General features: G+C 35.3%; 6 protein-coding genes across 7 annotated transcripts; 3 read left to right on the forward strand and 3 right to left on the reverse strand.

Annotated features, from left to right (window-relative positions):
* The first annotated feature begins 10,545 nt into the window (after positions 1-10,545).
* LOC111899051 (gamma-glutamyl peptidase 5) lies at positions 10,546-13,332 on the forward strand. Its single transcript, XM_023894941.3, has 4 exons — positions 10,546-11,047; positions 12,425-12,577; positions 12,739-12,906; positions 13,152-13,332. Exons 1-4 carry the CDS (start codon positions 10,727-10,729, stop codon positions 13,251-13,253), a joined length of 744 nt encoding a protein of 247 aa, XP_023750709.1. The 5' UTR covers positions 10,546-10,726; the 3' UTR covers positions 13,254-13,332.
* A 4,828-nt stretch (positions 13,333-18,160) lies between these two features.
* Positions 18,161-24,426, forward strand: LOC111899050 (dynamin-related protein 3A). Its single transcript, XM_052767151.1, has 20 exons — positions 18,161-18,771; positions 19,443-19,725; positions 19,811-19,839; positions 19,943-20,044; positions 20,160-20,228; positions 20,344-20,403; positions 20,513-20,626; positions 20,708-20,756; positions 20,875-20,984; positions 21,522-21,614; positions 21,734-21,826; positions 21,914-22,051; positions 22,142-22,255; positions 22,376-22,468; positions 22,811-22,862; positions 23,060-23,211; positions 23,311-23,457; positions 23,537-23,589; positions 23,699-23,798; positions 23,877-24,426. The coding sequence occupies exons 1-20, from the start codon at positions 18,379-18,381 to the stop codon at positions 24,147-24,149; spliced, it is 2,517 nt and encodes an 838-aa protein (XP_052623111.1). The 5' UTR covers positions 18,161-18,378; the 3' UTR covers positions 24,150-24,426.
* Positions 24,427-37,627: 13,201 nt separating this feature from the next.
* LOC111899049 (uncharacterized) lies at positions 37,628-39,531 on the reverse strand. 2 transcript variants are annotated; one of them, XM_042898255.1, is made up of 5 exons: positions 39,378-39,494; positions 39,141-39,305; positions 38,361-38,661; positions 38,081-38,202; positions 37,628-37,979 (listed from the first exon to the last, which is right to left on the reverse strand). In XM_042898255.1, exons 3-5 carry the CDS (start codon positions 38,635-38,637, stop codon positions 37,803-37,805), a joined length of 576 nt encoding a protein of 191 aa, XP_042754189.1. In that variant the 5' UTR covers positions 38,638-38,661; positions 39,141-39,305; positions 39,378-39,494; the 3' UTR covers positions 37,628-37,802. The 2 variants fall into 2 exon arrangements, with proteins under 2 accessions (XP_042754189.1, XP_023750705.1); XM_023894937.2 differs by lacking the exon at positions 39,141-39,305 and having other exon boundaries at positions 39,378-39,531.
* A 4,454-nt stretch (positions 39,532-43,985) lies between these two features.
* LOC111899048 (uncharacterized) lies at positions 43,986-45,571 on the reverse strand. The gene is made up of 2 exons (XM_023894936.3): positions 45,007-45,571; positions 43,986-44,888 (listed from the first exon to the last, which is right to left on the reverse strand). The coding sequence occupies exons 1-2, from the start codon at positions 45,403-45,405 to the stop codon at positions 44,091-44,093; spliced, it is 1,197 nt and encodes a 398-aa protein (XP_023750704.1). The 5' UTR covers positions 45,406-45,571; the 3' UTR covers positions 43,986-44,090.
* A 2,484-nt stretch (positions 45,572-48,055) lies between these two features.
* LOC111899047 (nicotinamidase 1) lies at positions 48,056-51,450 on the forward strand. Its single transcript, XM_023894935.1, has 5 exons — positions 48,056-48,273; positions 48,876-49,059; positions 49,150-49,283; positions 50,203-50,388; positions 51,160-51,450. Exons 1-5 carry the CDS (start codon positions 48,133-48,135, stop codon positions 51,247-51,249), a joined length of 735 nt encoding a protein of 244 aa, XP_023750703.1. The 5' UTR covers positions 48,056-48,132; the 3' UTR covers positions 51,250-51,450.
* A 1,282-nt stretch (positions 51,451-52,732) lies between these two features.
* On the reverse strand, positions 52,733-56,752 carry LOC111899046 (protein EXECUTER 1, chloroplastic). The gene is made up of 11 exons (XM_023894934.3): positions 56,112-56,752; positions 55,915-56,031; positions 55,746-55,811; positions 55,535-55,641; positions 55,331-55,412; positions 54,583-55,233; positions 54,367-54,490; positions 54,141-54,304; positions 53,974-54,048; positions 53,092-53,184; positions 52,733-53,000 (listed from the first exon to the last, which is right to left on the reverse strand). Exons 1-11 carry the CDS (start codon positions 56,580-56,582, stop codon positions 52,908-52,910), a joined length of 2,043 nt encoding a protein of 680 aa, XP_023750702.1. The 5' UTR covers positions 56,583-56,752; the 3' UTR covers positions 52,733-52,907.
* Positions 56,753-72,089: the final 15,337 nt, after the last annotated feature.

Here is a 72,089-nt window from a genome sequence, read left to right on the forward strand (position 1 = left end):
CATTCCTTTTACCTTCAGGATAAAAGCGATATCTGTGGGCCCCTCGATGATTTGATGATGACAAATGGAAGTGCTCGACCGGGCCAGGACTGATTTGATTTGTTCAATTAGTCAGTCGTCATAAATCGGAAATCGGGAGACAACAAATGGACAGAGAGAATGATTATAATCCATGTCTCAGTCCATATGATATCTAGAATGGAGGAATATATGATCCCTTATCTAATGGACAACTCATTGACAAAGGTCAGAGTTCATCTACAAGGTCAGAGTTCGACAGAAGCTTTTGAGAGCTACGATTGCCAGTTGGTTCCTGAAGTCATACGCAATAATAGTTTTAGACTTATCCAAGTGGGAGACTGTTGGATTAATGTCTAAGTCCATAACTATAATTGGTAAGACTTGACCCGACCCGGCATGGTCCATTTGGGTTGCATACCATCATGCACTTGGATAGACTATAATCAGAGAAATAAGACACTTATGGTTATTAATATATTATAAGTTCTAGTATATTAATAATAAGAATAATAAGAATAATTGTGTAAATCATCCATACTTGTATAGTGGGCTAATGCTCCATGGATAATCAAGTTGGGCTAAAACCCATAGGATGGTCCATGGATGCTCCATGGTGTATTTGTACCCATGGATCATGGAAATGAAAGGCCATGTCAATTAGGGTTTACATGGTGTAACCCTAACTATATAAGCATCTTATTCTTGAACAAAATCGGCCACTAGAGTGTATGAAGTGAAAGGGCTAGCCGATTTCATGAGTTGTAGAATTCTCTCAAGTTATTCTAAGTGTTTTGGTGATTGTGATTCCATTTGAGGCTTCCACACTATTGGGGCTAGGCACTCAAGCTTCATGAAGACTTTCTACATCGATTAAGAGGTATGTATTCTATCTTGTTACACTCATTGTTTTTGTATGCTAGATTAGGATTATACCTTGGATGTTCTTATTTGTATGTATAATAGAGAAAACATAGATCCAATGTATTTAGGGTTGCATGTACACTTAGGAGTGTTAGAATGCTCAAAACCCAACAACTCTTTCTCACGAGTTGCATCTTCACAAATCACCTTCTAGGAAACTTATTGCCTATACCAATGCCGATTGGGCAGGTTGCCCGGACACGAGACGCTGAACTTCTGGTTACTGTGTCTACTTGGGCGATAACCTAATATCCTGGTCCTCAAAGTGTCAACTAACACTCTCCCAATCTAGTGCAGAAGCAGAATATCGGGAGTTGCAAATGTCGTTTCCGAAAGATGTTGGATCCGAAATTTTTTGTTGGAGCTTCATGTCCCTCCAACTACAACCACACTAGTCTATTATGACAATGTCAGCGCCGTTTACTTATCATGCAACCCGGTTCAACACCAACGTACCAAACACATCGAGCTAGACATTTATTTCGTTCAGGAAAAGGTCGCTCGGGGTCAAGTCCGTGTATTCCACATTCCCTCTCGCTATCAGAATGTGGATATCTTCACAAAGGGTCTACCTTTCATTCTCTTTGACGATTTCAAGCACAGTTTCAACGTTCGTCATCCTCCCGATTCAACTGCGGGGGTCTATTAGCCGAAGATATCATTCCTCATATTGAGGAAGTATTGTTATAGTTGATAAACCATATCTTCATTATAGATAGTGATAGGATATTGTATAAATATCAATTGTAAATCATTGGAATGACACGGGAAAATTACCAATTAACACATTAAGGTCCTTGATGCCAATTGGATTCCCCCAACATAAAAAAATTTAACAAATCAAATGTGGTAACCAGAAAGAACTACCAACTGAGACTAACAACTCTACATAATCTTTGTATATAATAATTCCTTACAGAATCTTGTCTAAAGCCAGTGTTGCCACAGGCTGGAAAAGCATATCAGATACCAGAATTGCATTGCCATGTTGGCTCGAATTTTTCTGCATCACATTGACAAACAAGTACAACAAAAAGTAACTGTCTGCATAAATTAGTAAATTTCCCTTTTTCATTTATAAACTGCAATGCACTGATTCATACCTTCTCACGATTTATGTCACACCCCTAAACTAGAACGGCGGAAACGTTCGGGGGCGGAGACGTCATATTCAGTATCATAACAGTTCATAGAAAGGAATGTACACACCACCATACATATATAAAGGTTTTAAAAATGTTTACATCATTGTATTCATTACATGCTCAAAAGATAAATGAAAAAAAAAACATCTTTCAAAAAGAAGTAAATAATGCCAGCGCGTTATTCACCAAAAGTTGATTTCCAAACCTGCTTAACGATTCCCTGAGAACACAAGTTATTTCAAAGAAAAAGTGTCAACAATTAAGTTGGTGAGTTCATAAGTGATTTAGAAACATTGAATGCCATTCCAAAATGAGTGTATATTTTCCAAGAAAATCCCATATTTCCTTATAAAAGTGTGAAATGCATGAGAATGTTGGTATTTGAAAAACGTAGATAGTTGAACCAAGAAAATCCCTTATTTTCCTAATAGTTGTTTGTTTAATGTCCAAGACTAACATTTTGAAGCAATCCACATGCTTTAGAAGAATTTTAAACATAGATTTAAATAATAAACCTATCAGAAGATTTCAGTTTGTTAGATAATGAATAACTGTAGTAACTACTCATTCATTATTCAAAAGTACTATAATAGTTGTTTATCCGATGAGTTTTATAACCATACTAAACATAATATGCCTGTAGCGACGTTCTTCAGGCGTCGTAGCGTTATGAGAAACTGTCACCCCAAAAGACGGACTGTAGCTAACAGTCAGGGCGCGGGATCATGACTTCCCGTATAGATCTATACACATTTGACACGTTCTCCGAACGGGAGACTCTGGTTATAGACAGTACTTGTAGCAATACCTTTTATCAAAAGGCAGTGTTTGAAGATGTACACGTCTCATGGATTCTCAACTAAGTCTGTATTAAAGTGGTAGTTTTGCATGCAAAGTTTATCCTTTTTCACAATGTTTGACAAACATGAATCATAAGTTTTTAGAATATATGAAACGGTTTAGCAACTAAAGATACTTCGGAGTTACTAAATACTTTGTATAAATCTATTGCATGCAAAGTATAACAAGAGTTTTCACATAGTAGAACTAAATCACAAGTGATTCATTTGATAAACACGAGTAAAGTGAAATTTTATGAAATACACGATAATAACCGTATGTTTACTTGTATTCCCCCCCCCCCCTAAAAGAGTATAGAAAGCATTTAAAATGTATTTAAAGAGTGTTTGTAGGGGTATGAACTCACTTGGAAGTTTGAAGATAGCGAGATGGAAAACCGGGCAGAGTTTCGTCTCGGGAAGCGGATCTTTCTCGGGATTCTCGGGAATCTCGGGAGTAAAATCGACTCTCGGGACTTGAGTAAAAATGACCAGGGCTTCGGGTTTGAACGGGCACGGAAAACGAGGCAAAACGCAAGGGAAATGAGAAGAAATGAGCAAGTAAGGGAGATAGTCTCCAAGGTTTCCGCTCGATAGGGCCGAAGGAGGGGTAGTCATACCTAATCATGCTAGATAGAATATGATTATGTGTTACATGTTATGTGGTAGTAGTAGAGGGGTGAAATAAGCGCAAGTATCCAGTCGAGAGGACCGAAGGGGAGGCCAGCACCCAGGTATGCTAGGCAGTATCCGGTCGAGAGGACCGAAGGGGAGGCCAGCACCCAGGTATGCTAGGCAGTGTTCGGTCAAGAGGACCGAAAGGGAGGCCAGCACCCAGGTATGCTAGGCAGTATCCAGTCGAGAGGACCGAAGGGGAGGCCAACACCCATGTATGCTAGGCAGTATCCGGTCGAGAGGACCGAAGGGGTAGGTCGGGCACCCAGATATGTCTGACAATATATGTATGTTATGTGATTGTGTGGTATGCGGTACGATGGGGGAACTCACTAAGCTTCATTCTTACAGTTTTCAGTTTTGTTTCAGGTACCTCTTCAGCAAAGGGGACAGAGTTGGCGCGGTAGCTGCACATCATACACACACGTTGGATTTCCGCATCATGAGATTCTTGGGATTGTACTCTAATATTGTTATATTTATGGTTTGGTTTTCAGACATGAGATATTAGTTTTATGAAATGATATGTCTTCAATATGTTTTCTTATGGAAGTTTTATAAATCAATTAATTAAAAATGAAAATTTTGAACTCGAAATTTGGGATGTTACACATTTACCTACAAAACAAATTAGAAAATCACAATCTTCGTGAAGCGTAATCAAATTTTATTGACAACTATGTTAACTAATAAGATACAAGCCAATTAGGTCTCATTGCCAAGTTTAGCTAAATGCCCAGTCGACCAAATCGATTTAAAGACAAATTCATAAGCAAATAAAATATGAAATCCATAATTTAAAACTAAAATTATATATTTGTATATCTAAAGTCTAAACCAATCCAAATTAACCATATTCAATTTCACATGATAAAGCTCAAACCATAAACATGGCCGATAAACAATTTCATATGGCTATAAACAAGGTTGATAAACAATCATAAACCATCGCAAACCTGCAATCAAACCTTTTTATATATCCATTGAAATACAATCATTAATAACTTATGAATTAACCGGAATTCTTGTCAAAAACACATACAAGTCTAAAAAAACGACTTATATTAATCATTTGAACTAGCAATCAGTAAAACATAGGAGTTTGGGGACGATGAAAATTAGGGAAAATAGAAAAAACCTCATGTAGATGAGTATGAATGCAAGTGCGGATGGCGAAGCAATTATGCTATGGAAGAGAGCAATGGCATCCAAAAGGAGGCATTTTCTTGTATGTAGCTGACAAAGCACTTAGCAGCAAGACCATCATCATGGTGCGTTGGTTGATTGAAGGAGACATACTAGCAGCATCTGATGGTGGTAGTCATCGGTCTTATTGATGGTGTTAGGAGCGGCGGAGGCGGTGATTAATTTTGGTGGTAATGAGATTATCGATGATGATAGGCAGAAGTTGGATTAAGGGAATAAAGTAAAGGTTAAAGAGAGAGAATTTGGAGAAATCGTGTGGGAATGGAAAAAACGTAAAATTACGATCAATATATAATGGTGTTTTTACAATTAATAATTTATTTATAAATTATTATCAGTAAATAATAATAAATGGCTTATTCTGATCGGTTGTTTTCATTTTCACAAGGTATTTGTGTTTTTACGGGAACTTACTTATATATATATATATATATATATATATATATATATATATATATATATATATATATATATAGGGCTACATTATTTTGTTTCTTACATTTATTGTGTGCTAAAATGCACCAATAGGAACTTAGTAAATTAAATAATTATTTAATTAAATAAATATAGATATTAAATGATTTCCATAATTATGTGTATATTAAATAATATCCATAATTATAATTCTTTTTTTATGGAAACTAATTAAATTTGTTATTAATGTCAGCAATAACATTTTTTTTAGAATGAATCCGCATCTATGTTTTTATATATTAGTTCTAATTTTGTTTCAGGATTCATTCACTTAAAATACAATAAAATTGCATAGAATATGAAGAACGAGAGTGTATTTTACTATAATACACTCTCATTCTGCTGGAATACACTCTCAATCTTCTAGAATGCACCAATAAGAATTTAGTAAACATTAAATGTATATTAAATGATATCCATACTTATAATTCTTTTTATGGAAACTAATTAAATTCGTCATTAATATCAACAATAATATTCTTTCAGAATGAATTTGTATCTAGAAGAATAAAAGTGTATTCTAATAGAATGAGAGTATATTCTACTAAAATACACTCTCATTCTTCATATTCCATACAATTTTATTGTATTTTAAGTGAGTGAGTCCTGAAAGAACGTTATTGCTTACATAAAAAATGTAGATACGAATTCATTCTGAAAGAATGCTATTACTGATATTTATTTAATTAGTTTCCATAAAAAGAAAATTATAATTATGAATATCATTTAATATACATTTAATTATGGAAATCATTTAATATTTATCTTTATTTAATTAAATAGTTATTTAATTTTACTAAATTTCTATTGGTGCATTCAAGCACACAATAAATGTAAGAAACAAATTAACCTAACCCTATTGTAACGACGTGAAAATTTTAAACAATTTTTCATTTTTCAAACATAACATATCTCATATAATCATCTCAAAACTAAAGTGTATCAAATGTTATCACGGTAAAACATATCCCAGAATCTCAAATTAGGGATGAGCAAAAGGACCGAACCGGACCGAAACCGGGAACCGGCTTCGGCCAAAATCAAGAACCGAACCGGCCCGACGGTTGTACCAGTTCTTGTCGTGTCTTCAAATGTTAGAACCGGTCCTCGAAAAATAGCATCATACGGTTCCGGTTTTTGCCGGTTATATCGGTTCCGGTTCCTACCGGTTCCCGGTTCCAAAAATCCACAAAAATAACGTCCCGGTCCCGACCCGACCGGTTCCATTGGGTTCCGGTTCCGGTGCCGATTCCGGTTCCGGTACCGGTTCCGGCCGGTTCCCCGGTCCATATGCTCATCCCTATCTCAAATACAAAATCCTCTGTCAGTGTGTATAAATCATGTCGACGCCTTCCCATGATCCTCGCTAGTACCTAAAACACATATCACATAACACGGTAAGCATAAATGCTTAGTGAGTTCCCCAAAATACCACGTACATACAACTAGCCACTCGAGGCTATAGCTCTACGAGACCTTCCGGTCAATGTGTCTTAGGGGCCTTCCGGTCCCACAATCTGAGTAGACCTTCCGGTCCTACTCTGTCGACCTTCCGGTCCATACACCGCTGACCTTCCGGTACATACATTGTTGACCTTCCAGTCCATATCATACTGACCTTCCGCTCCATACCATGCTACTCATATACATATCACATAGAAACATATATCACATTCTCGTCATAACACATAAGACCTTCCGGTCACACATAATTACCACTCTAGGTAAAGTATAATGAGAAGACTCACCTCGTATGATGTATAGTAACTCACGTGCTCGATATCCCCAAACTCGAAACAATGACCTAGCCCCCGCCTAATCACATAAAGTAATTATCTCAAATCAATAACAGCTCTCAAGGCTAGACTAATCCCTTCCTATGTTCTCTCAGAAGGCTAAAAGACCATTTTACCCCTCTAATGGTCCAAAAGTCCACATGTTGACCAAACCTTAAAAGTCAACGAAAGTTAACTGTAGGGAGGTACGCTGCACGTACTAGCTCTGTACGCGGGGCGTACTCCGTGGTCATCCAGAATCGGGGAACTCGACCCCCTACGCGGCGCGTACTGGGACTTACGCCCAGTTTCATACTTTCATGATTTTTGGTCTGAATAGATTAAGACATAAGCTCATATCTCAGATCTAGGCACTCTACTATCTCTTAAGCCATAAAGTCGAAACCTTTAAGCCTTTGCATGGCTGTAAAGGTCACCAATCACTTCAAACACATATCCTCTTTCCCCATTAAGCCCTAATCTCATGCATGACTTAACCTTAACGTCCAAGATTGGATTTTTATGGATTTATAACACAAAGTACACTGAAATGGGGTAGATCAAGGTCCATGGAGTTCCTTTGCTCAAAAAGTCTCGACCTTTGGGACTTAAACCCTAAAAATGCTCCTATATGATGTTCATAACAAAAGGGTGGTAAAGTTTGAAGCTTTTTACCTTTGTGAGAAGCTCCCCACTCAGTTTAGCTCAGATTTAGAAGCTTGGACTCCAATCTTTCCTCTTCAAGGTCTTCTCTTCTTCTTCACAAGCACACATAGGGGTTCACTCTCTGGAAATGGTGGCTGGGATGAAGGCCATAGCATTCCTTTTATAGTGCTCGTGTCTCATTTAGGGTTTTGAGTCTGGGCCTATTACGCCCAGCGTACCAGGTTGAGTCTGTGTCAAAGGCACACCCATGGGTACGTGCAACGTACTCTTCAGTACGCCCAGCGTACCCACTTGTCACCATTTTCTATTTTGGGCTAATTTTGACAACTTAGAAAAGAAGAAGGATTGTATATATATATATATATATATATATATATATATATATATATATATATATATATATATATATATATATATATATATATATATATATATATATATAATGTCATCCGGTTTTTTGGACCGGTCAGACCAGTTGAACAATCGAACCACTAAGACGGTCGGTTGCCAGTTCGGATTTCAAAACCTCGCTCGGATAGGAGGTAAAATTACGCTTGTGTCCAATAAAGGAATTCATGACAAGAGGTGATTCAGAACAAATAAGGTTACGTCCATGTTTGAATCATTATTAATGTTAAAGCAACCATACAAAAAAAGTTCGAGGACTTAATGTGCCAACAACAACGAATGAAAGTATAAAAAAAGAAACAAGATCAACTATCGTTTTATAAATGGATTAATAAAACAATAATGTTTAAACCGATGTAAAATAATTTATATTTTTGAAGGCCAATATACATACAAAAATCATTATATTTGGTCATTTTATGTTTTAATCGTTATATTTTATTTTTGTCGATAAAAATGATCCATTGTAATACTTTATTTTTTATTTAACGAGTGTTAACTTCATTGTTTTTCATTAACATGTATGACATCAAATATATGTTCAAATATATCATCTAATTTTTTGAAATGACTTCTCGTTTATTTACATAGTATATAATATGTTAAAAGACAAATTAAAAATCAATATTTTATAGAATATATATATATATATATATATATATATATATATATATATATATATATATATATATATATATATATATATATATATATATATATATATACTTCTACGAAATGATTTCACGAGATTCACTCAATTGTATTGATCGTATAATATCATTGAAAAATAAGAATTCGTGTTACCAAAGGATTTCCTGTGATTATTTCTAGTATAAAATGAATCAATCATTCATTTTTGTAGGGGTGAAATTGATACGGTACCGATTTTTTTTTCTTCAAACCGCATACCGTACCAAATATAGTTGAGAGGAGAATTTAACTATCAGTACTGTACCAACTATACTCGGTACCAGTTTATTTGGCTACCAAAAAATTTGGTTGGTATATATTGGTACTAGTATATACCAAATGCTTTAACTAATTTTTATATTTGAAGAGTTTGACACAAGATTAACTATATTAGGCTTCACGTTGTAATCATCATCCAACCCAACGGTTAGAGAATTTTCCATAATCGAAAACAAATTAAACAAAAAAAAATTGTCATTGATTTTAGTACCTTTTATATGCATATAAAATAAAATAACTATCATGCACAATACAAAGTAAATGTATTCAACTACGACGTTGTTATATAGTAACTATACCGCTGTCTCACCGTCTTAATTGTAAACATTATATATAAAGTATTAACAAAAAAAATATATACTAGTCTAAGAAGTAATTAGTTAATTGTTTTTGGGTTTCTTATTTTGAGTAATATACAAGTAATCGAGTAATGTATACGTAATGTCAGACTTGCTACTCTTAATTGAAACATAAAAATGTGATAATTAATATTTATTCATATGTATTAATTGATATATATATATATATATATATATATATATATATATATATATATATATATATATATATATATAAGGAATGGTTCAAATGAGAACTAAAAAAGATTAAGAACCGTAAGAACCTCTAACTTTAAATGTTTATAAAGGGTTTAGGGTTTAGGCTAAACCCCATAGAAACACCCTAAACCTTAAATCCTTTATAAACACCCTAAACCCTAAAACCCTTTATAAACATTTAAAATTAGACGTTATTACGGTTTTTAACATTTTTTTGTTCTCATTTGAACCTTTATATATATATATATATATATATATATATATATATATATATATATATATATATATATATATATATGTGTGTGTGTGTGTGTGTGTGTGAATTGGTTGGTACGGTACAACCGTGGTATTCAAAATTTTATATCGTTACCGTACCAAGTTTATTTAATTGGTATGGTAATACCGACCAAACATATTGGCTACCAAACATGTTGGCTACCAATTCAATTGGTTCGGTTGATAACATGTTAATTGGTTCTCTATTGTATATATTTGTCAGCCCTACATTTTTGTATCTTACCGAACAAAAATGATTATATTGTTCCTCCATTAATCAAAATTTTAGACTTTTGGCAAATATATCAATCATCCATTTTGATATCTTACTGAATAAAAATGATTATAGTGTTCCCCCATTAATCAAAAATTTAGATTTTTGGCAAATATCACCATTTTTTTTTTTAAAGAACCGGGGTGTTATTGTAATTTTGAAATCAAAACCTGTAGCCTTAAATGTATCCAGTGCCAACTGTAACAAGTTTATGACGTGACACCGTGGCAATAAAAATAAGAACTGAGTGGCAGAAAGATAAATAGAGAAACAAAAAAGGGGTATAAAAGTAAAAATCCCCTATTACATAAACAGCTATATATACACATGTATTTAACGAAGAAATCAACCAAATTCTTCAACGATCAAGAACAAGAAAAGATCAATCCTTAGCCCAATTCCCCTCTCTCTCCTCCCATTCTCGCACTAGAATCAACCCCAATTCTAGAGTGAATCATACACCTTACACACATATCGGCGAGAAAGGGAAGGAGAGAGACAATCACACATCCAATTATTCATGGAAGAATTGAGAAGGACGAAGAGATTTGCTGTTCTTCTGTGCGCGGAGGACTCCGATTACGTGAAGAAGAAATACGGTGGATACTTTGGGGTTTTTATTGGAATGCTGGCGGAAGACGGCGAGATTTGGGACGTTTTTCGTGTCTGCAGCGGTCAGTTCCCTTCCGACGACGAGATCGGACTCTACGACGGTTTTGTGATCACCGGTAGCTGTAACGACGCACATGGTAACGATGCTTGGATCTGTAAACTTCTCATTTTGCTGAAGAAATTGGATTCGCTGAACAAAAAAGTACTCGGCATTTGCTTTGGTCACCAGGTAACTTTAATCGATTGATTCATTACTGATTTGCATCTTCATCTGATCAATTTCAAAGCCATTATTGAAGTTTTTTACAGTTTCGTCGTAAATTACGACTTACAGAACTTTGATTTACAACTGAACAGCTGTCTTCTACACGATATCTCTGGTTTATACGATAAAGTTTCACTTTTAGTCCTTGTACTTAAGTTCTAGTCGTTTTTTTTGACACTAAAGTTTAAAAAATCATCAACACGCGGATTGTAAAACAACGTTTTCAAATATTTAAACTCAATTAGGTTAATATTTGTTGAACATCAAAATGTCAACTTTATGTCTTGAATTTTAAAAAATATTACAATATGTTTAATTTATACAAGTTGATTCTAATGAGATCAACGGGGCATGTGTGATGACCAAAATTTATGGGCTTTTTTTAATGGTAAAGTTAAAATATCTATGAATATAGCCATGATTTCGGCTTTAATATATAAAAACAAAAACGTAATTTGTTATCATGTCGTTTATACACGCCATTAATCAAGGTCATGCCGTGTAATTCTGTATGATGCCTTTGATGAAGACCCTTAAATAACGACATTAGATTATGACAAAATAAATGAAATATTGTCATGTGACATTTAATACAAATACATCGATCAAAATATTCGGGTGGACCTTGGTATCTTTAAAATACTTGGTCCACAAACTTCCTTCATTAAATTTCAGATCTTTCATATCGGTTTTCGTGTCTTCCCAATTTTGGTTTTCTTTTATTTCTGTATATTTTTGGTACAAGAATTAAGAGCTTGTTTTTTTATGTCTACTTTTAACATACCCAACAAACAAATTATGAAGCTTTTTTTAGAATAAAGATTCTTGAATTATTTCCACTTAAAAAGGTACACCACCGGCCATAAGACACATGTCCTTGTCCACCACCATATGATCCAAGAATTCGACTTCGACCTCTCCACAAGTCTCTCTCATTGTCTAATCTGTCTCATTGTAGTTCTTAAATTTTGCATCACTTTAATAGCGACACCTTGTAATATTTGGTGATAAATGTTAAAAAAACATGCGTATAATGAATGGATGATATATTTAATATTATAATCCTATAGGTTTTGATAAACATTATCATGTATCAAGTTGTCAACTTATTAACAACTCATGTCTTATTAAACAAAGTTTCTTCGGTTTGAATATTTAGTGACCTAATTTATATAATGATAAATTATAAACATTATCATTTATCTAGTTATCAACTCAATAATCTTTACAACCCATGTTTTATAAACCAATGATTCTTTTGTTTGTATATTTAATGACCTAATTTATACATACAAAATGTAGGATCTATAAAATTCATGACATTTATGAAAACATTAATAGGTATTAGCGCGTTCACTTGGAGGAAAGGTTGCGCGTGCAACATCTGGATGGGACATAGGAGTACGAACCATCAATTTCTCAACATCCACAAAAACGTTTTCTAAACTGAAATTGCCAGCTCGGTTATCCTTGATTGAATGTCATCGTGATGAGGTACAGTTAAATTAATAGCATCCTGCTTTCATCTCCTCTTATTACAATTAATAGCATTGTATAATGTTGTAATAGAAAGAAATGAAAGTATATGCTACAATAAACAAATCAATGAAAGTACATTGCTATTTCTTGCATTTGACATTTTTGACTGACACTAGGTTCATGAACTACCATCGAAGGTGGAAGTGTTGGCATCATCAGATAAAACTAGGGTTGAGATGTTTAGATATGGGGATCACTTAATGGGCGTTCAAGGCCACCCTGAGTACACCAAAGATATTCTTCTTCAACTCATCGATTGCCTTCTCAAACGTAATCTAATTGAGGTACTACAATAGAAATATCGTTTTTTAAACAACAGTGTACTTTAATTTATTTATTTGTGTATTAATTATAGCATCCTACTTTCATTTGTTTGTGTTACAACATTGTATTGTACGTTAGAAGTACAATGTTGTAATAAGAAAAGATGAAAGTAGGATGGTGTAATAAACAGATCAATGAAAGTATGTTGCTATTTCTTGCATTTAACGTTGTTTTACTAAACGAGTGATATGATGTTTTGAAATAGGAGTGGAATGCTATAAAGGGGAGGGCTAGCATGGAGGACAATGAGCCCGATAGGGAGGCATGGAAACAATTGTGTACTAGCTTTCTAAAAGGGAGACTGTGATGATGAATTATAAATATTCTTGAATTCCATGAACAAATAGATGGTTGAATGAATTAGTGTATATATTCTTTTAAATTCATTTTCCTCGTCTTTATTTTATGTTGGATTAAATTAAAATGAAAACTGAAAGAAACTATTGAAAAAGATAAACCCCGATGAATCACGCCATATTTTATTAATCGATCGTATTTTCTTAACCAGTTATCTTAACGAGGATTTTAACGTGAAACATGACATTATTAAGTTATAATCTCAAATGAATGGACTTAGTTGAGTTATGGATGGGTAGATGTACTAGTAAATGAATGGTGAAATGAGGAAGAAACGAAATGGTTCATTACATTCTGTTATAAACTTATCATGTTTGGTTGATTTAAAGGAATAAATTGATATGTAATTAGAAAACTAAATGAAATTTGATTGATGAGAGGAGAATTTTTGTTTATAAAAATGGACTTCAGTTAGATAAAAAATAGTATCACTTATTAAATTACATAAAGACGTATTTCTTGTAAGTTGAAATATATACCAAAAAATTATGTAATTCCATAATATGTATTCAAGATAGTAAAATAATATATTTATCAATTTAAAAAAATTGTATGCAGTATTAAAAGTTAAGTATTATGATATTTGAAAATATAATTACAATAAAAAAAGATATTTTTTGATATTTTTCATAATAAAATATAATTTACTTGAAGTATTGTTATAAATATATATTCTTGTTATTGAAGATTTTATATATGAAAGTGATATATGGAATGATCATATATCATTCCACTAGGTATAAGACCCATGCATTACATGAGTTTATTGAAAAGAAAAAACTAAATATAAAATTCTAAACATTTGAGAAGTTTAAATTTAAAAGAAAAATAAGAAAAATATTGAATTATAAAAATTAAAGTGTTTTTTTCTTTAAATTTAAACAAATAATGTAGATAAATAAATAAATGAAATTAATGAAGTTTTAATTTAGTAATTTTGAAATGAAAATGAATTAATATGCATTTATTATTGAATTTAAATACTATGTAGAATTAATAAAATAGAAAAAAAAATCATAAAATGACATGTGGAATAAAAATTTTAATTCAAAATAACCACAAAATGACATTTGGCAAATTGAATGAAAGTGTGACAAATGACCAAAAAAAAAAAAAACTTCATTTATTATAGGAGATTTCATAGAAATGTAAAAAGCACAAAAATAAAAAAAAAATAAAAAAAATTAGGAGAATTCATATAAATGTAAAAAGCACAAAAAAAAACATTATTTTGATTTTTCAGGATGAAAATCAAATCAAAAGAAGGAATCGCATTCCTTACGGGATGTTTAATTTCACACTCATATAATAAACAATGTAACGTCCCAATTTTTAGACAAAATTTTTTCATTTAAAATCATATTAAACACATTATCATAAAAATATTAAGCTTCTAAATCGTTCCAAAACATCATCAAGCCATAGTATCACAAAGTACCAAACATAATAACAACAGAAAAGTCTATAGTAAGTTAGTAGCGATGTGAGTGTCATACAGTCAAGTGGGAGCTTTTCTCTAATCACAGAAACTACCTAAAAAACATTAAGGTGTTGTTTGTTTTTTCGAAGCAAAAATGTCTGAAGTCTACGGACCACCTCTACAACCCTCTGTAGCAGAAAAGGTGGAACAAACGGCTGCAACATTTAAAAAAAAGTTTGTTTGTTTTTTAACGTCTGCAGACTGCTGCAGTAAGTTAAAGTAAGACGTGAAGAGGTTTGAAGCAGTTGGTTTAGTGATGCGTCATGCAGCACACGCACAACAGTTTTTAAGTCAGAAGTCTTCTGAAAAACAAACAGCTGCGAAAGGGCAAGTGCTGCGTGTGTGCTGCACGGCGCAGCAATAAGAGGTCAGAAGAGGTTTTTAGAAAAAACAAACAACACCTAAATCAACAACTATAAGCATAAATCTTAGTGAGTTTCTTAAAATACTACATACTACAACATATAATACAATGCATACAAACAAGACTCTTGGCTCTAGTGTCGATCCACTACAAAAACGACACAAGGCTCTCATGTCATTATGTTGATAATCAACAGGGACTCAAGGCTCCTGTGTCGTTCCTTCATCATCAACGAGTATTCTATGCTCACTGCTCTCGTGCTGTAAGAACTTAAAATTTAGAGAAAATTGACCTTTTAGTCAAATATTGACCAAAATGTCAAAATGATCAATTATGAGAAAAAAGATGAGAATATGAAGTTATGACTTCATGAAAATAGTCAATAAGAGTTTTAATTCACTAAAAGTTAATACCATTATAGGGCTCATGGCCTCAGACCTAATGTTTTGTCTCTGGTCTCAATCTTTTAAAAGTTGTGTTGCTATTTATCAACATGACTTGCGTTGCAACCTTTAGAAGCAACAACTCGCTTCAGCAAAAAACCAAAACTTTAAATCTCAAAACAAATTAACTTGAATTTAACTTACTCCTCAGTGTTACAAAACAAATGTATTCATGAACAAATGTTTTTCTTTTTGTTTCCATTTCGTTCGACTACTATATACCAAATACTACATAAGATTCGATTTATTTGGCTGAATGGAATAAGATAGCAAATGAATATACATGACATGTTAATAAAATAATTCATTACATCTTACCACTATGTTCCGTTTAGCTAGTAGAAATACATTGAAATTTCTTTATATTATATTTAATTAAAATGTATCGTAGTAATTTATGTTATATATTATTTATTTTTAATTAACAACTTATTTACTACAAAAAAAAACATAACATAAGCTCATTTAAATCCAAATGGTATTAATAGTAAAAATATATCTTTTTCATCTATTTTAAGATTAATTAAAATTATGATACTTATGTAAATAAATTCAATAAAAAATACATAAATAAAATTAGATTATATTGTTTATTCATGATTGAATAAACAAAACACTCTATATATGTAAATTAAATTGAATCGTTTAAGATGATTTAAACAATTCCATAAAATAAAGCAAACAATAAATCTTTTTTTCATTTCAAAGTTATTGCTTTCTAATATTTTAAGAGTGATGGGTATGGGCACTTTGATAACCGCGTTTTTGTATGCCACCTAAGCATCAAAAGTTTTTTTAATCTCCACCTTTATTTGTTAGGGGTGGTATTCAATTTCCTCAACGCCGTTGAGGTGAAGAAATGCAGAAAAAGAGAAAGCCATTGATTGGCTGGAAATGGGCGTTTTAACTCGTTTTCATGGCAACGAGATTCAACCAATGAGATGCAATGAGTTAGGGGGTGGTGTTCCCCTCATTAAGACGAAGTTGAGTCGTGCCACGTCACACTCGTCTCTTCTCGTTGAGGCCCATACCGGGTACTCTAAGTTAATAACTACTTGTTGTGGGTCAAATCAGGTTTGGGACCAACCACCAGGGTAAAACTTGAACTGGTCCAAGTTTGAAAATAACTATCCTAAAATATGCCCATATAAATTCGTCTAGGGCTGATTTATTGAAACCTCGATTATTATTATTATTATTATTATTATTATTTCCTTTTAACGAATAAAGAATTATAATAGTTTTTTTAGTCAAAAATATATTCCTATTTTATTTGGTAAATAAAAACACAATGAGAAAACATGTTTGATATTTTCTTTAAAAGTGTCAATTTTTTCATGTTGTTATCTTATCACAAAATTATGTTCTTTCTTATTGTCTTTGTCTTCACATTTGACTTTTGCTTTTCATTCAAAATTGCAATATTTTTCATCTTGGTTCGGTCATATTGTTATATTTATCACAATGGTCAGCTCTAGTTTGATTTTTTTAATGTCTTGACTTTTTCTAGCCGTTTTCATCTTCTTGTTCAATATCTTCATCATTTTTATCGACATCATCAAAATCGTCATAGTAGTAAGAGTCGTGGTTGTTCAATTTTTTGTTTTGGTATTATTTTTCGACGCACTTAATCCTTTTGTCAAAGCCTTGAAATGCTACGACATATTGTATGTTTCCCATCGCATCTGAGTAATCTTTTGAGCATATACATACCTCCACACGTGGTGGTTATTCTTTATTGCGATATAACATTGTCATTAAAAAATATGAATTCTAAAACTACTCTAGAAGTTTGAAAACATAAATCTAGGCTATAGTGACTAAAATTGAGAATTATGGTTGCTTATCATTCCATAATGAAATCCACATTTTATGAAATATTCTTATTTGACTAATCTAAGAGTAGATACCAACAAACATGTACTTCTTTGGTTAGATACTAGTATTTAGAAAAATTGCTTAACTATCATAGGGTTAAATAAGAAAGATGGCTCTCAACTAGTCGCTGGTTGATGGGTCAAGTCCAACATAACGATTGACACAAGTGTGGATTTTAAAGAGTTTATAAGTTAATCGTTTGAAAAAACTTAATCACATGTATGCCAGTTCATTGCCAAAATCGTTTTAGTTACAATTTTCGAATGAAGGGTACAACTATAAGATTAAATAGTGAGTATCATATAACTGTGGAGCCAACATATAATTGCAAAGTATATTTTGTAAATAGATGATTATATACTAATGCTATTAACTTATTATCAACATTTTAGAAGGCATGTCATGGCGATGCCAAGACGCAACTTCAATGTCTCTACGTACTTAGGTTGATCAATGTATGACATAACTCAAGTTTTTTTTTAAGGAATATTTTTACCTTTATTTTCTATTATGTGTGAAACATTAGTTTTTATTAATTTATTGTTATCAGTTGCTGTTGGTATGATATTTTGATAAAATTTAAATATTTAATATAGATATATGATTATATGATTTTTCTTTGATATATTGATATTTTAATACCAATTTTTAATATATAAATATAGTGTTATTCTAAATCATGAAGTTCACGAGTTCATGATGTAAAATTAGTCCAGCTCTTGAGTTGCTAACTTTAGGGGAAATCGACTTTCAAGCTGGCTTGGGCGCTAATCAAAACACCTCCACACGTCTTTCCCTCTCTCTCTAGAATCTCCTTTTCAAACATACTCTCTCTCCTCCACCCTTCCACCCTACAACCTTAGGGTTTCATCATCCTCACCAAATTCCAGTTCGATCGATCTTCATCCCAATGGGCGACGAACCAGTGGTTCCTTCCACGTCTCAACAGCAACAACCTCCACCGCCAACTAATGCCAACGCCGCTCCGCTTGGCCACAACGTCATCCCAATCGTCAACAAGCTTCAAGATATATTCGCTCAACTCGGAAGCTCGTCCACTATCGAGCTCCCTCAGGTTGCCGTTGTAGGTAGCCAGAGCAGTGGTAAATCTAGTGTGCTTGAAGCTCTTGTAGGCCGTGATTTTTTGCCTAGGGGTTCCGATATCTGTACGCGCCGACCTCTTGTGCTTCAGCTCCTTCAGATCAAGCGGAAGCCCGATGGGACAGATGAAGAGTACGGTGAATTTTTGCACGTACCGGGGAAAAAGTTCTATGATTTCAATGAAATTCGTAGAGAAATTCAGGTGTGATTCCTATAGTTTGTTATGTTTCTTCACTTCAAATCATGTTAGTTTAATGGCCTCCAATGGTTGCAGAGACAGTTGGTGTCCATATTATATTACTTTCACTAGGTTGCGTGCTTTTCCATCCTAGTTCTTACCATCTAATGGGATCACTTATTCCACGCTACTAATATTCTGTGATAGCTGTATCTAAATATTTCTCACAGTAGATTATCTTGACCTAACATAAGACGAAATTAGAATGAATGGATGACAAAAATATTGATCTTCATTAGATTTCCTATCCTCTTCTAGGCAAGCATGACAAAAATATCAATCCTTAGTTTGACAAAAGAAAGTAAGCGAAGATGTTTCCCTGCTGTCAACTTGTATTCTATTAAGCTTAGTTTCCGAGATATATTATAGCTTGTTCAAGTGTACCTGTGAAAGATTAATTTGAAGTAAACTCATTGGTCATATTTATAAAATTAGCTCCCTAGACCAATTTTACTACCTACAGAAACATACATTGAATAGAATTTTGTTGTTTACAACTTTACATGCTAACAGAGTAACAATGTCTTTGAATTCTGTATGATCATTAGCCTTTAAACAGAAAGATGAAGCACTTTATATTCTTGTCAAGTAAGATTTGACAACTGATTTCTTATCTGAAAATATGGATACTATAGGCTGAGACTGACAGGGAAGCAGGAGGAAACAAGGGTGTTTCTGACAAGCAAATCCGTTTAAAGATTTTCTCCCCTAATGTTCTTGACATAACTCTGGTTGATTTACCTGGCATAACAAAAGTTCCTGTGGGTGATCAGCCCTCTGATATTGAAGCTCGCATCAGAACAATGATAATGTCATACATTAAGACTCCCAGCTGTTTGATTCTTGCTGTGACACCAGCAAATTCAGATCTTGCCAACTCAGATGCCCTTCAGATTGCTGGAAATGCTGATCCAGATGGTACTTGACTCCATGCTGATGTCACTTATGATATTTCGAGTAGAATCATTTCTTTAAAATGATATTAACCTCTTTATTTTGACAGGTTACCGAACAATTGGTGTGATAACAAAGGTGCAATATAACATAAACCCAAGTTTTCATTTTTAGTCATATTCCTATTTGTTATCTGTTATTATTCATTTCTGACATGTTGTATCCTATTCATTTTATTTAGTTGGACATCATGGATAGAGGTACAGATGCTCGTAACTTTTTGCTTGGAAAAGTTATTCCCCTAAGACTTGGTTATGTGGGTGTTGTCAATCGTAGTCAAGAGGTAATATTTTTCGTCCTTCAACACTAAAAAACCAAACTTTATTGTTATAGATGCACTTGTGGGGCTTTTCTTGTGTTATTTAATCTCATAACTTATATACAATATTGTTAAATAGGATATTATGCTTAATCGAACAATTAAAGATGCACTTGTGGCTGAGGAGAAGTTCTTTCGCAGCCGTCCGGTATGACTACTTTATAATATATATATATATATATATATATATATATATATATATATATATATAATCAATTTAGCAATGAATGGATCTTTAGTTAATCTAACTATTTATAGTGCAGGTTTATAATGAGCTTGCTGATCGATGTGGTGTGCCTCAACTAGCAAAGAAGTTGAACCAGGTATTGTGAGTGTTTGAAAAATCTCTTTTTTACCCATGAACGATTTGATATTTGTTAAAAGATATAACATAATAAAATATAATGATTTTCTACTTCTTTTGATTTGCAGATTCTGGTGCAACATATCAAAACAGTGCTACCAGGGTTGAAATCACGCATTAGTGCTACATTAGTTTCAGTGGCAAAAGAGCATGCTAGTTATGGAGAGATCACAGAGTCAAAGGTATATCTTATTGATAATCATGATCTTGAATCTTGCTAGTTTTATTTTGTATTATATAACCTTTTTTTTTATTATTTGCAGGCAGGCATGGGAGCTCTTCTTTTAAATATTCTTTCAAAGTATTCAGAAGGTTGTGTGATTTTTCTCCCTTTTTTGTTTTTATTCATTATAAATGGAGCCAAATGTATATATTTCTATAACTTTCTAGTTATTGATACCATACTTAATCTGTTAATTCCTTTAAACAGCCTTCTCATCAATGATTGAGGGAAAGAATGAAGAGATGTCCACATCTGAGCTCTCTGGAGGAGCAAGAATACATTATATTTTCCAGTCAATATTTGTGAAGAGCTTGGAGGTCTGTATATTTTGAGTTTTATGTATAAACATGCATACTATTTCTACACTGCCCTCCCTTTATTCCAATTGATTCATCATTTAAAACTTTTCTCCTTAGTTTCTTGTGGATAGTTTACTTGTAAGGCCCATGTTGTTTCTTGAGTGGATCTTGTTTGCTCCTCATTGTAAAATGAAACCTCTTCTCTAGGCAGGGATAAATGCAAGAAATAGCAATGTAATCCAGATACAAAGCTATTTTTATTGCTATAGTTGGGTAGATTTTCATAGCATAATGTCTTAATAAGAAAATATTGAACATACAATGCCATAGCTGGGTTGATTTGTTAAATTATAATGCCTTAATAGAAATTTTTTGAAAGCAAAATGCTGTAATAGAAACAAATTAAAGTAGGATGCTATAATAAACAAACCAATGAAGGTACATTGCTGTTTCTTGCATTCAACCTTTTAAGGATAAATATTTCAAATGAAATATAATGATCTGCATATATTTTTTTCATCTTTAGTAGCTGATGAAATTGTATTCCTGTTTCAGGAGGTTGACCCTTGTGAGGATTTGACTGATGATGACATTCGCACAGCTATACAAAATGCAACTGGACCAAGATCTGCATTGTTTGTGCCAGAAGTAGGTCTTACCCTCTTTCTTTTTTCTTCCCTAAACCCTAATTTCATCATCTGTACATGCTTCTAGTTTAATATCTTATTATAATGGCTTAAAGATAGATGCTTTATGTGCATTTGCAGATTCCTTTTGAAGTTCTTATAAGAAGACAAATTGCTCGGTTATTAGATCCAAGTGTTCAATGTGCAAGATTTATTTATGATGAGTTAATTAAGGTTGGAGATAATCAAATCTTTTTATATTTAAATTTTCATGATTGTGTACAACATTTGGGATTCTGATTTGTAGTTTTTGTGTCTTAGATGAGTCATCACTGTATGGTGAATGAGCTACAGAGGTTTCCTGTTCTGAGGAAACGAATGGATGATGTAATTGGGAATTTTTTAAGAGATGGCCTTCAACCTTCCGAAACTATGATTGGACACATTGTTGAAATGGAGGTATATATAATGGTGGAATTGATTATTTCTAAAACAAAAAATTTAAAACACAATAAAACCTCATAAAGTGATATCCAACATCTTTTGCAGATGGACTATATAAACACTTCACACCCGAATTTTATTGGTGGGAGTAAAGCTGTTGAAACAGCAATGCAGCTGGTGAAGTCTTCTAAAATTACAACCACAAATTCAAGGCAAAAGGTGAAACCCTAAACTCTAAATAGTATGATTATGATATTATGTTTGCTTTTTTACTCACTTGCTGATGTCATCTTTTCTGACTTTTTTTTTTACTTTTTTAATAATTTTTATTTGGGTCAGGATGCTGCTGATGACAAAGCACCACAATCTGAAAGAGGCATCAAGTCACGTGCAATTCTTGGTAGACAGGTCAATGGAATTGTCACAGAGCAGGTTGTTATAAATATAATGCTTCACATGTTCAAAATAGCAATCTACTTTCTTTAATTTGTTTTTTAATAACATTATACTAAAATATAAGGTCTTGTATGAGATTGATTAACCCTTCTTTCTATTACAACTTTTTACTTTTGAAAATTCCATCTATTTTTTAACAAATATCATCCAAACACAAACCAATTTTTTCTGCTACAAAAAAATTCTACAAGAAAAATATTGAAAGTAGAATGTTATTATTGGGTATTTGGAAATACAATGTCTTGAAGTAAGTTGCTTTTATTATTATTATTATTATTATTTTTTTGGTACTAATTTTTAGGAATTTCAATTTTGCAGCATAATCAGCCTGGGTCTCGTCCAGTTGGCGAGGTTGAGAAGCCGACATCTGGTAAGAAATAGCATCTTACTTCCATTTCTTCTAATTAAAGTATTTTTTTTTTCTTATTACACTTTAAAAGATCTTCCCACTTATAGCATTGTACTTTGAAAAATATATAAGTAGGTTATTATAATAAACAAATAAACAAAAGAAGTAAGTTGCTATATTTCTTGCATATAACTTAAAATTTTGAGTGATTTTTTTAGGAAGCACAAGCTGGGGGATCTCATCAATTTTTGGTGGGTCAGATAACAACAGAATGTCCGTTAAAGACAACTCTTCAAGCAAACCATTTAATGAACCTGTTCATACCATCGATCATATGGATTATTCATCTTCAATGATCCATTTAAGGGAGGTGAGAATGTGATTATAAAAAAGCTTATAATAGTGGAAGTTATCGATAGAATTTATAAAAGAAATACTAAATAGTTATTATTATTTTTTTTTTTTGTAGCCACCAACGGTTTTGAGGCCATCTGATGCGAATTCTGATCAGGAGGCTATTGAGATTAACGTTACGAAATTGTTGTTGAGATCTTATTATGATATTGTCAGGAAGAACATTGAGGATTATGTGCCCAAAGCCATCATGCACTTTTTGGTAATTTTCATGTTATCTATTTCCCATCATGAGAAGCTTCTCTAATGTTTATATATTTTTCTTTTTGATGCAATGTCAGGTTAACCATACAAAAAGAGAGTTGCACAATGTCTTCATTAAAAAGTTGTACAGGTACTTCTCATATTTTTAATAAATGACACTTTTATTTTTGTAAAATTAACTACAAAAACAATTTTTTTTATATATCTAATAATGTGTGATTTAATTTAAATTTAAACAGAGATGATTTATTCGAACAAATGTTACAAGAACCCGATGAAGTTGCCACAAAGAGAAAACGCACCCGTGATCTCCTCCGTGTCCTTCAACAAGCTTTTCGTGTACGTTTCCATTTGATTTAATAAAATTCTATTAATTATATGTTTTCAATTAATCTATTCAAAATTAATTGTTTATAGACATTGGACGAATTACCACTAGAAGCCGAAACAGTGGAACGAGGTTACAGTCTGACCAATAAGGATCCGACAGGTCTCCCAACATCATCAATGTATTCTTCCGGAAGCAGTTCAATGGACTACACAGCTTCCCCCAAGAATCAAAGATCACGTAGCAAGTCTTCTAATTCCGGGGAATTGAATTCCAATTCCTCCTTTTATGGGAATTCAGAATACTACAACGGGAACAATCGCAATTCCCTTCTTGGACTTTACCCAACTTCCGATCTTTAAACTACACAAACTCATGCTACAAGTACAACACAAGAGATATGCATTAGAGATGTAGACTCGTTATTCTTTTTCTTAAAATTACGATATAGTGCATTGTTTTATTAAGCTCCAGTGAGCGAGGTGCTGGGGCGATTCTGTCTTTTTGATCATCCATAAATTCCACATTTTTGAGGAAGTCTATCGAATATCAACTGTTTGGGAATGTTGAATTAATGTACAGTGATTTGCATTTTTCGGTTCTTTGTAATATGAATGGGTGTGGGTTTCCTTTTTTTTATCTTATGTTTCGAAAGAAGTGATTATTTACATACATGCAATGTTGCTTTTGCTTGTGTGAGCTATTTTTTATAATAAGGATATGATGACGAGGGCATTCATGTCTTTTCAACAGATTTCTAGACATGACTTTCATGTAACAAATTCTTTATAGCATCATTGATTCGCTTCATGAAAACAAAATTACCCCATACAGTGCATTGACATACAACAATGACTAGTTAGAGATGCAAAACATGAAAAATGCTTATAAATGATTATGTGTTGTGTGTGATTCGTTGGCTATTGTTATATGGTCTATGAAAATTGTGTGTTATAAGGGAATGGAGAATGTTGTAGAAAAGGTTGTTAATTATACCTTGTTAGATACCAAATCTCTTTGTTTTGCTACAAATGTAGTCAAAACTTTGGAACCTAAATATTGTAATGATGTTTGTCATGATCCAAAATTCCAAATTGGATCAATGCCAAGAACCAACAGATGGAGGCTTTATATGTGAATAAAGCCTAGAAATCACTGTCTCTGCCCATCTGTAATTGTCCATTCTGACATGTACAATCATTATCCTGGAAGGTGAAAGACCATCTCGTAAGAAATTTCTTATATCACCCTCCATTTGTTTCATGAGGAAAAGAAACCTCTAGATTTTATTGTGTTTTTAATTTGGCTAAATGGAAGAAAATTTTTTTCATCCCATATTGGTATAAGGTAGTAAGATGGAATGGTGTCCAAGCCTATAAAAAGAGTTTACTGCTTTGGTTTCTAAACAGCCCTATCAAATGTACATGGAGTATTTGATTCTTTCTTTTATTATTTTGTTTGAGTTTAGAACAAAAAAAAAAGTTAGTCTGCATTATAATTTCTCATATAAGGGATCTTTCTTTATGGAGGCTTGTAGTTCTTCGACTATGATCTTTTCCACTTATATTATTGTCTTTGGTTATTCTCTATATTTTTCATTTGAATTTGTTGGGAATCATCCAGACCATGTTTCCACCACATTAACCGTATGATGTGGCTCATTTGAGACAAAATAAATACATGTGTAAAGAAACCACACCTTAGCCCCTTATATAGGAGGCTCCTTGTGTTCCCTATTGTTACGTATAGATAAACACCACCTATGGATTATTAATTATTGACAATTTATACAAATTGGGGCTAGCCCACTTGGATAACAAGGAGGTCCTGAGTTCGATCTTAGGCAAATACTAACATGACCGTTCAAAAACAAAATTGAGACAGAAAAATCATTGTACACATTGATAGATGCAGCTTTTGTCATTAACAGTGGTATTTGATCCCTTGAACTTGAACTTCTTTCTTTAATTCATCAACTATTTATACAAGATAGGTAGGTTTATATTTGGAAATATTCCTTCCACCAAGCGAATCCTAGTCTAACACTAATTACTAATATGATAATAGTCTAATACACCCCTGTTAGAGATGTAAGAATACTCGGACTAGGAGTTTTTTAAAAAAATTTGAAAGTCCTTTGGTAAAGATATCAATTATTTGAATTTAGAAGGACGAGAAAAACTCGGATGTTGCCTTTAGCGACTTGTTCTTGGACGAAGTGGATATCAATTTTGTGTGTTGGTATTGAACATGATTGTTGGAGAGTTACATGACACTCACATTGTCATCGTAGAAAAAAGTGGCTTTGGTAATGGTAGTGCGAATTCCGTTATTAAGTTTTGTATGCAACAAGTTTTAAAGACAACATCAGCCACCCCTGTATTCAACTTCATCACTAGAGCATGAAATAACAAGAAATAAGGTTATCTCCCAAAAAATGAAATAACGAGAAATGGAACGACGTCTAGGCAACCGCCCCAATCATTATCATTAGGCATCTGTAGGCACGAAGGTGGTAAGATGTTTTGTAAACGGATAAATTGTAATCAAGAGTGCTACTAAGCAAGCATAATATCTGTTTGAAGGAAATCATATGATAATCCTGTGGATCATATATGTGAAGATGTATTTGAAGAGCTATGAATAGTCTCCACTTTAGTAAGTGATCAACATATACCGATTCGATGGTGATGAGGATCTTGTCTTTTGTATCAATACGGGTGGGATTGATGCAAAAGATTATATACCCACACGTTTGAGTATTTCCATAACATATTTTCTTTGATGGAGGACGGACTACCGTAATGCCAAGGAAATAACCAAGGAACTCAAGTCTTTCATGGTAAATTTATGGACAAGATTTTAAATAGTGTGTTTACGAAGGCAACCAGGGGATATGGTAAGAATAATATGATCGACATAAAGTAAGATATATCCAATATCAATGTCTTGTAGATTTTCCATAAACACGTGATTTTCCAAACCTGAACAACTCTTTTATTTATAATAACTAGTTTGATCATACATGACACTATAAAAAAAAACTCTAATCTCAATACAAATCACTCAAATAACAAACGAATGAAGAAGATACAGAGTAGTAGAAACCCTAATATACTATAGAAGAAACGAAAGAAAAGTATGTGTAGTGTGTGTTACAAATGAGCTTAATGACAAAGCTTTTATCTGTTCTTCAATATCAAAACATAACACATATGACCCATGTGTCATCAAGATTCGTGTGTCCTTATTTGTCAACTTTCAAGGAAACGAACCGCAACCCAAAGATTTTCCACATTAACACAAACAACTCACTAGAAATGTTATCAAATCATGATTTCCAACTAATCAACTTATACCTTCAAAGAAAACAAAATATATGCACAAAATATACTACAAAATATGAACCAAATTATAACCAATGTTAACATTAAGAGGAAATTACACGAATGGTCCCTGTGGTTTGGGGTAATTTGCACGTTTGGTCCCTAACTTATTTTTTTAACTCGGAAGGTCCCTAATGTTTGTTTTTGTTACACGTTTGGTCCTTACTATTTATTTTTGTTACGCGCTTAGTCCCTGTCTTACCTAAAAAGGCTATTATTTAAATAGGGAAAAAATTGTGGGATAGGTAAGGTAAAGCGAGGGGGTGGGGTTGGGGGTGTGTATATTTAAATAACTTTAAAAATCAATGACAAAATAGTCTTTTTAGATAAGACAAGGACCAAGCGCGTAACAAAAACAAACAATAGGGACCTTTCGAATTAAAAAAATAAGTTAGGGACCAAACACGCAAATTACCCTAAACTATAATGACCATTCATGTAATTTCCTCTAACATTAAATAGAAATAGTTGTATATTCCCCCCACCCCCACCCCCCAAAAATAAATAAATAAATAAATAAAAATATAAAAAAAACAATCCTAATATTTTTATAATTTTTACCTCTTATAAAATATATCAATTAAGCCTATCCTTTTAGACAAAAAAATCATGCTGAGAAAATACTAAAGATTTGGTTTGTATATCATTTGATTTGCGGGTTTTAACTACTCTCAAAATCCCATTTGTAATTTTCTCTCTTACAAATTGTAAACCAACTTCAATTTATTTAATTTTTTCATGAAAAACAGGATATGAAGCTAATTTAATTGCAGAATCATTATCACAAAAAACACTAACATTACTTAAATCCTTTGTTCCAAGATCAAACATAATTTTCAAAATCCAAAAATGATTTCCCAAGTAATAGAGCCAAGAGATCTATATATTCAGATTTATTAGAAGACCGAGAAACAGAAGATTGTTTCTTATTCTTCCAAGAAACACCATAATTTCCAATATAAACCAAATAACTAGTAATAGATCTTTTAGTTGACAAAATTTACCTAATCAGCATCAACAAATCCCCTTTGTCAGGACAAATTTTTAAGATACCTTAAATGCCTAAAAGCAACGTTTAAGTGTGACTTTCTAGGCTTATGCATGAACTGAATGAGAATATGAACACTATACGATATATCTGGCCTAGTAATAGTAAGATATATTAGTTATTGTAATATTCATTATTCAGGTAAATCACAATTTTGACCTTTAATATGAAATTTTGTTGCAATAATGGTCCCATGGCCCCATTAGTGAAACGCGCCACTTTGATGTTACACTTGGTGTATGTTTTGGTATGCTAGACGTATGTGGCAAAGTGCAAACCCTAATTTTTAGGGTTTGAGCACTATTTAAGCATCATTAAGTCCCTTAAGACTCCTTCTGTAACACCCAGATCCTCAGGTATTGATAAAGATATTTCGGTGTGGATTTTTGGAGGACCTACTCGGCGAGTTGGCTTCCCAACTCGTCGAGTAGTAGCGGGTTTGGACGCGGGGGTTTAATGATCTACTCGTCGAGTCCATTATGGTACTCGCCGAGTAGATGCTGGCAGATGAAACCCTAGATTCCAGGGCCTTGCACCCTATTTAAAGGGTCATTAGCCTCCCTTGGCCTCCCCTTTACAGCTCCATACCTCCTTAAAACCCTGATTCGAGTGTGAGTGTGTTCTTGGTGATTTTGAAGCTTGAAGGAGGGATTTGGTGAAGGAATCACTTGAGGAATCAAGCTAGAAGAAGCAAGGGCTCGTGGGGATTCTAGATCTACTTCTGTGGAGAACTTTCTAAAGGTATTAAGCTATCTCTTGGCTCATTTCCACCCAAAACCCTCTTGTGCATGGATTCTAAGAAAGGGCTTTTGTGTTTAAGCCAAGATCTGAAGTTGTAACTTCAGATCCTCCTTTTGGCCTTAAGATGCATAAAGTTATCAGTTGAGCTTAGCATGTACCTTCCCTCAAGTGTATTACCCCATTCCAAGCTTAGATTTGCTATTTTAGGGCCTTAAAGCCTTGCATGCACGTAAAGTTTGCAAATTTACATGGAAAGCATGCCTCAGGAGCCTAGATTTGCAGTTTGGAAGCTTTGCATGGCTCAAAAAGGGTCTGTATGGATTGAGATCTGAAAGGACTCGGCGAGTCACAGGGGGTGACTCGGCGAGTCATTTGAAGGCAGGCATGGACTCGCCGAGTTGGATGAACAACTCGGAGAGCCCAATGAATTTTGCCATGAACTCGGCGAGTCGGATGAAGGTTACCTAGAACTCTGCGAGTTGAAGGAACAACTCGGCGAGTCGAGTAGGATTTCCCAATGGCTGGATGTTCGTAGACGTGTCGAGTGTCAAGCAAGGGAACTCGACGTATGACCTTAGATTATCAATCAAGACTGTATGAACTCGACGAGTCGCCTCGATGAGTCGGCGAGTAGATGATATTCTGGGAAACTCAGCGAGTTACTAGTTGTACTCGGCGAGTTAGGGTCAACATGGACAGTTGACTTGACCTTGGTTGTAGTTGACCAGGATGGACTTTGGGGAAATGACTGGATATTGTATGACACTTTTTAGGCAGTTGCGTGGAGCAGCCCGTGGGGTACATTTGGTCGCAAAGTGTCAGTTCAACATTCGTGACAGGTGATTCTTCTCACCATACCCATGGGTCTAAGGCACCAAGGCCGGCCCATTATGTTTTTATGACATATGTGGTAGATATTTTGTGTGTTGTTATGTGATGGCATGTTATGCATGAAGACCCCGGGGGGAGCTCGTGGCATTGGATGTAAGACCATGTGGGGTAGCCCATGGCAGTCCTAGGTGAAGACCATGTGGGGTAGCCCATGGCATTGGATGTAAGGCCATGTGGGGGAGCCCATGGGAATCCTAGGCAAAGACCATGTGGGGTAGCGCATGGCACTTTCTCAGGTTTCATGTATGCATGGCTTACGTGATATATGTGTAGCTTTTAAAGCTAACAGGATATATGATATGTGGTTTGTGTGTGTGGTATGCTCTGGGAAACTCACTAAGCATTTCACTTACAGGTTGTTGATTGTTTCAGGTACTTCAGAGCCAAAGGGAAAAGGCAAGGCGTGATGACGTGGCGTGCACTCTACCTCTCTTTTTGTGTGATGGGACTATCTGATGTTTTCAAAAGTACATTGAAATTGTAATAATTATGATTTGGAAAACAAATGGTTTGTAAATTATGAGTGATGGGAATTTTTTGAGTAGTTAAAAATGAAAAAAATTCTTGATAAAAATTGGGTCGTTACACCTTCCCTCATCAGCCTCTAGTCCTATTTTGTACCTTGCAAACCCTAATCCATCCTTGTGAGCATCTTTGATCCTTAGAGTGTATTTTTGTGTCCTTAAGGAAGAAGAAAGAAGTCGAATCAACTTGGAAGATCAAAACATCTTGGATCCATAAGTATCTTGCCCTCAAGCATTATTTGGTGGTATAAAGTTCAAACCTAGATGCATATTTGCTTTGGATCTTGCTAGCTCTTATGTTTTTGCGCTTTTAGTCCCATAATCTTGGTGTTCATGAGTATGGATTATTGTAACCCATAAGGTCTTTCCTTTTAAGTGTTTTTAGGTACTTAAAACCATAACAATGTGATCTTGGTCCCTTTCTTTTCTTCATGCTTGAGATATGAGGTTTTGGTTTGTGAAATAAGTTAGGATTTAGGTGTTGGACCCTTTCTAGCCTTAGAAAGTCATAAAGTTGGAAAATTTATGATTTTGAACGTTTTTGGGAACTAGATATGGGTTTTGGAAGAATTGTCTTAATAGATTAAGCACTTAATAGAAATGAGAAGGTGGCATCCAAGTACGCTGCGCGTACCTGGTCGAGGCCCCATTTTCTGGCCGAGAGAAGTGCACTACACTGGGCGTATTAGCTGAGTACAATGAGCGTACTCAGCCTAAGTTGACTTTTTGACTTTTGACTTTTTACATTTGACTATGATTTTGACCAAGTTTGACATAGGGATATTTTGGGTATTTTGAGAAGTATTTTGAGACTAGGTCATTGTTGTATATGTGACATATAGAGTCAGTTGTTGGAGACATGATCTGTTCAACTATCTTTTCAGACTATGATGTTAGTTTTCCTTACTGTACTCATGGGTCGAAGGCACCAATGCCGACCCACAAGATTACGTTTCCTGGTATATTGGATTGACGTTATAATGATTATATTTTAGATCAGTACATCTGTATGATTACTTGTGTTCACTAAGTATGTGTTAGATTGGTAGATCTGTATGATTACCTGTGTTGCTGGTTATTGATTGTTATTGTATATGTCGACACTTTATGTTTTGTTAGGTTGAGGCAGTCCTCATTTGTGCTGAAGGCCAAGACACCCGGGGAGGTCCCGATAGACTGAAGGCTTATGAGGCGATCCAGGCCAAAATCATGGAGAGCGGTCTAGATAGTTTGTAGGCCCTTGAGGTGATCCAGTCATACTGAAGGCTTATATATGCATGATGTATGTGTAGTGGTTGTGTGTGGTACTTTGGCGGAACTCACTAAGCTTTGTCTTACAATTTAAGTTTCATGTTTCAGGTACTTCAGATGATCAGGGGAAAGCAAATGTGTGATCGTACACATCCTTCGATGATATATGTGGGAGATTTTGTTACATTATGGTTATGGGATATTTTTATTTGATACTTGGTTTTTGACTTGGGTTTTGTTTGAAGACAAGATTTTACTTTATTAAAAATGAAAAAAAAAATATCGTGATTTTGGGATGTTATAGTTTTCATATGAGTTTATGAGACTCGGTGACATTAACTAGCATGTTATCACTTTTATCTAGACCATCTGGTTTTACTACAATGTTAGCTTCTAAAGGTGTTTTAACACGTTTGCATCAAAGCATACCAAAATCATACAAAAGTTCAAGATAACATTCACAACGAGAAAAATGGGCCTCTGAGACTAAAAATTTAAAGACTGATTAATCAGCCCTAGATAATATTTAGGACTTATTTCAATGTGTTAATCATTAGAGACTGAACAAACCTATTTGTGACAACCCGAAATTTCTATTATGTACAACATATCAAGTCAATAGAAGTCAGAACAGTTACTGTTAATTTTCAGACTTTTTGGAATAAGTTTGAGTATTCTATGATTAACACTTTAGAAGATACCAGGAGAGAAGATGACCTAGGATTTATTGTGCAACAATAAACTTTCAAAACATCAAAAGTTTAGAGTTTACGACCTAAACAAGGAGTTTACGGTCGTAAACCCTAATGGGAAGTGGTATAAAAGTGACACTTAGTTATTTTTATCACTTTTCCAACTTTCAAGATCCAAATCTCAAACTCTCTCAAGTATCATCCAAAACTTTCTTCAAGATCACCACCTAGTAAGTGTTTCTAGCCCTTTCAAGTTAATATATCACTTAATCTAGTGAATTAACACACTTCTATCCATGAAATCTTTCCAAAAGGTTGAATCTTCAAGTTTCACCAAGAACACACACTAGTGTTCTTGGCCTTTTGGTACCTTTCAAGCTTCTAACCAGTAAGTACTCCTACCCTAGTGTATTGTAAAGCTTGTTATACTTCCATACATCAAAGAAACACAAAGGAACACCAAGATCAAAGGTGTTTACTGTCCAAGAACTCCTTGAACCGTAAACCCTTCTTAAGGTGCCAAAATGTCCCTAGCCCTTTACTAAGCCTTGGTAACTTGCATAGATCCACTCCTTAATGTGTATAAGACTTGAAAACATGAAAATACCATAATCCATATGGATTTACGGTAGTAAACCCAAAAGGAAATGGTCTTGGGGCGTAAACACCTCAAAGGAGGGAAATGGTGCCCTAACCTCTTCCAAAGGCTTAACCATCAAGTAGAAATGCTTCAAAGAACTTGTAGAACCTAAAAACAACTTATGGTCAAAGAGTGACGAGTTTACGACCGTAAACTCATGAGTTTACGACCAGGTGATGGTCACAAAACTGTAAACTCCAAAGGAGTTTACCCTTGAACCCCAAACACAATAGCAAGGTCCTATAGCACTTAGATGCAATCCTTATGACTTGTAGCACTTATATAAGGTGTTTTACATGCCTTAGGATGTCTTAAATTTGTCAATTAGTGGTTTAAAGTCTAATTGGATACATATATGTGTGATTATATGTTAACTAGGATCATTGGGTGTGAACAAGTCTTCACTTAACACCTAGCAATCCTACATCATTCAGTTCATCCAAACCACCATCTACAGGTGAGTTCATACCCCTTAATCAATGTTTTAAATGATTTTAAATGCTTTAATGGGGGGGGGGGGGGAATACAAGTAGAAAACAGTATGTTATAGAATCAATCACATGTGATTTATAACTGTGTTTTCAACCAACTGATCTCACATACTTCAAAATTTGACGCATGAAATGGTTTTCTATCTTAAAATACTTTGTTATCAAATGAATTACTTTTGAAATGTTTTAAGAAATGAAATCAAGTCATTGTTATTTATTGTACAAAACTCTTAAATGTTTTACAAAACCTCTTTCAAAACCATATCTATATACTTAGCTCTTACAAAAATGTGTATTGATATGATAACATTCATTCTTTGTTCAGTTCCCACACTCTTGAGTAGTAAGGGTGTATAAATCTTCTTGGACATCAATTACCTTCCAGTAAACTATTATAGGGATAGTTTAGGGGATACAAAACATTATTCCTATTACAAGGAATTACACCAGAGTCAGTTCATTCATAAGTCTATACTAAATGCTATATGAAGAGATACACTTACCTGGATCCTCTTACATGGATACACTTACATGGATACTTGTACCTAGATACTATATGATGAGATACTATTACATATTATACGTGTAGATTAGTTCTGTCTATCCTAGTACAAAAGGATACTATACGGGACTAACCATTCCGGAACCCAACTGTTAGCAACAGAGGTAATGAACATATACGGATGCCTACGGTTAATACTTATACTAGGGTACCTTTACGGGACTAACCATTCCTACACCCTGCTGCTAGCTATAGAGGACAATGAACATCTACGGATGTTCAAGGTTAATACCTTTTCGGCAGTCGCGATGTCGGGTTTATCCTAATACAAAAGGATAATACTTATATGGCTATATTTTCCCTATTACTTTTATTTTGTGATACATTCACATAAACAATGAAGTAGACTATATATTGTAAATAGTAGTCACACGAGGGAAAAACCATCTTTGTTACTTTCAAAACATTCAGGTCTTGGTAGAAGACTACTTTTATACTAGTAGGAAATATGGAATTTTCTAGGGTTTTCACACTTATATCAAATGTTTCATTCAAAGATTTACATGACATTCATAAAAGCTTTCCAAAACAGGGTAATGACACTTAAATACTTATGAATTCATCAGCTTTATGCTGATCTACACTTTCAAAATAACTTGTATTCTCATGTCACCAGTAGACAGGTACGATGACCAGGTTTTGAGAAGACGGAGCACAGATAAGACTCGTCTTTTATTTTGATTTCATATTTTGGTGTCTTATTACTATCAAAGAACACACATGTATTAAAACTTTACTTTTAATGCAATGGATGATGTTGTTTGCTTGTTTACTACTTTACATTGTTATGATACTTTACATGACGTCCTCCACCCCTGAATGTTTCCGCCGTTCTTGGTTTTGGGGTATGACACTATTGGAGACTGAAACTTAGTCCCAGTTATATTTATGCGAAATTACATTGGAGGGTAACTTATTGGAGACTGAATTTCAGTCTATGATATACATACTTAATTTTTATATTAGAGGGAAATCTATTAGGGACTGAATTCCAGTCCTTAATAGATTTGTGTTGGTTTTCATTTTTGAAGAAACTTATTAGAGACAGAATTTCAGTTTCTAATAGATTTGCACTGATTATGATGTTTGAGGGAAACTTATTAGAGACAAAATTTTAGTCTCTAATAGACATGTATTACTTTACATTCAAATGGACACTTATCATGGACTAAATTTTTTGTATGTGACACTAATTAACATGTCATGAATACCATGTATCAATGATTGATATGTTAATCACGAATACTAGTCAAAGGGATATTTATTAGGGACTAAATTGCAGTCTCCAATCAGCATGGGGACACTTATAAATAACTAAATTATAGTATCTAATATTATCAGTGAGTTCTTGATACCATAAATCAAAGACTGATGAATATGTCCCATATACTATTTAGAACAACACTTCTCATGGATTGAATTTCAGTTTCCTATAGACACACATCATCTTATATTTCGAGTGACACTAATTAAAGATTAAACTTTAGCACATGAAAGATTGAGACTGATTAATGAGTCACACATGTTGTATATTAAATATTGATGAGCTTTAGTCTCTGGTAGATATGTATCCTATTTGCATGGACACTTATCGATAATCGAATATAAGTTTCTTATAGACATGCAACATATTAGACACACAGCCACCACCACCCTGTTGCCGCCACCACAACCACCTTAAACTAGACATGTCAATGGGTCGGGTATTGATCATTGTCGATCCGCTCCACTTATGACCCGCCCCAATTAATATATATATATATATATATATATATATATATATATATATATATATATATATATATATACTAGTTTATAACCCGTGGGAACCACAGTTATAAAACTAATGAAACTTTTATAGTAAAAACTACAAATTATTAATAAGTTAATTTAAATAAATTATCAATTTAAAAGATATTTTTTATTAGTTATGTGAAATTATAATCATTGATTCAAATAAATATATAAAATTAATTTTTAATATATATTAAATATTTTTTATTTGTGAATTAATGAAAACAATAATTTAAAATTTAAAATAGAATGACATTAATGATGAGGTCTAATAAATTTAAAATGAAAAACTAATAGATTGACAAGTGGCAACACATTAATTAAAATGTCTAATATGATGACACATGGCAAAAAAGCTACTATTTTATTAGTATACTAGTTTATAACCCGTGAAAACCACGGTTACAAAATTAATTAAATATTCATGGTAAAATGTCTAATATTATGACACTTGACAAAATAACTACACTTTTATTAGTATATATATATATATATATATATATATATATATATATATATATATATATATATATATATATATATATATATATATATATATATATATATATATGACACAACAAAATATACAACTCAATGTCTAAGTAAAATGTGATTTTTATTGTATTAGACTTTGAGTATTAATTAGAGTAAATTACACGAATAGTCCCTATGGTTTAGAGTAATTTGCGCGTTTGGTCCTTAACTTATTTTTTTTTTTAACTCGGAAGGTCCCTACTATTTGTTTTTGTTACGCCCTTGGTCCTGTCTTCCCTAAAAAGACAATTTTGCCCTTTGATTTTTTGATTAATTTAAATAAACACCCCCAATCTCATCCCCTCACCTTACCTTAAATACCCCACTATTTTTCTCGTATTTAACTAATAGTCTTTTTAGGTAAGATAAAGACCAAACGTGTAACAAAAACAAACAGTAGGGACCAAGCGCATAACAAAAACAAATAGTAGGGACATTCAGAGTTAAAAAAATAAGTTAGGGACCAAGCATGCATATTACCCCAAACCATAAGGACCATTCCTGTAATTTACTCTATTATTTGATATACATCTTGTTTAAGTAGACATTTTATCCTTTTGAGAAATATTACTTTGTGGAACACATAAAAATTACAAAAAATTAATGTTATAAAAGGGTCGGGTTAATGGGTCGGATATTCGTTGATTCGATGGATACAGGTATGGATTCGACTATTCAAGATCATGAAGGTTATTGGAGCGGGGTGAGTCATATTTTGATTTTTTTAAACGGGTTTGGATTAATAGTGATTCGTCCCAAACCCGCCTCATTGACAGGTCTACCTCCAACCCCTCTACCAACACCACCATTGCCGTCTCCGTCACCACCACCCCCACCATTACCTCCCCCCTCCTCCACCTTTTCCACCATTACCTCCGCTACTACATCTACCGTGTACAAGGGGATCACATGAGTCATATAAGGGCTCAAGGGGATGCCATGCACAAGCATGAAAATTTTCTTCATTGGTTTGTCTAACAACTATATGGTCAAAGGGTGAATCATACTCCATAACCACAATCTCCCCCAACGAAGAGCTTTCACTTATTCAAGTGTGTGGAGATACAAACACACATATCCAATGAACCTAGTTGGCAAAATGATCACATAAAGTAAATATTGAACCAAAGCATCAATAGTTGACAGAAAGATGTCCCTCAGCCAAAGTTTGCGAAAGTTTTTTAGTGTTCAAGTCCCACTTTGGACAAAATGTGTAGATTTAGGAGTAGAATATTATGTGTATGGGTTAGCCTTAGCCGTTTTTTTATTAAAAAAAAAAAAGTAAATACGGAAACCTTGAAGTAGGTGAACTTATTCTCCAAAATCAAGATAGAAATGAACAATTTGATATAAACCAAACAAAATCTTTAGAAAATTACTCGAAAGGCTACACTTCTAGATCCTAATGTCCACGTCATCATCAAACGTATCTAGAAACTTCCAAACATTCAAATCAAGCCGTCAAGCCGTCGTACCCATAGCCGCCTTTTTCTTGTCTTCCTCAATCTGTTCCAATTCAGCCAGTCTTTCAGCCCATGCCCTGTCTCTTGCAACTGCAGCCATCTTTCTCTCTATCCTCGCAATCTTTTTCTTTCTGTTGGCTTCTTGCATTTGCACCTTTCGTTTCTTCTTTTCCGACTTTTTATCATCAAAAAAAAAAAAAACCCAAATTTAGCTTCTTCTTTTTTATTAACCTTACGGGTTTTTATTAATAAATAAATGTGTATAATATATGATACCAATATGAAGGCATGGCGTTGTTTTATTCGCTTTTTTTCGTTTCTACGTTTAAAACTTCCTTCATTTGGTTGATTTGCAGGAATTGGTTCACCAGGAACATGTTTAACCCAAGCATAAGGCCCTACATTTCCACAAATGATCAAAAGAATTAAAAAAAAAAATCAATTCAAACATGATCATGATCATGGAATGTAATAACTTATTCCATTCCATTCCATTCCTCCATCATTCCATTAAGTTCAGAAATGCAACCACAAAATGTGAAAATTACACTATTACCTTTAGGCTTCAAGCTAGCCCTTTTCCTACGAGGCTTATCAACAGGCCTTCTTTTTGGGAAACGGGTATCTGTTAGACTTTGGATTGCCCTTACTGATGTGGGCCCCCAAAACAGGTGGCTCTTGTGGATTGACCTAAAAAGGGGGTGCAGCTCATTGTTGTATGCAGCAGAAAACAATGGTTTAGTTAAAGGGGATGAAGTGGTTGTGATAGAGCGAGATAAAATTAGGGTTCTTGACACAGGTCGGATTATGGATCTTATTGCCCCAAAAAGCATGATTGATTGATCACCGATTTAGATCTGTTGGGTGTCAATAAAATGGAATTTTGTCATTAGTTTGGTTTATTCCCAATAAAACTTATTATTTTTACTTATATAATGGAAGCAAATGAGAAAATGCTTGCAAGAATACTTGAAACAAAATAATAACAGAAGCAAAGAAAGAACATGGAAGAAAATGCATGATACCCTAAATTTTTATAGATAAAATGATTCTATTTCTTTTCTCACATTCATCATGATTTGTGCAAGCATAAGAGTTGCTTTCTAAAGTTTCTGATAAATCAGAGAACAGCAAGTGTAAGTCTTTTTTGATATAAACAAGAAGGCCTAATCAAAGAAAACGTATAGCATATAACAAAATCATATCTGGGCCGATTACAAATAAGACTACACCTACATTATAAAAATTACAAATTCATAATCCACTATACAGATTCAAATTCCAGATACCCTTCAGAAAAATCGTATAGAAGGTGTGGGGGTAGAAGTTAAACTACCTCATTAACCTAATATCTTAATCGTGGTTGAACTTAGAGTAAATTCATCGTTTCGATTAAATTCTCCAAGCTTCATAATCGGCAAGCAAATCATAAAAAATATTCAATTGATTGGATGCATAAATAAAAACAGAGAGGAGATTGAGGACTGATCTTAACGGGGATCTGGAAGAAGCAAAGTCGAAATGAGCTGAAGAATCGAGAAAATCGGAAATTGAATCGGCCACAGTGATTTACCTGGTTCGAGAGAGCAGCAGGTCGAAAATCGAAATGTGAGCGACCTGAGGAAACTAGTAGACCGATGAAAGAGAGGGCTTATGAAATTTTAGGGTTTAAAATGTAATGGAAATATAGAAATCCAAAATAGGTATTTTACATGGTAGTACTTTGCTACCAAACAATTAATCAACTAAATAATGCAAATGAATTTTGATTTTATGATTAGAGAAATTAAATATAGAATATCATTGAAAAAATTGAGTAAATTACGTATTTTATGGTTTGGTCAAAATTGAACGTTTGGTCTTTTTTTTTTTTTTTTTTGCATTCGGATCGTCCCTGTGGTTTGATTTTATTGCATTTTTCGTCCTTATGGTTTGGTCAAAATTGCACGTTTAGTCCCTAAGTTTATGTATGTATGGGACGAAAAATACAACAAAATCAAACCACATGGATGATTCAAGTGCAAAAAAAAAAAAAAAAAAAAAAAAAAAATTAGGAACCAAACGTGTAATTTTGACCAAACCATAGGGACGATTTCAGTAATTTACTCTTGAAATTTTTAATTTCTCTTATGACTATCCATGTACATTCCAAATTTATTTATTTTTATCCTATTATATAATATATTTTGATCATTTTAACAATCATTTTTATAATTAGAATTAACACAAATGTCCAATAAGGATTTAAATGTATAATACAATTTAGGAGGTATATAGTGCACATATATAAATAATGTGAGTTTGATCATACAACGAAAGATGAGGTCAAACCCACTTTGTGAGGTTCATGAGGTAAAGCGATTTGCAGTAGTCCTATAATATAAGTACGGGGGAAGGGGCAGATCCCCCGAAGTTTAGGCAGCTCCCTAAAAGCTGTATATAATTTTGGACTTAGAATGCATTGGAAAACATACATGGAATGAAGGAACATCGAAGAAACAAGAAAACTTTAGGTATTCTTAAAGGCGGTGCTAAGCTGGCTGGCCGACAAGTAATAACCTGACAACTAATTGTTGGAAATATGTCCACTGTTAGAGTTATTTTTTGTTACACACAAGATATGATTTAAGCTTAAGATGACAAAAGAGAGATTAGAAGGACTAGTTTGTTAATTTATCATGAGATGATGATATAACTAGAAAATAAAAATAGTTAAGTGTTTTAAGTGTAATTATCATTAATTTAAATTGATAAATATTTATCTCATAAATCAAGGGATAAATATACCTATATATAAGAATATAATTATCATAAAAAACCCTAACCAACTCTCACGTTAGAGTCGACATCGCCTCCTTTTTTTCCCCCTCTCCCTCTTGGCTTTCTCTTCGATCCTAATTTTGAAGATCTAACTATATTGTTTGGCCAATTTTAGGAGATCCTAATTTTGAAGATCTAACTATATTGTTTAGCCATTTTTTGGAGATCCAGGACACTTAAAATGTCTTGATTTTTGGATAGAGCATACCAACAATATGTATAATTGGATTGTTTAGGTCAAATATGTAGGCTCCAAAGACTTTTCTTATGTTTGATGGATAACAACATCTTCTAGGCTCGGTTTGTGTAACAGCCATAAATTTACGCCAAATTTAAACTTTTAATACTAACAAAAGAGTCAAATAGTATTTGTTTTTACAAAACATTTCCAATTCAATTATCATCAGAGTGTCCTAAAATAGATCATGTATGTGGAGCGGTACGGTCACGCCTTCGCCTTCCCTCGCTCTCCTGAAGTACCCGAAACAATAAACTAAAAACTGTAAGCCCGAGGGCTTAGTGAGCTACCCCCAAAACACCAATACCACACTGGCAGAAACCATAGCCATACGAACAATCAAACAACATACATACTGGGCCATCGGCCGGACTGGTCCGCCCTACTACAGTCTATCTGAATCTATCCCGAGCCTTCGGCATGACTGGTCCGCCGCGTGGGCCTACAGTCTCCCCGGACCGCTCAGAGGGTGTGTTGGCCTTCAGCACAAAGCAAGACCGCCTCAACCCAGCCAACAAGTAACTAACCATGTACGCATACTATCATATATTGGCCTGTACACATAGCAAACATATCTATCTCATTGACCATCAATCATAGAGTTTCACTCATAGTTAGAGTATCGACCTAACAGGTCACTAACATACCAATCCTCACAGGCCATATAAGCATAACATACTATCTATCCTGATTCCAATCCAACAGATCAGAATCTTATGCAGCATACCGTAACTACCGATCTCTAGTGTAACAACCATCCTAAACAGGATAAATTCTAGCAAAGCAATAACATAACACCCATCCTAAACCAGGATGAAATCTAACATGGCAATATCAAGGCAACCATCCTAACCCAAGATGTAAACCATAAAGGGTCGGCCTTGGTGCCGTAGACCCTATCGATATAGTGAAGATAACTCACCTCGCAGATGTCGATAGAAATGCGAACTCCAACTATCGGATCACTTGACACTGGCTCCACCACCTATAACCATAGCACAATATACTCATAAGTTCTTACTCTTATGAGACACCCCATAACCTACTAGTCAATCCCTGATCGAGGTCAAATTCCTTGGTCAAGGTCAACAGTTCATGTTGACCTTAACTCGCCGAGTCTTTGAAGCACACACCAACTCGCCGAGTCATCGGGGTGACTCGTCGAGTTCCTTCGAATCCTGATCAGGTCTCAAGGCCACCCATCGAGTTTCCTCCTTGCAACTCGACGGGTATACATGCAAACACGTCCTTGGCTAAAACTCATACAACTCGCCGAGTTGTTCTTCAACTCGTCGAGTTTCATGACCAACTTCATCTAACTCGCCGAGTTGTTCAACCAACTCGTCGAGTTCACGGCTTCCTTCAACTGACTCGCTGAGTTGTTTATCCAACTCGTCGGGTCCAATGCATATCTTCATATGACCCGCCGAGTCGGCTTTGCGACTCGTCGAGTTCCTTCAATCAACTTAACATGCAGACGTCTATAAGCCATGGCAAGGTCCCAAATTGTAGATCTAGCTTCTTTAAGCCTGCTTATCACGTAAAGTTTCTAACTTTACGTGCATGCATTGCCTTACAAGCTCCAAATGCCAAAACCAAGCCCTTAATGGGTGCTCATGGACCAAGGGGACCTTACACTCGACTAAAGCTGGAACTTTATGCTCAAATAATCCAAAGGGGGCCCAGATCTGAAGTTACAACTTCATATCTAGCCCATAGATTGCCATACCAACTTGATCCCCTTTCAAAAACCCTAAAACTCATTCAAAGATGAGGTCTAACTAAAATAACTGAGGGAAATAGACAATTACCTTCCTAAGAGATGTCCACAGAAGAAGAAATCGGATCTCTTCCCAGCTCCTTGCTAAAATCACTTGATTCACCAAACTTTTCCACCAAAAATCCTCTCTCAAACTTCAACACACAAAGGGGCGAACACACACACACAAGATAGAGATGCAAAGGGGGCTGCAAAAGAACTAAGAGAGGCTTGAGCTTCTTTAAATAGGGGTGCAAACCCCGAAACTTAGGGTTTCACTCTCCAGCTCCTACTCGCCGAGTCCAACAAAGGACTCGCCGAGTAGGCCACTTAATTCGCGATCCGACCCGCTGTTACTCGACGAGTAGAGAAACCAACTCGTCAAGTAGGGCTAAAACCCAAAAATGTTTTTATTTAAATTATTACCTGAAAATCAGGGCGATGCAGTTTGGCATCAAGAAAGAGAATGATTGTTGTCTTTTGCTTGATCATTGTCTTGGGGTGCTTCCACATTAGATGAGTTATGTTTTGGGTTCTCCAATCATCCAAAATAATGCAAGGAACTGTTTCAACAAGAAAAGTATTCTCTCTCGTTTTAGGTTTTGTTATATTTACTCATGAACTTGTGATCCTGGTGTAATATATGGTAAAAGTTTTGATTTTGCTTCAATTGTGTTTCTTTCGTAAAAACCATCATATTCCAACACTAACATCATCCAAGTTGTATGCGGGCAGCTTCAGCTTAAACGGTTACATTCACTTTTGCAAAAAACAGTTATATAACCACCAAATTCACAAATTTCGTTGTCCTCATCCTGATTTTTGATAGATGAGTATATTAAATACATACTCATATTTCACTATTTTGGAACTTTCTTACAAAATTAAACTTACATATATTTTTTTACAGAAACAAACTCTATGTTTGAGTGATCATCACGGTTATCCAAAGTTGAATTATTAGTATCTCAATGATTGTAATAATACAATAGAGAAATATCAACACATAAAGTAATATTACACGATCCATGAACAATGTTGATTTGATTATCACTATTCTCTTTTCTACTCACCCATTTCTAACAACATACTACTAGATTTATTGGTTTTTTCTCTAAATTTCAACATATATATAGAACCGTGTCAAAGTATTTTAACATTTTTTTGTTATTAATTGTTTAGTGTTACGAAAGTTTTAATTATTTTTACGGTAAATTTACTTGAATGTCAATATTAACATGACTTTTATTTTCTATAAAGAAATGGAATATATGTTAATAATATACTTAAGTATTAGCCTAGTTTCATAACTATGCATCTTGTGGCCGTTTAAACTAGTTTAACATGAACCATTCGACTTTCAATTCTATTAAAATTCATCTTCTATATATAATGTTACAACAATCATATTAGTAATTTACAGACGACATTGATACTATTACACAAAACGAAAGGTATCGATCATACATTCAAACATCATAACCAGGGTTTACAGTTTGTTGAACATCACCATAGCTCTCCAACTCATCAATATCCTCCGGACTTCCCAAGAACAACGGAAGTCTCTGATGCAGCTTCACCGGTTGAATCGACAGAATCCTGTTCTTCCCGTCTGACCCTTTCCCGCCGGCTTGCTCCGCCACAAAACTCAGCGGATTCGCCTCATAAACAAGCCGAAGATGGTCTCTAGGGTTCATCGCCACTCCACCATACATCAAAGTTCTGTGAAAATCAGCAACCAACGAACAAATATAACGCGCAGAATACTTCTTCGGAAACTTCCCTTTCCCTTGTCTGATTGTATCAATGTATCGCCTCAAACCCTCCGGCCAATCAAAGTATCGTGCATCGTTTACTGAATAGATCTGACCTCGAGGAGGGATTTTAATGTCTGGGTGTGTGAGAACGAAGTCTCCAGTGGAATGATCGAGAGTAAAGGCGTGTGCGCCGGAACCGAAGGTGGTGCAGAGTATGGTGGCGGAGGAGTAAAGAACATAGCCGGCGGCGACGAGGCGATTGCCGCTCTGTAATGAATTCAGCAACGCCTTCTCCTCCGTTGGAAGATTATCGAGTTCTGTTAAGCGATTGTAGATCCCGAAAATGGTTCCGGTGGGGATTGAAGCGTCGATGTTACGAGAACCATCGAGGGGATCTGTTACCACCACAAATGGGGCGTTATCGGTTATCCAAACGGGAGCATCGTCTTCTTCGGAAGCCATAACTGCAACTTTTCCGGAGTTTTTCAAAGAAGACAATATGATTTCATTCTGGGAATATTAAAAAAAAGCATATCATCAATGAAGGGGATTTTAAGAACACGAAACCCCCTAATAATTTGCACATACGAGATCGAAAAATACAGACAGAAATGATTAGTCTACGTACAGAAACAATGTCGAGCGGCTTAGGTTTATCTCTACCGGCGTCCACATCTTGGCTACCGCCGGAGCTTTTTCCGAGGCTGGAATTGACCGGAGAAGCAACGAGAGCTGCAATTCTCTTGAACGCATACTCCAAGTGACTAAACAACACCACCAGATCGTCACCTACGTTCGCGCCTCCCTTGCCGGCGTACTCGGTAATAGTAAGAAACTCACCGGAACTGTTATCCAATTTTGAATTAACCTTAAACCTACCGAAAGTGGAAGCCATACTTGCAGTGCTACGGTGGTTGACGAATTCCGGGAGGATGCGAAGTGGGTTTGGCGGGAATTTTGGTAGGAAATTGGGGGTGAGATTGAGATTTTGTATTGCGGCTGTGATTGTGGTGGTGGGTGATTGCATTCTATGGCTGTGGCGTTTTGGGGTGATGGGTGGAATTGAAAAGGGAACATCTTCGGAATTGATTTATTTTGATGATATTCAAGTTGGGAAATTGGTTTATTTTCGGGGATTTTAAACGCACCCCGATAACAACACAACACATTTATATCAGTCTTTTATATTTTTAATACCATTTTACTATTTAACTTTTACAATCTATAGAATTTTATTTTATATAGTTTAATTAAACATCTTTTTTCCATTGAACAATGAACAATCAATTTATTAAACTCTATATATACTCTGACTATCAATTTGACCAGGGGCGTAGCTACACTATGTGAAGGTGGGTCTTAGGACCTATATTTTTTTCTTTTTTAATACAATAATTCTATATAAAAAAACATAAGGAACTATCATATTTTTTCCATTTCATATATATAATGAACCACCTTGATTTTGGTTCTAAATTCGCCACTGAATTTGACACCGTATTATTATATGTTAATAATTAATTGAATATCAATTTGACACCGTATTATTATATTTTAATAATTAATTGAATGTGAATTAAAAATTCTATCTGGCAATTTCATAATCATGCATTCTCGATGTCCTTAAAACGTTTGAAGCAAAACTAATATTTTCTTGTATTGTTCAAGAGTCAAGACGAGTTGTGTGGATTGGGTGAGGCAAAAAAATTGTTTTTTAAAAAGTAATTACAAGTAATTTTACAAATTGTATGTAGTAAAAGGGGTTTCCGTCTTTCCGAAAGGGTGTTTTTGAAAAAAAAAAGTATAATTTTAAAAATATCTAGTTTAGCTTCAAAATTTAATATATTTTTGATGGTTTCGACCCGTTGGACTTGCTCGATTTTCAATAACCATAATCATATAGATGAATGCTATATTCGTTTGTACCAAAAAAAATTCTTAAAATCGATCTTTATAACCTTCATCAATTGATTCATTATGTCAGGTATAAGGATGTGCGTAGCTCATCCAAAATTGAACACGCGACAATTTGGCTTACTTGTATGAGTTGATACTCCATACGTCGATAAATACGTCGATAAGTCGGTTTTACTGAAACCATGGTATACAATTTGATTATGGTTTGAGGACTAAACCATAGGCCAACGAATCAATATATTTATATTATGTTTTGAAAAGTTGTAATAAAATATGTTTCACATTTATTTAGCTTTTCTTGAGCTCTTAATTATAAATCATTAATCAACATTCAATTTACCAATAACCAAATGATATTGTTCTAAAGATATCAAAAGTTACTGGAAAAGTGCCTCCTAATGGTTAGGTTGAAGCTTTAAGTCCCGTTTGGGACAAATTTATACCAATAGGTTGAAGCTTTAAGTTCCGTTTGGAACAAATTTGTAGATTTAGAAGGTTTATGAGTTGGTTTTTTTAAAAATACTTAAGTTCCCAAATTTGTCAAAACTTTTATAGTTCAATGTGTAATTTTTTTCTCTTTACATGATCTTCTATTATAGTGTTATGAATTATGAACTTAGCTTAGTTTTTAGGGATAACTACAAAAGTAACCACCATAATTGAGTCTTTAAATGTGTTTGGTTGTGAAAATTTATTTTTAGTTTTCTTTGAAAAAGTCATAAAAAATAATGGAGTTTTTCGTTTTTTGCAATGTGTTTGGTGAAAACAGATTGAGATTTCATTTTCCATTTTAGAAAATTAGAAAATATGTTGGGACGTTCAAATAATACAATATTTGGCATATTACATGCATAAACATTTAGCAAATAATACAATATTTGGCATATTACATGCATAAACATTTATAAACACATTCTTTTTTTGTACATCTCTAGTCTCTACCCAAGAACTACTACAAAGTACAAAGTGTGGTTAGATCCAACTAGAGCCACGATCTAGGCGACAGACCAAAACTAGACTCTATGGTAGCGTTTAATACACGAGTTTAGACATAAATGAATTGAACAAGACTAAACTAGATGGTCAATATATGGAATTTGGTACAACCAATCTAAGTGTGTTAAATAAGGAAACATTTCTTAAAAACATAAGGGCTTTTATGACATTAGCCTATCTTTTATGCATACATGGTTGAATTATATATACTAATATTGTCACTTTCATATATGTGACGATGTGGATGTAAAATCAAATTATTACAATTTTGCATGGATGCGAACATTGTTGACAAAATCTTCACAAGTTCGGCATATGTCATTTTTCTATATTTTAACAAAAAAGTGGTCGGTTGATGCAATCATATTCAAAATATATAGCTGGTCTCGTATGCTACTTGATAGATTTCTTAATAACAAAAAATAATGCAAATAAATATATACCATAATTAATTTTCTAACTCCAAAAGAAAAAAAAAACTTTTTTAATATGAAAGAAAGATTTATTTCTTTTAACCAAACATGAGTCTAGTAAATTATGGTCAGTAAGTAGAAAACTGAAACGAATCATACAACATATGCAAATGCTTAATGAATTATTACTATGGGACCCATCGTAACAACAATTTTCAAACCATATCCAAAGTGGTTTTCAAAAGTAAGAAAAGAAGAGGTGATCATTTTGTCATCTATCAAATTCAAAAGAATCATATTTTGTCGTCTACCAATACAAGAGGTAGGATCATTCCAGATACTACAAGACACCAATATAACTTCAAAGATATGAACCATGCTTTTTTCTTAAGTATTCAGGTCATTATTGAAGCTCAAGAGAACCAAAAATGGTGCTACACACACTTGAACTCTTGAAGAAAGAAGTACCACTAGAAGAGGAATCACTTTGCATACCGAAAGATATCAAAACCGGACTCGTTCTTGTTGACATCATCAATGGCTTCTGCACCATCGGAGCCGGAAACTTGGTGAGGTCATAAACATCATGTCTGCTATGTAAAACTAGAAACTTGACAATCTTGTATTGAAACCGGTAATGATGTCAATAAGACAAAAACTGCAATTTTTTTCACACCTATAAAAGATTTGATTTTGATCGTGTATAAAAGATATAAATGCTCTTTTCATCTATACCGTAAAACATAACTTTTGAAAAAAAGCTTATCTAAATTGGTTCATAGTTTGATACTCCATCAATTAAGTTTAGAGTAAAATATTATTTTAATCTTTGGGTACAACTAATTTTTTCAATTTTGGTCCTAAAAGAATTTATGTTGTAATTTTGGTCCTTATTTGAGATTTTATAAGATTTTGGTCCATGCTCCACGTAAAATGACTATATTTTCAATACTAAAATTGAAAAAATCAGCTACACTCAAAGATCAAAAATAATAAATTTATTTAAAACAACTGACAAAAACAAAATTACAAAAACCTCAAATAAGACTCAACAAAACAAAAGAACTTTTTGGGACCAAAATTACAGAAATTAGCTATACTTACAACACAAAAATGTAATTTACTCTAAAGTTTACGTACTGACAATTGATTATTTTGTATAAAAAAATAGGCACCAAGAGAGCCAAACCACCAGATATCCGAAATGGTCGATGAGTCGGTGAAACTTTCAAGAATATTTTGTGAGAACAAATGGCCAGTTCTTGCGTTTTTAGATACACATCAACCTGGAAAACTCGAACACCCTTATCCTTCTCACTGTCTTGCTGGCTCTCATGAATCCAATTTGGTTCCTGGTATTATTTTATCTTTTCTTATATTTCTTTATTAAGTTTATAACATTTATTTTTCAAATTATATTTATATAAATTTCATTTTATATATAGCTCTAGAGTGGTTGGAGAAAGAGCCAAATGTAACGATTAGGCGCAAGGATTGTTACGATGGATATATTGGTTCTATTCAAGAAGACGGTTCAAATGCTTTTGCGGATTGGATCAAAACCAATAACATCCAACTCGTAAGTATTTGTGAATTATGTGTTCTATAAATTAAAATATATTTCCTTTTTGGACATAATATACCGTATGAACAAATGTAAATGACCATTTTACCAATTAAATAAAGAGAAATTAAGGCTATGTTTGGCGACTAGCTGAAAAGTTAGCTGATAGCTGAAAAGTTAGTTGTTAAATGAAAGGTTAGCTGACAAAAAATGATGTTTGGTAAAACTAGCTGAAATATATAAAATTACATAAAAAAACATGTAAGAGTATGTGTTTCTATAATTAATTAAGGGGTGTATTTGGAATTTTTTTTAAAAGCTCCTAAAAAACTAGTCTAAGTAGTTTTTTAAAAAGCTAGCTTATCAGCTACTTTTTGGCTTACCAAACACAACAACATAAAAAAAAGTCGAAAAATAAGTTAGCTTATCAGCTAGCTGTGGCGCGCCAAACACAGCCTAAAATTTAATCTTACCTTTTCTTTCCACTTAAATAAATGATGTTTGTATTTGAGTAAGTATTGTATCGAGACAAAGACTATTTTGTTGGACCCAACGAACCATCTAGACAATAATAAATGACAATTTTACCCTTGTGCAAGTGATGTTGAATAATTAACTTATGTTTATTTGGAATAAATGTTGTATGAACAAAGGTTTTTTTTGGGACTACAATAAACCATTTTACTAAATAAATGTTTGGAGTGAGTGTTGTAAGGACAAAGAATGTTTCTGTTTGGACCGAATGTATTGGAATTGTCCTAACAAAGAGTAAATGACAATTTTACCCTTTTGTCTACGAGTGACGTTGACTATATAAATGGTGTACATTTATTTAAGGTCCGTCTATATTGAGTCTATTAAGTAGAAAATAAAGATAGCACTAAATCAAACAAGATCAAACTAATAATAATTCTATACATTTTGTTTGTTTAAGTTATTGGTGGCAGGAATATGCACAGATATATGTGTGCTGGATTTTGTTTGTTCAACATTATCAGCAAGAAATCGTGGTTTTCTAGCACCATTGGAAGAAGTGGTGGTGTATTCTCATGGTTGTGCTACCTTTGATTTCCCAGAATCGGATGCAAGGGGCACTAAAGATGCCTTAGCTCATCCTCAGGTACAAAATTTTATTATTTTTAGATTATATAAAGATATACGATGTAAGATTTAGATACTATATTAATTCATACAATTACTTGATGATCAGAGATTATTTGTTTCTTTGATACAATAATTCGGTTGATGAATGCCTTTGAGAAAAAAAAAAACAATTAAAGCGCTATATAACCACCTTTATTTAGTTAAGTTTTAATGTGAATTTTTATTTTTTGTTTTTTTAATTTCATGGTTTGAAATTGAATTACAATGTTATTTTCCAAAACTAACTAGAAAAGTTTTTATTTATTACTATTATAATCTTATTTGGGTTTTGATAAGCTTTTATTGTCTTTTATTTTTTTATTTATGTAAATAAAAATAGGCTAAATGCAAGATATAGCAGCATACTTCCACATATATCTTTATTATAGCCATCTACTTCTATTTTTTTTATATTACAACATTATACTTACAAATACTTACAAGATACAATTATTTTCTTACTAGGACATTCTATTTTGAGAAATGTATTTAACTATAGCATTTAACACAATAAAATAATCCATCGATTATAATTAAATAATGTAAATAGTAGACTTATAATTATACATTGTATTTACATATAATACAAAAATAAATAAATAAATAAATCATGCCAACCAAACATGTTTGTGGGATGTAATCTCTATTCCCTTATCATACTTATTCTACCATTTCATCGAATTAAACATACCCTTAATTAGCTTTAAGCAACGATTTTTTGGACATTAATCCATTACTTTTATGGCAGGAGATAATGCACCATATGGGTCTTTACATGGCTAAAGGAAGAGGAGCAAAAATAGCAAAGGATGTGACTTTTGATGGACTAAAAAAGTGATTATATGTTGTGTATGTTAAAGTTCAAGTTTGTCTCTAGAAAGATATGAGGTGCTTTTTCTTATTATGTTAATTCCTAAAATAATACCCTAGTTACAAGTTTGAACTGCCTAAGTTGACAATAGCATTACCACTTTATGCTCGACACATTTAAATACTACTTTACATAGCAATCTTATATGAACAACCTCCAATTTTACAATTCTTTTTCTCCAAATCATTTCAGGCTTTAATGTTTCTAATCAAAGAAAACCTACTTTGTTTCACTTAAATTTGTCAATATCTGAACATGTACAATATTCTTTTATACAAGTACATTTGAAATGCCACATTTAGCTCCATTTGGTTATTATGTTAGTATGTTTTAGTTAGATTTGATGATTATGGGAATAAGTTTATAAGTAATCTGGAGTAGGCTGTAGTCAATTTATCACGTTCCATTTAAATGACGCTTTTAGTTGGGGGGTTGTTTAATAACCTCTAAATGCGCATTTAACATACTCCCTCCGTCCCATAATTATAGTCCATCTTTCCTTTTTGGTTTGTCCCAAAATAATAGTCCACTTCTAAAAATAAATAACATTTTTACCAAAATACCCTCTAAATGCGCATTTAAAATCTGTGTGTTTTTTGTCTGTGGACAATAATATTGGGACGGAGGGAGTATTTGATACAGCTTTTGAGTTTTGAATGTATAAGGAATCCTACCTTCTCTAAACCATTAAGATGTTGAAATCATTTGACAATAAATGGTTCATGATGCCTTAGCTCATCCCCAGGTATAAAATTTTATTTCTTTCAGATTATATAAAGATATAAGATTTAAAATTTAGATACTATATTATTTGATATATAATTAATTATCTAAATCATTAGATTCATTGTTTCCTTGATATATTGACTTGAAAACGACTTAGAAAGATCCGATTAATGAACCCCTTTGAATCATAGATCATGGTGTTTTTTTTTTTTTTAAAATTATAATCTTATTTGGGTTTGACGAGCTTTTATTATGTTTAATGTTTTATTTATGTAAATAAAAACCGGGCTAAATTCCCAAATAAAAAAGAACTAAATTCCAATTATATGTTTATTATAGCCACCAACTTTTGTTTTTCTATTACAACATTATACTTAAAATTATTTTATTCATCCTCAAGAAACACATCTAACTATAGCATCATCCGTTCATTTTTTTTTCTTATTAAGACATTGCAATCTGAAAATTTTACCTAACTACGACAGTGAAAATTGCTTTGTATGTGGATTGGATGGATACAACAGTGTAGATTTTTCACGGTATAATGTTGTAATAGGAAGAAACAAATGTTATAACTTGTAAATAATAATAAGAGGGATTTTAAGTACTTTTGATCCAAGGATTGATTTTATGGCAGGAGATAATGAACCAACCACATTGGTCTTTACATGGCTAAAGGAAGAGGAGCAAAAATAGTAAAACATGTGTCTTTTGGTGCACTAAAAAACCAAAAATACCAATGGATATATTAATATATGATATGATATGTTAAAGTTTGTCTCTAGAAATACATGATGTGCTATTTCTTATCATGTCAATTCCATGGATACATTTTCTAATTTCTAGCACTAGTGAATAGGTTACTTACAAAAAGCCTAATTAGCTACAAAAAAGCAAATCTATTCCTGGAGCCTTAACTGCTTAAAGAATAGCCCAGAATGGTTCTCAGGTGCCCGATATACAAATACAACAACAGAACCTCCATTATTGCGCTGCAAAAAAAAAAAAAAAAAAAAAAAAAGTAGAAATTATTATTTCGTAAATAAAAAAATAAATAAATCAAAGAAAACAAAAATGGGAAACCTTTCCATCAAGAATTACAAGTTCGCCATCAACCCATCTAGGATTTTGAAATCCCGCCTCTGCAAGCCTCCCTTGTCCTCGATATCGAGCAATCTGAATTGCCAAAAAAATATCTCAAAGAAGCTCATTTTTTTAAAAAAATTACAAAATTGGTCCCTGTGTTTTCTGATTTTTATTGTGTTTAGTCCAAATATGAAGCTTTTTTCGAATATTGGACCTTATATCAGATTTCACATCGATTTTGGTCCTTATTTCAGAGTTTCATATTGATTTTGGTCCTTAAGTCAAGGTTTCATGGACCAAAATTGATATGAAACATTAAAAATAAGGACAAAAGTTAAAAAGGGTTTCAAGTTTGGTCCTTATTTTAGGGTTTCATATCAATGTTGGTCCTTATTTCAAGGTTCCTGGGACCAAAATTGATATGGAACCTTGAAATAAAGACCAAAACTGTAAAAGGTCTCAATTCAGGGTTTCATATAGTTTTTTTGGTGTTTAAGATTTTATGATTTTGGTGTCCTTATTGCAAGGTTCCACATACCAAAATTGATTTGAAACCTTACATAAGAACCAAAACTGAATAAACTTACAATTTTGGTCCTTATTCCAAGGTTCCCTGGACCATAATTGATATGAAACCTTATAAAAAGGACCGAAACTCAAAAAAGTTTCAATTTTGGTTCTTGATTTAAGGTTTCACATCAATTTTGGTCTTTAATTCAAGATTTCAGGAACCAAATTTGATATAAAGCCTTGAAATAAGGACCAAAAGTGAAAAACATTTCAATTCTGGACTAAACATGCAACGATCAGAAAGCATAGGGACCATTTTTGTAATTTACTCTAATAAAGTATGTTAGAAACAAGACACTAAAGACTTGCCGCTCCAAATTCTTCTGGGATGATCCCTCCATGAGGAAGCTGATATTTAGTTCCAACTTTTGCACGAAATGCTACCTTTTGGAGTAAAAAAAAAATATATGTTAAAAAAGATGAAAATAGTTGTAAGATATGATTTTTTTTTTCATTTTAGAATGTAAATGACACACCTGTCCAGCTGGCACGTGTGGGTCCCCCGTAATTTTAACTGCTTCTACATACTCATAAAACTCAAGATTTGTAAACTCCTTGTTTTCATCCTCTTTCCACTGACCAAATTTTCGTTTTAATTGAACAATTTCATAAGTGTAATACCCATGTCCAACATAAATTCCTGCATCAAATTTATCATTAAATTAACAACATATGAAGAAAAGAAAGATTTTAAAAGATTACCATTTAAAGGGTCTCCAGTTAACGGAAGCTCAATCCGGTTGAATGTTGTAGATCCAGATAAAGATTGACGATTTTGCCCCTGATTAATGGTGAGATTTATCAACTCATCCACATTGTCAAGCACCTGAGAATTAGAAATATATCATCAAGAACTTGAAGACTTATTTTTCTAAACAACAAAAAAAATGTACCCAAATGACAAATGACAAATCTAACCTTCACGGGTATCTCCCCTCTTACAATAGCCCTTGCAAGATCAAGAATAACATTGTCTGTGCTCTGACTTTTACTATCTTGAATTCCACCATTATTGCCTAAAGAATCTTGTGGATTCTCTTTGTCTATTTTGAAAGTGAAAGATGAGAGATTTTTCTTTTCTAATTTGGCAGGTGTTCGAATTATATCTTTACAAGATTTGTTAGAAGAAGCTTCTTGTGCCAAATCACTAACCATAATCTTGACTGCAGTTTGACTATTACCTTCATTATCAACTATTGTAATCCCAACATCAAAATCAATCTCATATTGCTCTGTATCACTATCCAACTCTGTATCACTCTCTCTTTCTTCTTCTCCTTCTTCATCTTCTTCCTCCATTATTTGTTCAACCACCTTTGATATTAAACTCATGTCTATTTTTCCTAGTGGTGTGAGATTCATCACCTTAATTTTCACATCTTTTGCACCAGGAATTATATCTCTTAAAATATTCTCAAAACCAGCATTCGTGTCTTCATTGTCATTTGCAGATAGATCACTTTCTTCATCCATGGAGTCCAGGGAATTCAAAGTATTGATAAGACTTGATGATGTGGCGGAATCAATTGAAAAGTTTCTAGAAATCTCGCTTTGTTTCAAGTATACAATCTGGTTATGCAAATTCAATCGCATGGTGAAATAAGTGAAGGATCAGATGACAGAAGTTAATAGAAATTGAGATAGAATGATAGATAAAGAAAGCTACCTGATGTTTGTATTCTCCTTTCTCATTCATTGTGATAAAAACCTCAAACAAAGGGACACCATCTGCAGCCTCAGCAAGCTGCCTGAACAACAATGCATCTTTAGAATCAACCAAATGTACATATACAGAAGGGTAAAATAGTCATTTTCTCAGATTCAAAAGAGTAAAATGTTGAAAATTATGCACGAGAATTAGTTACTAAACCTGGGAGAATAACTTCTTGCAAGGTACCTTCCATACTCTGCACTTATCTGGATAATACGACCATATGGATCTTGGCTATCATCTGAAAATCCAGCCCACCACCCTACCTGAAATGTCATGAACAACATAAAGTAAACCATATGTGAAAAAATACAGAAAAAGATTGCATATAGTTCTCAAAGTCCAAGATAGAATGGTTGTAGCAACTCACCAAACCTGCACTAGCATGATCTCGTACAAAGGCTGCATCTTTGAAACGTTCTTCCTTTATGGCTTTCTGCAACATCATGAAAATAGATAAGTACTACAGGTATTGTAATTGTGGATGTGATTGTGATTGTGATGCTCCCCATTAATAAAAAAGCACATTATTCTCTTACATTCAGCTGAGACATCACTCTACCAACAGTATCATTAGTTGCAGCTGCTGCAATTGCCACTTTAATCCTAGCAGCTTCTTCGTAGTCCTCTTTAACAACAGCAAGGTGTAGTTGATTCTGTCGTGACATACATGTCGGAATGTCATTGGAATAGTCTAGAGTAGAAAAGCGTATACTTAAGCAGTCAAACACAATACCTCCAAGATAGAAACGATAATCTCCTGCTTATCCACCTCACAGAAATGCTTCTTCCACCGTTCCCAATCCCAATCTTCATCACCACCTCCATCTCCAACGATCACAGCACCACCACAAGAATCATCCGTTTCCCCTTTGTCGTTTTCCGGTTGATTAATATGATAGCCATCCATGTAATCATCAAACCACTTAATCACATTTTTCAAGTAGTCGTGAAATGCCGAGTCCCAACGGCGAGGGCTTTCGTTGTCTCCGGTGTTGCCTTCATCGTTATTCTTTTGGCAGCGACAGATGGTCTTAGAATGAAAACCTATGGAGAGAGATTGCGAGAAGAGAGTCGACGAATAGGTTGATCGGTGGTTCAAATGAGAAGTGGTGTTGAATTTAGGGGTTGCGTAGGTGAGTTTGTGGGGAATTGGATCGAAGTTGCGAGTGGAGGAAGGGAAGGTTGGGGGAGATATAGACGCCATTGATGAGAAGAGACAGAAAAGAGGTTCGAGTGTAGACGATGGGGATGCAGAAAATTGCAAAGGATAAGAGAAGCAGTACGGCGGCGCACGGTGGAGCAGGGGAGCAAAACAGCTTACGGAAGGATGGAGCAAGTGTGGCAGCCAATCACAGAAATTGAATAATGACAAAATTACATAAACGGTCCTCCTGGTTTATGAAAATGGTCCCTATTGTTTTAATTTTTGCATCATTGTTTCCTATAATTTCATTTTGTTACAAATTTTGTTTATCTAATTACTATCTTACCCTTCATTTGATATTTTATTAGTGTATATATATATATATATATATATATATATATATATATATATATATATATATAAAGAGAGAGAGGTAGGTTCAAATGTCTCTCACATCGATTGTGTGTTTGAATGCACCAATAGTAATTTAGTACTAATTATATGTATATTAAATTCTATCCATATTTATAACTCATTTTTATGGAAACTAATTAAATTCGCCATTAATATAAACAATAATATTCTTTGAGAATGAGTTCATATCTACAAGAATGAGAGTGTGTTCCAGCAGAATGAGAGTGTATTCTACTAGAATACACTCTCGTTCTTCATATTCCATGCAACTTTATTGTATTTTAAGTGAGTGAGTTCTGAAACAAAATACGAATTATATATAAAAACCTATATGCGAATTCATTCTAAAAGAATGTTATTGCTGACATTAATAACGAATTTAATTAGTTTCTATAAAAAGAGAATTATAATTATGGATATCATTTAATATACATATAATTATAGAAATAATTTAATATCTATATTTATTTAATTAAATAATTTTTTAATTTACTAAGATCCTATTGGTGCATTCTAGCACACAATAAATGCAAAAAACAAAATAACCTAGCCCTATATATATATATATATATATATATATATATATATATATATATATATATATATATAGAGAGAGAGAGAGAGAGAGAGAGAGAGAGAAAGAGAGGAGATGTTCAATTAAGAAAAAAATGTTGAGAATGGGGAATCATTCTCCACCACACATTTATTTTGTCGCAAAACACTTGGGTGTACCAGAGGAAAATGGATAACGGATAAACATTTGTTTTCCAACCAAACATTTTTCCTTAAACTATACTAATCATTACCTTAATATACACAAAAACATATTTTTTTTGTTTTTTTATTTTTAAAAAGCTATTTTTATTTAAAAATTATTTTAAATATATCAAAATTCATAATTTTTTATTCATTATAAATAGACATCCATATTGATACAGTTTTAATATAAAATAAAAAAAAATTAGAGTTTCAGCTCTCGTTATTCATAAGTCAATAAAAATTCATCATATATTTATTACAGTACATTCATTATTTACTCATGAATAAAACGTATGTTTAACTTTTTTTATAGTTTGTGTATCGTTTATATATGAATATAACACATAATAAAGTTTTCTTACTTAAAATATATTTTTTACATCATCTTTCGCCATATATTATGTTTATATATGAATAAAACGTGTATTAGTTGTCGTTATATTTTATATTGATATATGAATAAAATATTTATCAGATTTTTATTACAGTTAATTTGCTATTCATATATGAATAAGTAGTATAAATGATACTTAAACTGTAAAAAAAGTTAATCATATTTTCTTTATTCATAAGTGAATAACGAATGTACTGTAGTAAAAAATCTGATGAATTTTTATTTACTTATGAATAACGATAGCTGAAACTATAAAAAAAATTATTTTATTTTAAAATTATATCAATATTAATGTCTATATATAGAGAATAAAAAATTATAAATTTTGATATATTTAAAATCATTTTTCGATAAAAATAGCTCCTTAAAAATATAAAAAATAAAAACGAAAAAAACTATGTGTTTATATATATTAAGATAATGATTAGCATAGTTTAAGGAAACATATTTTGTTGGAAAAAACGTGTATACTTTCCCATTTCCGTCGATACCATTGAGGTTTTTGCGGCAAATATATATATATATATATATATATATATATATATATATATATATATATATATATATATATATATATATATATATATATATATATATATATATATGGGAAATCTCCATTTTAGTCCTATTATTTTACCCGCGTTTATGATAAAGTCCTAAACTATTAAATGTTAACGAAAAAGCCTGAAATACCGGATAAAACGGCGAGTTGACCCAATTTACCCGGTTACCACTCTTGCAACCGGTGACAAATCGATGTGGCATTATTTTGCTTACATGGAAGTTGACTCAAACATACCTCTCTCTCTCTCTTTCTTTATTTACCTCAGTCTATTATGTTGAGAGTACACAAACCCTAAATCGACCGAATTGCAAGTTGTGAATATGGCCTCCTCCTCCTCCGTCTCCAACAGTAGTGCATATAGGTCAGCTAGGCAAGTTCGAAGAAGGTGCAATTGTGATGAACCAGTTGGCAGGTGGACTTCATGGAAGCCGAAGAACCCTGGAAGGAGATTCGTTGGTTGCCCCAATTACAAGGTGAGTATCTTCGAATCTTTGAGTGCGAGGTTTTTATCTTCATGGAAACGGAAGAACACTATATTAGTTAAATGTGAGGTTTTAATCTTCAAATCTTTGAAATTTCCATTAAACACCATAGTAGTTACACTACAAAATGTCGTCCAATGCAGGATAAGGAAAAGGATTGCAAATTCTTTGAATGGATAGATCCTCCATTACCAAACAACTGGTACAAACAGATGATCTATGATTTTCACAACCAAGGAATTCATGGAGTCAATGATGAAGGGTTTGAAGACTTTATGGGTGAAGATGTGGAAGGAGTAGTGCAACAGATTCCTCTGCAAGTGGAAGGTGTGATGGTTCTTAAGGGATGGAAGATTTGGTGTTTGGTTGGTTTGATTGCAATTATTTGGGTTATGGTTATGTAATTTTAGGATGTTTACTTATGTTTCTATGTAATGTTAGGATTCCCTGTTTGTTTTGGAATGTAATTGTATGAATTGTGGAAAAATTGATCTTCTAATGTAATGGTATATGAGTATGAAATGCATATTTGGTTTGATTGCAATTGTTTGGGTTTTGGTTGTAATTTTTGGATGTTTAATTATGTTTCTTATGGAATGTACATACCAAACAAATATAGGAAACTGCATTACAAACCATACAAAAGTACATACCAAATAACTATAGGAAACTACATTACAAACCATACAAAAGTACATACCAAATAACTATAGGAAACTGTTAGTGTTTGACTTTCAAAATAACATTATAAACCATACCAAAGTATGTCATAGTGTTTGACTTTCCAAAAAATTTACAAAAAGAGAAATTTTTACCCAAAGAGTTATATAAAGCCAACATAATGACTTAATTACAAAAAAGGGCTACCATATCACAATCATTTGCCCTATTCTAAATTAAGTGGTGTGCTTTCTGTCATCCCAAATTTGCTCAGCACCTGCTTCTTCAACTTTAACTCAGTTATCCTCTCTGATGGCTTCCTCCTTCTGATTTGTTGGGTCTTCCTCATTCTACTTTCTTGGGTGTTGCTCCTCATGATTTCTTGGGTATCCTCATCATTGACCTCTTCTTCATTTGTAACGACCCAATTTTCACGACCAAAAATTTTGTTTTAAAACATTACTTTAGAAAATATTAATAACTAAAAACATTGTTTGATCAAACCATAACACAAAGTGAACCATGTCTAAAAGCCAATTCATACACCCAATCAAAATATCAGAGTACAAATCCCAGTGAAGCTCGTAAATGCGGAAACCGGAGAGTGTGTGTGTGACATGCTGCTACCGCGCCGGTTCCTTTCCCCTAGCTGAGGAGGTACCTGAAACCAAAACTGAAAACCGTAAGCACAAAGCTTAGTGAGTTCCCCCATTGTACCACATACCATACAAACACATAACATACTTACTGCCAGGCTATTCTGGGGTGCCTGACTACCCGGTACGGCCGTTCTGGGGTGCCGTCCTACCCGTGTCAAGCCATTCTAGGGTGCTGACTACCCATGTCAAGCCATTCTGGGGTGCTGACTACCCATCGGTCCTAACAACCGATCTTCGGGGACTAGTCCCCTCTTACTACCTTTATCTCATATAACATAACAAGCCAGCATGCAATCATATCATCACGTACTATCAGACATATCTGGGGTGTCCGACCTACCCTTCGGTCCTAACAACCGAACTCTACAACTATCACATATACATATCATGCCAGCATACAACATATCAGGTAGTAGCAAACCTAGATGATATCACAAATACAATCATCTAACATACAACTCCTACTGGTGGGCCGGCATGGTGGCCGTAGACCCACCGCTACTGGAAGGTAACTCACCTCGAAGTAGCTGCTGATCTGATCGGGAACTGACTGCCTACTGCTGCTGCTGCTGCTCCGGAAATCCTCCGGCTTAGGGGAAACGTTGGAATGACACAGAGATGCTTGGCCTCCTTCTCCTCTTCTTGATTCCCTCTTCTTTTCCTTCAAAGAAACTTCAATACACCACAAAACACTTCAAACTCACAAGAAAGCAAGACTAGAGAGAGATACAGGGCTCTGAGGGTGAATGGGGGCTGGCTTGGGGCAGTTAAGTCGTTTAAATAGGGTGCAAACCCCTGAAACTTAGGGTTTCATCCAACAGTTGTGACTCGCCGAGTCCAGGATATGGACTCGCCGAGTCTACAACTTAAACTTGTCCCGGGTCCCGTATCCACTCGGCGAGTCGGACCTATGACTCGCCGAGTCCAAGGCTAAACGAAGGGAAATACTTAATTAAGATTTACGTACCAGGAACCGGATGCTACAAATCTCCCCCACTTATTTTAGACTTCGTCCTCGAAGTCTGCTGCTCGATCCCGAAACAGCTCGGGATAATGCTCCATCATCACGTCCACCGGCTCCCAAGTCCATTCCGAACCCTTGCGGTGCTGCCATTGCACCTTCACTAATTCCACCCTCTTGTTCCTCAAATCCTTCGACTTCCTGTCGAGGATTGCGACTGGGCGCTCAATGTAATTCAGGCTGTCATCAACCTGAATATCCTCCAAAGGCACTACTGCTGAATCGTCCACTAAGCACTTCCGCAACTGAGAAACATGGAAAGTGTTGTGGATCTGGCTGAGCTCGGCTGACAGATCCAACCTATACGCTACCTTGCCCACCCGGGCTACGACCCTGAACGGTCCGATGAATCGCGGGCCCAACTTGCCCCGCTTCCTGAATCGAATGACGCCTTTCCAAGGGGACACCTTCAGGAGAACCATATCCCCGACTTGGAACTCCAAGTCGGATCGACGCTTGTCGGCATAACTTTTCTGCCGACTCTGAGCAGTCTGAAGCCTGCTCCGGACCTGCTGGATCCTCTCGGTCATCTTGAGCACCACTTCGGTGCTCCCCATGACCCTTTGGCCAACTTCACCCCAGCATATCGGGGTTCTGCACCTCCGTCCGTACAACATCTCGAAGGGAGGGCGGTCGATACTCGCATGATAGCTGTTGTTGTAGGAGAACTTGGCTAGGGGAAGATAGGTATCCCAGCTACCACCGAAGTCTATCACGCACGCCCGCAACATATCCTCCAGAGTCTGGATGGTCCGCTCGCTCTGACCATCCGTCTACGGGTGAAAGGCAGTGCTAAAATGCAGACGAGTGCCCAACTCGTCATGGAATCTCTTCCAAAATCTGAAAGTAAAACGCACATCCCTGTCCGAGATCACCGATACTGGCACCCCATGCCGTGCCACAATCTCCCTGATATAGATGTCGGCTAGCTTCTCAGCCGATATGCTCTCCTGAATCGGGATAAAGTGAGCACTCTTGGTCAATCTATCCACGATGACCCAAATCGAATCCACTCCACGTGCGGTCTTGGGTAGCTTCGTGATAAAATCCATCGTGATATCTTCCCATTTCCACAGTGGAATATCCAACGGCTGCATCTTGCCATGCGGTCTCTGATGTTCGGCCTTGACCTTCCTGCAGGTCAAACATCGCTTGACGTACCATGCCACATCCCGCTTCATGCAGGGCCACCAATAGTCTAGACGAAGATCCCTATACATCTTCGTCGCCCCGGGATGAATAGAGAATCGGGACTTGTGCGCCTCCTCCATCAAAATCTGGCGCACGCCTCCGTGATACGGCACCCACACCCTACGGTGTAGTGTCAATAGTCCCCGGCTATCATAATCAAAGGAGGAAACCTAACCCACCACACGCTCGCTCTTCCGATGCTCCTCCTTGATAGCCTCCTGTTGAGCCTCCCGAATCTGCTCCAACAGGGGAGTCACCACGGTCATCCTCATGCAAACGTCCCTGACCGGCGCCGCCTTGCGGCTAAGCGCATCGGCCACCACATTGGCCTTCCCCGGGTGGTAAAGGATCTCACAATCATAATCCTTCACCACGTCCAACCATCGACGCTGCCTCATGTTCAGATTCGGCTGATCCATGAGGTACCTCAAACTCTTGTGGTCCGTGTAGATGGTACATCGAACCCCGTAGAGGTAATGCCGCCAAATCTTGAGGGCAAAAACCACCGCCCTCAACTCCAAATCGTGCGTCAGGTAGTTCGCCTCATGAGGCTTGAGCTGCCTCGAAGCGTAGGCAATGACATGCCCCCTCTTCATCAGTACCGCGCCCAACCCAGAAATGGACGCATCACAGTAAACCACAAAATCCTTTACGCCCTCTGGTAGGGCTAAGATCGGCGCCTTGCACAATTTCTGTCTCAGCGTCTCAAATGCAGCCTGCTGCTCGGGTCCCCACCGAAAGACTACGGCTTTCTTCGTCAGTCGCGTCAGGGGCACGAGTATCTTGGAGAAATCCTGGATAAATCTCCGATAGTAGCCTGCCAATCCCAGGAAACTCCGAATCTCAGATGGAGACTTCGGAACCTCCCATTTCATCACGGCCTCGATCTTGGCCGGATCGACCAGAATCCCGTTCTGGTTGACGAGGTGTCCAAGAAATTGCACCTCGCGCAACTAAAACTCACACTTGGAGAACTTGGCATACAAGCTCTCCCTCCTCAGGGTCTCCAACACCTCCCTTAGATGCTCATCATGTTCCTCCCGAGTCTTGGAATAAACCAAGATGTCATCGATAAAGACTATCACAGACCGATCCAACATCGGTCTGCACACGCGGTTCATGAGGTCCATGAACGCGGCAGGAGCATTGGTGAGCCCAAACGGCATCACCACGAACTCATAATGGCCATAGCGCGTCCGAAACGCGGTCTTCTGCATATCCTCCTCCCTGACCCTCATCTGATGATAACCCGAACGCAAATCAATCTTGGAGAACCAAGATGCTCCCTGAAGCTGGTCAAAGAGGTCATCAATCCTCGGAAGCGGGTAACGGTTCTTCACCGTTACCTTGTTCAGCTCCCGATAATCTATACACATCCGATGCGACCCATCCTTCTTCACAAACAAAATCGGGGCTCCCCAGGGCGAACTGCTCGGACGAATAAATCCCTTGTCTAGCAGCTCCTGCAGCTGCGTAGACAATTCCTGCATCTCGGGAGGAGCCAACCGATACGGTGCCTTGGCTATCGGAGCCGCAACAGGAACAAGGTCAATCCTAAACTCAACCTGTCGCTCCGGAGGTATCCCAGGAAGCTCCTCTGGAAAAACATCTGCGAAATATCGGACCACCGGAACCCCGCTCACTGTCGCCTTACCCGCCTCCCGGGTATCCATCACATACGTGACATATCCTGCGCATCCCTGCTGAAGGTAGCGCTTAGCCCTCGCTGCTGAACATACAGCGGGTCCATACTGAGGCCTCTCACCATGAATCACTAACTCTCCCCCGCTTGGGGTCCTGACCCGCACTAGCTGTTGCGCGCAATCTATCACCGCCCCATTAGGGCTCAGCCAATCCATGCCTATAATCACCTTGTTCCCACGCAACGGAATGGGAACCAAATCTACCAAATAGCGCTCCTCGAACAAACGCAGCACGCAATCTCGAAATACCATCGATGCTCGCACCGATCGATCATCAGCAATCTCAACCTCCAAAGGGCAATCTAACTCGCCTGATGACTCATGAAACTTCTTGCTAAGCGCAAGGGAAATGAATGATCGGGATGCACCCGAATCAGATAACACCTGAGCTGGGAGGCCGTTCACATGGAACGATCCTAATGCATACATATACATACAGAGCACATATTAATAACATAACATCATAAAAATAAGATAGAGGGAAAGAATCATACCCGTCACCACATCGGGTGCGACGCATGCCTCCTCGGTAGTCAGCTAAAATGCTCGGCTCCTCACCACTGGAGCCTCTGCCTTGCCCTGTCGGCCATCCGTGATCCGCAGGTTCGCTGGAGCTGGCGCCTTCACCGGCGCTGAGACTGTCAACTGGGGGCAATTGGCCTTCTTGTGGCCCCTCTGGTTGCAGTGGAAACACAACAACTCTGATGTCTGAATGACTGCTGCCGGAGCAGTGCAATCCCTGCTGATGTGCCTAGTCTTGCCGCACTTGTAGCAGCCTGATGATCCCATCCTGCACGCCCCCTCGTGCGGCCTGCCGCATTTCCTGCAGCGGCTCGGTCCTGACTGGCCTTTCGGCCTACCATATGATCCCTTGGGCTTCTTCCCCGAAGCCCCTCCTGCCTGACCCTCCTCTAATTTCCGTTTCCGGATGTGCTCCAAATCTATCTCCCTCTCCCTTGCCCTGGCAATCATAGAATCCAAGGTAGGGCAAGCCGAAAAGCTAACATGCTCCCGGATGTCAGCTCGTAGCATATCATGATAACGAGTCCTCCTCATGTCCTCGTCACCAGCATACTGGGGCACCAATATAGCCCTCTCCCGGAACTTGGCGGTGATCTCCGCCACAGTCTCCGTCGTCTGTCTCATGTTTAGAAACTCCCTGGCCAGCTGTTGAAGCTCGACAGCCGGCGCAAACTCTGCCCTGAAACTGGTCACAAAGTCCGACTAGGTCATCGCCTCGATAGCTGAGGCTCCTAACGAGTCACCCACTGACTCCCACTAATCCCGGGCTCGGTCCCGTAAACACCCTGCTGCATACCTCACCTTCGACCCCTCGGGGCAGAAGCTAGTCAACTGGGCAGACTCAATTTCTGCAATCCATCGCCTGGCAGCAATGGGGTCTTTCACCCCATGGAAATCCGGCGCACCACTGCCCCTAAAGTCCTTGAAGGACAGTGTGCGAGATCCTGACTGGCTAGATGCCATATCACTCCTGAATGCCCGAAGGCGATCCTCCATCAACTCCATGATCCCTTCCTTGATCGACCCAAAGAGAATGGGGGTCGACTCAAGGATGCCTCTGGTGATCTCTGACGCAATGAACTCGCGTAGTCCCTCATCAACCGGCTCGGAACCTGATCCCGAACCTGACCCCTCTCCTGAACCGCCATCTACCGGCCTCGATCGAAGTACCACCATTCTGCAATACATCACAACAATCATTAGTGATACTGATACTTCCTGAGGGATCACAACTACTTACAAGTTCCCTGGTCTTATCTTGGCCTTCCTTGGTTCGGGTACGGATCCTCTGCTTTCAGTAGTACGGGCCCATACTACCTTCCACATCTATCCGTACCTTCTTCAAGGAATGCCTCGACTCCACCAGATCCCTTTCACTACTGCTGATCACTGCTATACTCATACTAGGCTTGCCCTAGGGAAATCTCTAATTCCACTCTAACCAGTCCTCAGCTGCTGCAGGCCTCTTTGTAATGCCAATTAGCCATTACCTGAATACTATCACATGTGACGAGGCTCAGATAATCCTTCGAGTACCCGACTCGTCCCTACAACGGTTGGACTCAAACAAGAGCTGCGCAGTAGGATCAAATCCGACACTCTAAGATTATTCAACCCTGATCACATGTGACGTGACACATTCGCCTAATGGCTAACACCCATTATTCAGAGTCCCACGTAGCACGAAGCAAGCATCATTCAGATAAGGGTAACAATCTCAATTAACTCTATCTACTTTCAGGAACTGAGCTAGCATTTAGTGCTAAGCTCATACTACTAGGCATAACCTAATCAGGCTATCCTACTTGCTGTCTACTCAATATCTAGCATGCAATTCTCACACAACTAAAACACATAAAGCAGGCACATAAGGCATCACTCCTAGATCCTTAGTCATATTCTAGCATGCTGTTGTACAAAAGCTGATAAACATAACATAGACTTGTATGGGTACTTTGGGGAATACTTACTTGAGCTCGGCCGGTCGCGCACATCACACACTTCGTTCTTTCTCAAAACTCTTTTCTCAATTTTAGAAAACATTTTCTTTTAGAAAATCTTTTAATCCCTCGATTTGAGTTCAGACAGTCCCGAGGGTGTGTCCGAATCCTTCAAACCAGGGCTCTGATACCAACTTGTAACGACCTAATTTTCACGACCAATTTTTTTTTAAAACATTACTTTAGAAAATATTAATAACTAAAAACATTGTTTGATCAAACCATAACAATCACAGTTAATTTTCAGACTTTGCGCGTAAGTTTGAGTAATTCAGGGTTTACACTTCAGGAAATATCAGGAGAGTGGGTGCACTAGGGTTTTGTACAACACTGTTATTCCAACACTCTGTTATATTAGAGATCATTTCAGGAATAAAAATATTTTCTGCCAAAAATATCTCAGGACTATAAATAGAATTCTGAACCAAATTCATTCATTATTCACATTTCCAACTAGAGAACAACCATTTTCTCTCTCACGGATCTTCGGGTTTTTATTCCAAATTGTGAGTAACTCTTTCTAGTAGTGTTAGAAAGCTTATTATGTGCTTATAACATGATTTAGATGGCTAAATCATTAGATCTAGGAGTTTACTCCCCAAGGTGTTCTTGGGCGGTAAACTCCTGAAACCGAGCCTAGATTGTTCCTTGTGTTATGCTACTACCCTAGACTCAATTGTAGGTGTATTAAGGACAAGAAAACAATCAAAGAACACAAACAAATGAGAGTTTACGGCCCAAGTGTATCTTAGGCCGTAAACGCCATAGAAATGGACCAAAGGGTGTTTTTAAGACACCTAAAGCCCTAGACCTTTACATGGAATTGTTTCCCACTTAATTGAAGGACCAAAGCACATCAAAATCACTTATCAAAGTGAGTTTACGACCAAGACTCTGTTCTTGGGCCGTAAACATGAAAGAATGGCACCAAAGTGTGCCTAATGTCTTCATATGCTTGGAATAAAAGCCTAGAACTTATACCACCTATGCTTGAGGCTTGAAAACAAAAAGAACACCATTCCAATGGAGTTTACGGCCGTAAACTCCAAAGGAAATGGCCTTAGGGCGGTAAACTCCTAATTGGAGTGTTTCTAGACCTTAAACCCTTTCAAGAATTGAACCACCAAGTTGGAATAATTCTAGTAATCATATGGGACTTCAAAACAAACAATACCCCCATGGTTGGGAGTTTACGGCCGTAAAATCAAGAGTTTACAACCGTAAACTCCATGTGTGATGGTATATGGGGAGTAAACTCATATATGGGGTCCTTTGGAACCCTAAACACAAGTACCTTGTCCCACAATAGCTTAGATGCAATCCTTAGGGCTTAAAACACTTATATAAAGTGTTTACTATGTCTAGGATGTCTTAACATTATCAATTAGTGATTTGAGACTAATTGGGTGCATATATGTGTGATTATATGTTCATTAGGATCGTAGTGTGTGTACAAGTCCTCGCTTAACACCTAGCAATCCTATACCGTTCAGTTCATCCCAATCACCAACTTCAGGTGAGTTCATACCCCTAATCAATGTTTTAAATGATTTTAAATGCTTAAATGGGGGGGGGGGATACAAGTAGAAACAAACATGTTATTAAATCATTGATATGTATTTTAAAACTGTGTTTGTCATTTAACAGATTTCACATACTACAAAATATGATGCATGAAATGGTTTTCTGTCTTAAAATACCTTGATAACAAAAGTATTAGTTTTGAAATGTTTATTAAAATGACATCAAGTCATTCTTAATTATTGTTCAAAACTCCTAGATATCTTGCAAAACCATTATTTTACATTCTTGAACTAAACTATGCATATACACTTATATTCTTATATATGTATTGATGTTTTAGTTTACACCTTTCATTCAGTTTCCCACACCCTTGAGTAGTAAGAGTGTATAAACCTACATGATCAACCAATTACCTCTCGGTTAATTATCATAGGGATAATTTGAAGATATCAAACATAATTCCTATTACAAGGAATCACACAAGAGTCAGTTCATTCATGAGTCTATACCAGTACATTACCTGATACATGAGTACATTTACATTTGATTACATGATACATGAGTACGTTTACATATACTTACATGATACATGAACACGCTTACATGAACGCATTATATGAGTACCTTTACATAGATACACTTACCTGTGTATATTAACATGAATACTTGTATCTCGAATTGCGAGGATGATTTATTAGTACCTTCTGTGTAAATCTTCCTGCATATCCCTAGTACCTCGGGATATCTAGACAGGACCCTATCCCTAGTACCTCGGGATACCTAGATGGGCCCCTATCCCTAGTACCTCGGGATATATGGACGGGACTAACCATTCCGGAACCTATCTGTTAGCAACAATGGGTGATGAACATCTACGGATGCCTACGGTTATTACTTATACTAGGAGTACCTTTACAGGGACTAACCCTTCCTCCGCCCTGCTGCTGCTACAGAGGACAATTGGACAATCTTTGGATGTTCATTAGGTTATATAGGTCGTGTTAACCCTAGTACCTCGGGATAACAGTTACATATGCTGTGTTAGTCCTAATACCCAGTGACAACACTTACAGTAGTACATTTTCCTGTTTACTTTATTTTGTGATACTTTCACATAAACGATGAGTTAGACTAAGTACTTTAGTACTAAACAATTAAAGGAAAACTATCATTTTACTTACAAAACATTCGGGTCTTGGTAGAAGACTACAATTCATACTTATAGGAAATAAGGGATTTTCTAGGGTTTCCATACTTACATCAACACTTTCATTTAAAGGTATACATGGCCTTCATAACAGATTTTCATAAGCAAGACAATGACACTTAAATACTTATGAATTCACCAGCTTTAAAGCTGATACTCTCTTTCAAAATAACTTGTATTCTCAGGTCAACAGTAGACAGGTACGATGGCCATGTTTTGAGAAGACGGAGCAGACAAGTCTCGTCTTTTATTTTGATTGTATATTTTTGGTGTCTTATTACAATGAAAGAACACACATGTATTAAAACTTTACTTATAATGCAATGGATGATGTTGTTGCTTGTTTATTATATTACACTGTTGTGATACTGTACATGACGTCCTCCACCCCTGAACGTTTCCGCCGTTCGTGGTTTTGGGGTGTGACAGTGAAGCTTGAAAGGAAAGGAGAAGCTACGGAATTCGAGTTGGGGTTTGTAGATCCAAAGATCTTATTCCATCTTCAGCTCAACCAAGGTAAATGCCCCCTGTTTTGGTCTTCCTTTTTCGTTGTTCATCTTTAGGACTTAGATTTTGGGTGCATTTATGGCTTTCTAAGCCATTTTCGGATTTGTGAAGTGATTCATGGGGTTCTACTTCCAGATCTGAGTCATTGGAGGTAGACCTGGCAATGGGGCGGGTTTGGAGCGAATCGAACTTGATCCAAACCCTTTTAACAAATTTCAAAATCCGATCCAAACCCACTCCGTAACCCGTAGGGTTTTTAATAATCAAACCCATACCCTTATCCACCGAATCAACAGATATCCAAACCCGCCCCGTAACCCGTACGTTTTTTGAATAATAAAACACATTTTACTTAAATCATAAAATGACATTTATTAAATAAAACTAATTTTTGATTTAGAAAACACATTATGTACTCGAGGACTTTCTATTGGAATTAAAATCATTATTTTAGTTACTTCCGGTTGGTTTTTGACCGTCGATTGCATTGATAGAGAATAGAAATTACAAACTTTCTTCCGGTTGATAAATAACTGTTAGGTGCATTTTGTGCACCCTTTTTGCACAACTTTTAGCCCTTTTTATTTATGTTTTTAGCATAATTGTTATTTACTTTTATTGCATTTCATCATATCTAGGTTAACTTCGTGAACAACCTTATTTGCACCATTTTCATGCCCTTTTCAGGTGAACTGGAGGTTGGAGCGCGCTTTGGGAAGTCACGGGAAGCATTGGCGAAGATTTCGGGATGATCGGGCGAAGAACGAAAAAGTTGGAAAAATCAAGTTTGGAATTGGAGTCAGAGAGGTACACGGGGCGTATTGAATTTACACTAAAAATTGGGCACGGGGCGTGTTTGACCAAAATGGGTGCTGTTGACCATGCTGAACACGGGGCATGTCAGTTTAGTGCAAATCAACACGGGGCGTGTTGCTGAACACGACTCGTGTCAGTTTAGTGCAAATCAACACGGGGCGTGTTGCTGAACACGACCCGTGTCAGTTTAGCCTATTTTAACACGGGCCGTGTTCGACCCAAAAACCAACTTTTGGCAGTTTTTCCTATCTTTCATATTACGAGTTAAGAGCCATTTTTACACACACACAACATATCAGAGCACCATTGGAGAGGAGAATTCGAAGGTTTTTGCAAGGGTTTTTCCGTCAATCATTTGGAAACATTAATTCTTGTTTTTGTAAGTTGTAATTACACTTAATTTCATCTTTTAGACTTGTGATCTTGTTCTAGCCATGTGTGGCTAGAACCCTAGTTTCTCCAACTCATGTTTTGACTTCTTAGTTGTGATTTCAATCATATGACTTGATGTTTGTTCTTAATTTCTATCTAATGAATTTGATTTTGCTTCAATCGAATGTTTGATTCTAATTGTGATTCTTATTGGCCATTTGAATTAGGGTTAGGTCATTCAAGTTATCTCTTTTACAAAATCCGTAATTGTTTTGTGAAATTGAACAAGTAACAAGCATTAAATTGATCTCTATTGAATGAATTTAGTGTAAATCTTATTCATACACTTTTACACTCCCGAGCTTATGAGGAGTATTGGGTGTTGTTGGGAACATTCACATAAAGCTTCATGCAATCTTATAATCTAATTCTAAGAGCTTGTTTAGATTAGGTTAATAAGGTTAGGGTTAATCAAAGAGCTTGTTTTGGTTAATTAATGTGGTGAATGGGAAGTGTTAGAGCTTATTAGCACTTTCAAGTACCAACTTAGATAGAATTGAACGAATATTGTGTCATCTTTGAGTCACATTGCTAAATTGTCATACATGGAGTTGGAGTCCTTACAAAATCTGAACTTAATTCATTCGTTTAGTTGTCTACTCGTGTTTTAAATTTGTTTGTTTAGTCATTGCATTCTAAACCCCCCTCTTTACTGTTGGTGACCATAGTACCTTGCGCAAAGAGGTATAGACTAATTATCCCGTGTCTTTG

This window comes from Lactuca sativa, chromosome 9 (genome assembly GCF_002870075.4).
Source record: "Lactuca sativa cultivar Salinas chromosome 9, Lsat_Salinas_v11, whole genome shotgun sequence".
In the NCBI taxonomy this organism is placed as follows: Eukaryota; Viridiplantae; Streptophyta; class Magnoliopsida; order Asterales; family Asteraceae; genus Lactuca; species Lactuca sativa.

Coding starts and splice junctions, on each gene's coding strand:
- LOC111899049 (XM_023894937.2), bottom strand. CDS start 38,637: ATGCTTTTTGGGGCAATAAGATCCATAATCCGACCTGTGTCAAGAACC. Junction 38,203..38,360: donor GGCTAGCTTGAAGCCTAAAG/GTAATAGTGTAA, acceptor GTGGAAATGTAG/GGCCTTATGCTTGGGTTAAA. Junction 37,980..38,080: donor AACGCCATGCCTTCATATTG/GTATCATATATT, acceptor GATGATAAAAAG/TCGGAAAAGAAGAAACGAAA.
- LOC111899046 (XM_023894934.3), bottom strand. CDS start 56,582: ATGGCGTCTATATCTCCCCCAACCTTCCCTTCCTCCACTCGCAACTTC. Junction 55,642..55,745: donor ATCATGCTAGTGCAGGTTTG/GTGAGTTGCTAC, acceptor ATGACATTTCAG/GTAGGGTGGTGGGCTGGATT. Junction 55,413..55,534: donor GCAAGAAGTTATTCTCCCAG/GTTTAGTAACTA, acceptor ATTGTTGTTCAG/GCAGCTTGCTGAGGCTGCAG.
- LOC111899051 (XM_023894941.3), top strand. CDS start 10,727: ATGGAAGAATTGAGAAGGACGAAGAGATTTGCTGTTCTTCTGTGCGCG. Junction 11,048..12,424: donor GCATTTGCTTTGGTCACCAG/GTAACTTTAATC, acceptor AAACATTAATAG/GTATTAGCGCGTTCACTTGG. Junction 12,578..12,738: donor TTGAATGTCATCGTGATGAG/GTACAGTTAAAT, acceptor GACTGACACTAG/GTTCATGAACTACCATCGAA.
- LOC111899050 (XM_052767151.1), top strand. CDS start 18,379: ATGGGCGACGAACCAGTGGTTCCTTCCACGTCTCAACAGCAACAACCT. Junction 20,757..20,874: donor TCTTTCAAAGTATTCAGAAG/GTTGTGTGATTT, acceptor TCCTTTAAACAG/CCTTCTCATCAATGATTGAG. Junction 22,052..22,141: donor GACACATTGTTGAAATGGAG/GTATATATAATG, acceptor CATCTTTTGCAG/ATGGACTATATAAACACTTC.
- LOC111899048 (XM_023894936.3), bottom strand. CDS start 45,405: ATGCAATCACCCACCACCACAATCACAGCCGCAATACAAAATCTCAAT. Junction 44,889..45,006: donor AGCCGCTCGACATTGTTTCT/GTACGTAGACTA, acceptor TAATATTCCCAG/AATGAAATCATATTGTCTTC.
- LOC111899047 (XM_023894935.1), top strand. CDS start 48,133: ATGGTGCTACACACACTTGAACTCTTGAAGAAAGAAGTACCACTAGAA. Junction 48,274..48,875: donor CCATCGGAGCCGGAAACTTG/GTGAGGTCATAA, acceptor ATAAAAAAATAG/GCACCAAGAGAGCCAAACCA. Junction 49,060..49,149: donor TGAATCCAATTTGGTTCCTG/GTATTATTTTAT, acceptor TTTTATATATAG/CTCTAGAGTGGTTGGAGAAA.